The 55,561-nt window shown below is 40.1% G+C and overlaps 2 protein-coding genes across 2 annotated transcripts in view; one reads left to right on the top strand and one right to left on the bottom strand.

Moving 5' to 3' along the window:
- Positions 1–19,158, top strand: part of ccna2 (cyclin A2) — a 19,853-nt gene extending 695 nt beyond the window's left edge. Inside the window, exons 2-8 of the mRNA XM_052037448.1 lie at positions 4,133–4,367; positions 6,241–6,356; positions 7,199–7,422; positions 10,223–10,427; positions 10,876–10,989; positions 16,924–17,057; positions 18,001–19,158. Of these exons, the coding sequence (XP_051893408.1) occupies positions 4,133–4,367; positions 6,241–6,356; positions 7,199–7,422; positions 10,223–10,427; positions 10,876–10,989; positions 16,924–17,057; positions 18,001–18,061 (1,089 nt within the window). The 3' untranslated portion in view covers positions 18,062–19,158. The remainder of the gene's footprint in view (positions 1–4,132; positions 4,368–6,240; positions 6,357–7,198; positions 7,423–10,222; positions 10,428–10,875; positions 10,990–16,923; positions 17,058–18,000) is intronic.
- A 3,869-nt stretch (positions 19,159–23,027) lies between these two features.
- On the bottom strand, positions 23,028–49,839 carry exosc9 (exosome component 9). The gene is made up of 12 exons (XM_052039820.1): positions 49,745–49,839; positions 44,511–44,605; positions 43,554–43,673; positions 38,115–38,217; positions 36,682–36,819; positions 31,267–31,349; positions 30,208–30,340; positions 29,089–29,181; positions 26,410–26,552; positions 25,364–25,515; positions 25,199–25,277; positions 23,028–24,550 (listed from the first exon to the last, which is right to left on the bottom strand). Exons 1-12 carry the CDS (start codon positions 49,808–49,810, stop codon positions 24,457–24,459), a joined length of 1,299 nt encoding a protein of 432 aa, XP_051895780.1. The 5' UTR covers positions 49,811–49,839; the 3' UTR covers positions 23,028–24,456.
- Between the last annotated feature and the right edge of the window lie 5,722 nt (positions 49,840–55,561).

The following is a 55,561-nucleotide window of genomic DNA, read 5'->3' as shown; positions in this document are numbered from 1 at the left end:
GATGCTTGAAAGTGATGCAAGAAATCAAATAAAAGCAGAAAACGCTGGAAGCGCTCGGCAGGTCGGGCAGCATCTGTGGAAAGAGATACGGAGTTTCTCCTTCCACAAATCTGCATGGTGTTGTGTATAACATGAGATTCAATTTTTCGGACTCCCATTGTGCGGCTGCCCGTTGTTGCTTTCCTAACGTGAGGAAAATTCGAGCCCTCTTACGTGGGTCTCTTCCCACCCCCGATTTATTGTGGTCGAATTATGGAAGTAGTGGCACCTTGCTTTCACATGCCGCAACAATATATCCAAACTAGCGTTTAACTTGTATTTAAAAAAAATTGGTTCTCGCCACTCAATTTTTACCATTGGGGTTATTCGAAGACCTCCACAGTCGGATGGAGGGGAGGTGAATTCAAACTTGTGTCTACCCCTTTTAATATTCCTGCTTGGAAGTTATTACCGGCTTGTAGCGAGGGCTGCTGTGGTCCCTTGGCACCAACCGCAGTGAATTTGTGGATCAGAACGCAGTTGTTTGTCATTGCCGCAGAAATGGGCATCAAACGTCAACGTAGACAATTCTAGGGAAACTTTAAATATTTTGTTGTGTCGCTTGGGTAATATTTTACAAGAATAAACTCTTTTTCAGAAAATGTAAATGAAGCGTTGTGACCTTGTGTGTGGTGGGCGACTCGTGAATTTGAATTCGTGGTCGCTGTTTGAAGTGTAAGAAGAAATGATTTTGGCTGTTAATAGCGAACGTTTTCTGTAGGTTATTGTGGGGCTTTTGTCTTCTGTGACTGAAATGCTTGGGAGTTAACACAAAGTTCACCTCTGCAGCAGTTGTATTAAATAAAGTAGGTTTCCAGACTTGCAGATTTCAAGCAACAAATGGTAAGGTTTGACCCCATTGACAAGGTTTCCTTCAACAAATTGGAATAGATTATCTTGTTACATTATTCAGGATTTCAGAAACTTATCATGAATTACTAAGTGGTAAGTAATTCTGCACTTGACTATAAAAAAGGTGGTGTCTTGTTTATGTGGGCAGTATCAGCCTCCAATGAACGTGGAGGTTTTGGTAATATTTGAAGTGCGTAAGTCTGATTCGTCGTCTTGCTTTCTAATATTCTAAGCACAAGAATTAGAAACCAGAGTAAGCCATTTGATCCTTTGAACCTGCTCTGCTACTTTTCAAAATCCTGGCTGATAATCTTCCTTGGCTCCATTTTCCTTCACCCTCCCAAAATTCATTGATTTTCTTAATATCCAGAGATCTGATCTGTTTTGAATGAACTTGACTACTGAACTTTCACAGCCCTCTGGGTTATGAATTCTAAAGATTCAGCACTCTGTGTGAAGAAATTTCTCCTCTGTCTGACTCTGAGAATGAATTCCATATTTTCTGGGCTCCTGAGTCAAGGGAAATAACAAACGCCCAGTATTGCACTGAGCCTTGCAAGAATTTTGTAAGTTTCAACGAGAGCACCTCATGCTTCTAAACTCTAGAAAATATAACCCCAGTTTACTTGTATGGTAAACCTGCTATTCCAGGAGCCAGTCTAGTGAATCCTCTTTGCACTTCCTCTATTTAAGATGAGGATACCAAAACTATACATATTTCCAGGGAGGCCCTATATTCTTGCAGTAAGACAGCTTTACTCCACCTCTGTCCCCTTTCTTAATCTTTTCCTCCATCTCAGGAGATGGATTATCCACTGACTCCCACAGTTACCTTGACTACACCTCTTCCCACCCTCTCAGTTGCAAGGACATCTGCTCTCGTGATGAGGCTTTCCACTCCAGGACATTTTTGAGATGCCCTCCTTTTATCAGCAAATGGGATTTTAGCCCCCCCCCCACTATCAATAGAGCCCTCATGTGCATCTCTTCTATTTCCTGTATGTCTGACCTCTTCCATCTTCCTCTGGCCCCATCTTCCTCCCTCTCCCACCACCGCCCCCACCCCCCCCCCCCCAACACCCTTCCCTCCAGACATGCCAAGGATAGAGTTCTCCTAGTCCTCACCTAGCACCCCACAAGTCACCTCATCCAACATACTTCCACCATCTCCAATGACGCATCTTTTCCCCCTCCCCTTTCCACAGGGATCACTCTCTCCTTCATGACTCCCTTGTCCAATCCCTCCCCACTGATATGCTTTTTTTTTTGCCCCCCCCCCCCCCCCCCAGGCACTTGCCCCTGCACCAACAGTAAGTGTTATAACTGTCCCTATATCTCTGCCCTCGCCACCATTCAAGGCCCTGAACAGTCCTTCCAGTTGAGGCAGTTCTTTGCATGGGAATCTATTGGTGTCACTTATTGCATTTGGTGCAGCCTCCTCTCTGTTGATGAGACCTGGTGTAGATTGGGGGATTGCTTAGAGCATTGCTCCATCTGCCATACCAGCCAGGATCTCCCAGTGGCCAGCCATTTTAATTGCACTTCCTATTCCCACGCTGACATGTCTCTCCACAGCCACCTCTATTGCCAAGTTGAGGTTAGATGCAGATCAGAGGAGCAGTACCTCGTATTCCACCTTGATAGTTTCCAGCCTGACGGTATGAACATCTATTTCTCTAACTTCTGGTAACCACTCGCCTCTGTCCTTTTCTCTTCTCCAACTGGCCTCCATCTCTTTCCCCTCCCCTGCCCTCTTGATCTGCCCATCATTCACATATTCCTCCCACTGGTTTACCTCCTCCCTTATTCTATGTTCCATTGTCCTCTCCTATCAGATTCCATCTTCTTCAGCCCTTTATTCCTTCCACATCACCTGGCAGCTTCTTGCTTCATTCTCACTCTCTCTGCTTCCTCACCTGGATCCACCCATCTTGCTCCATCCCTCTTTCCTTCTCTCTCCCCTCTTCCTTTCCAGTCCTGATGAAGGGTCTCAACCCAAAATGTCAACTGTTCGTTTCCCTCCATAGATGCTGCCTGATCTGCCAAGTTCCTCCAACTCCTTTGTGTTGCTCCAGATTTCCAGTATCTGCAGTCTCTTGTGTCTCCATTTTTATTACAGTACTCAAATCCTTCTGCAATAAACAGCAGCATGTTTGCCTTTCTGATCGCTTGCTGTGTCTGCTTTCAATGTCTTGTGTGTAAGGACCCTGAGGGCTCGTTGAACGTTATTTCCAAATCAGTCGTCATTTAAAAAATCTTTCATTTCTGTTTCCATCATGCACTAGTGGATGACTTCACATTTTCCATGTGTTCTTGGCATTCAGCTTATTTCCCCTTGAAGTCTACATCCTGAGAAAAGAATTTATTCCCATTCCTTGCTTTGTTTGTTAACCAATTCTCAATGCGTTCCAATAAAATTACTCTCAATTCTGTGCCTTGTTAGGACATCACAGTAGCCCAGCAATTAGTGACCCAGATTCGATCCTAACCTTGGGTGCTGTCTGTGTGCCATTGGCATGTTCTCCCTGTGATATGGGTTTCCACTGTATTCTTGGGTTTCTTTCATATCTCAAAGACACCCACATTTATGGGTTAATTGGCCACTGTAAAGGGCCTCTTGTGTAGATGGGTGGCTGGAGAATTGGAGGGGAGTTGATGGGTATAAAGAGAATGTCAGAGCTACGTAAAGAGGGGTGTGTGTGAAATGTGACTGATGGGATTGCTCTGGGCCAGCATAGACTTAATGGCACAAATGACAATTTCTGATACAAAAAGAAAATGAGAACCCCCTGACAGACAACATCCATTGGTTCCTGCTTTATCTATTCTACCAGATGCATCCCAAAAGTGATCCAGTAGATTAGACAAACATGATCTCCTCTTCATAAATCTGTATTGACTTTGCTCAGTCTTGTTACACTTTCATAGGTATGTGCAATTGGGTTCTTCATTATAAATTTTCTTGCTATGTTAGGCTAACAGGTTGGTAGTACTGCTCTATAAATTATAAATCATAAACAATCCCTCATAATCATTCTCTTTTGGAATGCATTCTAAAGTTATGGACTGGAAAATATTTTTAAAATAATGCATCAAATATGAAAATGTAGTTCAAAAACTGGCAATACCCCATATGTCCTTAATGATTAAATTGGATGCAAGTGAAGGCTGCTCCTCTGATACTAGTAATACAGAAGTTCTTTATCTGTATTTTGATGTTCTTTTTGCATCTAACCTGCAGGTTTCAACATCAGGATTTTTCTGCAGCAAAGATAACTCTGGCCCAATACCCACAGGAAAAGCAGCAACCAAACCAGCATTCACTATCCATGTGGATGAACCTGATGGCGCCCCACATCGAAGTACAAGCAGCACTGCAGGAACTTCTGCAAGTTTGGCACTAACTTCAACAGTACTTGCATTAGGAAGTTACCAGCCATTGTCTTCCACTAAGTGTATGACAGATGTTAGCTTTGGTAAGTTTTATAGGATCCTTTTTTAATCACTTATTGATTTCTTACAGCTGGCATTTTTAATTTGATATTACCATGCATTTCCTCTATCTGTTTTGAGTTGCCGCTGCTTAGTGCTGTGTTCACAGTATATTTGTGGAGCAAGGGTAACTGAAGGAATGCACGTTAGTTAACATTCTTTAGAACCTAAAGCACCAGCTTTGGAACCTCCCTTTTGATTTTGGTGCTGGATGAGTGATTCACTTGCATTTTTAAAATAACAAATTAGACTTTTCTGATTTCTTCATCCTTTTCCTCTAGGCATATTCTTAATGTCTAATTGCATCTATTATTTTGCTAATTGTAAAGTTATCTGTAATTGTCCAAGTTGAATTGCTGTTTCTTGGATTTTTTTTAAAGCCCACCTTTGATCTATTTATTTGGTTACAAAATAGAGATGTCATGGAATACTTGGGTCAGACAGTCTCTATGGAGAGAGAAACAATGTTTATGCTTCCAGTCTATGACCTTTTTATCAGAATCCTTCCAATGAAAGCTTATCGACTTGAAAAATTAACCATTTTTCTTCTTGGATGCTTTTTGTGTATATCGCAGATTTCCATCAAATGCAATTTGCTTTTTGATTACCTTTTCTTTTTTTACTTAGTGCCAACCTGTCTTCTTTCCAAGCTTGCTACTTTTTGAATTTCAAGACTATCTTGGCCAGGAGTACCATGAGAGTTTTATAAATGCCTCTTGCTACACTTTTGATCTGTGCTACTTTCTGGTACAATTCCTTTTCCTTCATTTGTACTAATCCTTGGTGAACACTTTAATTTTAATTTTCCACATCACTGTAAAGCTACTCTATCTGCTTTGGAAGCTTTTCAGTTTAAGCAGCCTGATGTTTTATGTGATGACTACTTAAGTTATTGGATCATGTACATTGGCTTGCTTGTTCTTTATTGTGAGAAATGTACATAGAAAAGAGGAGCAGGAGTAAACCATTTGGCATTCAAGCCTGCTCTATCATTCAACACAATTGTGGCTGATCCTCTCGTGTTCCTGCTTGACTCTGTTAATACTCTTATTTTGTTTGGAAATCTATCTCCTTAAATATATTTAGTGGTGTATCCTCCACAGCCTTTTGTGATGGAGAATTCTATAGATTCACCACTCTGAAGAAACTTCTTCAGTTTTAGTCTTAATTTTCTTGCCCCAAATTCTGAGGCTGAGTGCCATGGTTCCAGAACCCCTCACTGGGGGGGGGGGGGGGCGGAAACATCCTCACTGCGTCTAGTCTATTGAGTCCTGAGACTTCCTGAGTACCAGCTTAGTCAACCCAATCTCCCTTCATGACAGTACCCCTTCTCTCCTTCCCCACCATCATTCCAGGAATCTGTCTGGTAGATATTTGTTGCACTCCCTCTATTATGGCAAATGTATCCTTTCTTCATTAAGGAGGCTAAAACTGTTCTCTCATCTATTATTCCCTGCTTTTTTAAAAAAAAACCCCTTCAGGTTTGTTGAGCATTATTTTGCTTTTTTAAATCCTAAATTACTTTGTCTAATCGATATTTTCCAAGTTCTCAGTTATCACATCCTTTATAAACTGTCATATTTCTCTGCCACTGAAATTGGGCTAACCTGTTCCCTCTAATTAGTTACATTTGCTACCCTCTAACCTGCAGAAACAGTTCCATAATTCCTCGAGTGCAAAGAGCTCATTCAGTCTTCCACATTCAAAGCAGGAATCTTGGGCAGAGTGTCTAAGTAGGCAGAACCCAGGATGATTTGGTCCATGGTTCCTGGATGTTAATTCACTGAACAGAAATGGATGTAATGCTGTCCTAACTGGCAACCTAATCAAATTAGCTGTAATTTTCTTTGCAACTAGACTCTCCAATGGTACTGGATATGTCAATATCTTCATGTGGTGAAGAAAAACACGTAAATGTGAATGAATTATCTGAATATGCAGATGATATACATAAATACCTAAGAGAAATGGAGGTAAGAACTTTGCACAGTGCACTCCATCCATCTCTATCCCTGATTTTATTTTTGGCATTCTGAATGATATTTGCAAAGGTGTACTACATCAATTCTCATTGCATAAGCGTATTGTCTATTTTATCATAAATGACTAATGTTAGCATCTTAGTACCTTGCATGAATTTCTGTTGTATTGACAGTTCAAATATGGAGGGATTTCTGGAGTATAAACCTGTTTTCTTACCGTTGAAGTCCTGGTTTATTCCCTTAAACCTTGGGTACACCAAGCCAATATTAAACATCTGCCAATTAACCTTGGTAACAATCTAATTTGTAAGTGTTAGGGAGCTTAGCTGTGAAAATATATTTTATCACTTGGCTACTTAAGTGCAAGCATTGATATAATTAAAACACTTATATAAAAAAAACTTCTACAGTGGTTTGCATTGCATGGCCTTGCATTTTTTTTTGTGAAGTTTTGTACTTGTTCTGTACTATTAGTGTATGGTAATGTTTCTTGATACCAGCCTAGAGAAATAACAGGCACCTTGCAAAACTGCATGCTGAGTAGGTGAGATCACATCAACATGCATTTGTTCATGGCATGTGGGTGTTACAGTGAGGCCATCATTTATCACTTGTGCCAATGTAGTTATGTAAAAGGAATGCATGTTGACATTTAGCTGATCTATAACTGTCATGTCATCCAGTTTTATTGCTTACCTTTATTAATCTAGTGAATCTGCAAGATTTATATGGGATTTTTAAGTTGAGTTTGAATAACAAGACTGGACCATTGGACTTTATGGAAGAAATCAGACGTGCAAAATCTAACCTATTTTTTTTTTCCTGCCAATTAGTTGAAATGCAGACCCAAAATCGGCTACATGAAGAAACAACCTGATATAACCAACAGTATGAGAGCTATTCTTGTTGATTGGTTGGTAGAGGTTGGAGAAGAATACAAATTGCAGAATGAAACACTGTATTTAGCTGTAAACTACATTGACAGATTTTTGTCATCCATGTCGGTCCTTAGAGGAAAACTCCAGCTTGTAGGAACAGCTGCCATGCTGTTGGCTTCGTAAGTATGAACTTAACTTGTAAACCACCAAATTAAACTGAACTACAATTTCTTGTCTGAACAAAAGGAGAGGGCAACAGGACCTGGAAAGACGCAGTAAGATGATCCAGTGGTGCGTAAGTACCAGGCATATTCATTGCTTGTGTATTACGTGAGTGTAGATTGTTGCAATTGTTTATGCTGGTGTAACAGTCAAGATAGGGCAGTGTGAATCACCATCAATTAAAAGTAAATCAGTGGGGTCTTAATAGGTTAGATATGGAGAGGATATTTCCTTCTGTGGGAAGAATGACCAAGGAAATCATCTCAAGAAGCACTCATTAATTTAGAAATGGAGCATGGATAATGGTGGGTGAATGCATAGCTGAAAAGTTTTTCAGAAGAAAAGTGCCTGTTTCTTGGATATTGAGACCAGTTCTGAGGTAAGATGGAACTATTTGATCAAGCCAGGTTGCTTGCACTTAAAGCTGGAAGATTTGCATGCAGGGAGGCTGGAGTGTTGGGGTCATAGTTCTCATCTGGCAGGGTGTGAGATGGGAGAAGAAATGGGAATGGATGACAATAAGAACATTGCAAAAAAAGGGGAATTGTATGGTGGGGGAATAAACAAGCAAGCAGTACAATTCCATTCTGGCCCTGATGCAGGGGTTTGACCCAAAATGTCGTCAAGTCCTTTTCTCCCACAGATGCTGCTTGACCTGCTGAGTTCCTCCAGCAGATTGCTTGTTGCTCCATTCTGGTTAATGTAGCTAATATGGAGTGTTAGGATAATGTTGATGTATGGGAAGAAGTTGATGTATGGGAAGAAGTTGATGTATGAAATTGCACTAGGGTATTAATGGGGAATAAATGTTCCTGGCTATCAGGGTATTTGGGAGGTAGAGAAAAATTCCAAAAGAATTGGGAAAAGAGTTATGGAAATGATGGTATTGATTAAAAAAAAATGTTAATTCTGAAGCAATATGTACACTAGAAAGTTCAGACTGGATATCAGAATCAGGTTTATTATCACTGACTTGTGTCATAAAATTTGCTGTTCTGAGGTAGCAGTACAGTGCAAAGACATAGTGGTTATAAAAAAGAGAATCAACAAATGATTTAAGAAATTATTTGCTGATTGGCCAGATAAAATGAGATATAGTTTCTTTCATCGTTCCTTGAAGAGGAAGGATGGGAGCATGATGGGGGGAGGGGGGGGCTCAAAATAAAATGTGGGGGGCATTATAACGTGTCTAACAGCAAAATTGTAAAATGGTTTTTGCTTCAAAGTGGAGTGAAGATTAGCAGACAAAGGAAAATCTGATCTTTTTAAAGGACACTTCACACCTGTCTACAAATGATGAATTCACTCTCACTGAGGAGCAGGGAATAGTTGAATCAGAAAAGTGGATAGAAAGAAGGTGCTAAATGAGTTAGTGTAATTATTGCTGATGCAGATTGGATGCATTCAAAGTTGCTTAGAGAAGCAATGGTGGTAAAAAAGCACTCTTGATGGGATTAGAAGGTTCTAAATCTTACTCCCTTATTCAATAAAAATTGAAGTGCAAGCCAACCTATGTAATATAATAGAAAATATGGTTGCCAAAGACAAATTCATTGGTTCTGAGAAGAATGAGTTGAAGGACAACCAAGAGGAGACCTGTCAGAATGAGCTTGTGAAAAGAGTTAATGAGGAGAATGCAAACTCAAGAATCTGACAAGCACAATGAAATTTTTTTTTCTGATTTTTCAAAAGCTATTTGATAAAGTACCTTGGAGCTTATTTAAGAAATAACATGCATGGGATTCAAGGAACAATGGTAACTTGGGTACATGGTGCTTGCAGAGTGGGATGCTGAATGGATGTTTGTGTTGGGCATGCCATGTTACAGGCTTCAGCAATTCCCCTCAAATCCTTCCTTGCCCAACTGCTGTTCTGCAGCCATTCATTATCCCTGTGCATAATAACCTGGAGATGGGAGAGTTTTGAAGTTTGCAGATGGTACAAAACTTTGAGGTAGATCATTGACTTGAGAGGAAAAAGACATGTTTCTTCATTTTCTTTTGAAATGGGTAAACAAATAGCAGGTGTGATTTAATGCAGAGACTTTGTGCATTTAATCATTAAAGGAATACTGGAACAGAAGGGCCTTGGAAAATACCCTGATAATTTCTTGTAGGTGGTGCAACTTGGCTTTATAAGTAGGAGTACTGAATATAAAAACAAAGACAACCAGCTAAACTCTTGCATGGGCCTTGGTTTGAGTTCTATAGGTAAAAAACTTGAGGGTTATAAAGATTGTGGAGGATGTTGACCATAATGTTACCAAGTGTTTTATGCAGTGATTGGAAGAATTTTTCCAGCTTCTCCAAGGCCTGGAGTGTTCTTGGAGTGCTTGACATAAGGACAGACCTAATTGGCTTTCAAAATCCAGTTTATTTTTAAATGTAGAGAAAGAAGAAACTCCTTTAACAAGTGGTTCAATAGGTAAAAGTTGTCAAAAGTTGATGGAGAAATAAATATAATGACAAGGTTTTGGAAGGCACTACTTGAAAATGAATGTTAGATTCCATGAGATCTTTCAATATTGATTAGATATTTACTTAGAGAACAAATCTGAAGGCTTAAAGGGTAAAAGCTGAGCACTTCTGGAGGTCTAGCATGATGTTAATGATCTGAATGAATGCTTCTTGTGATCATAATGTATGAGTATGTTTCGAGCTGAGCATCTCATTTGGGTGAACTTTATTTTTTTTACATTGAGTATTATATTGCAATTAATAAGCTTTGAAGACCACACTTACAGACTCTTTTCTGCAGAAAATTTGAAGAAATATATCCACCTGAAGTTGCTGAATTTGTTTACATAACTGACGATACCTACACAAAGAAGCAAGTTCTACGGATGGAGCATCTCATTCTTAAAGTTTTATCATTTGATTTGGCAGCACCGACAATAAACCAATTCCTCATTCAGTATGTTGGCCGTGAGAACGCCAGCAGTAAAGTTGAGAGTCTATCTATGGTGAGTATTATCATTCTCGTGTGTGTTGTTTGTATCCAAGTTGTACCAGAAGCTGATTTTTATTTTTGTAAACTACAAACTACGCTATCTCGGGCTTGGAATGGTACATGTATATTCTTATTTGATCTCAAGGATCATATTAAAAAGTGGATTGCTGAAAGGCTACTTCTCCCTGCTTAAAGTATAGACTTCGGTATTCTACGTTCTCATAAGAGATCAGCTATTTAGGACTGAGTTGAAGAGAAATTTCTTTATTTAACAACAAACTTTCAGTATTACCTAACTTGGGACTCGAGACTAAGCCTAATGTATATTTGGACTTTGACAAGTATGGAGATTGGGCAGAAATATGGGTGTTGATGTAAAGGATTGAATGTGACCTTGTAGAACAGCTGAGCATACTATACAATCACTACTCCTTTTAACCAGAATCTCTCTCTTTTTGCAGTACCTGGGAGAACTAAGCTTGATTGATTCTGAATCATTTCTGAAATATCCACCTTCTGTCCTTGCTGCATCGGCCTTTTGTTTGGCCAACTATACAATATCACAGGCTGGCTGGGTGAGTTGTATATGACTATATCAAATTCTGAATACATTTGCAGAGAAGTTTGCCATTTGTGGTTAATTATGCAGAAAATCTCATAATTTGCTCTTTGGAGAGTTAACCTGATTTTTTTTTTTCTCAAGTGATGGTTTTCAACAAAATATACTCTACTCTTTCAGTATTGTCTATCTGTCACATTCCAGGGAATACTCATTCCCTGTTACTTTTTTGCTTTATTCCTGTTTTCCTTACAATCCTACTTTATCTTGCTTCTACTTTTTTCAGTAACATTTGAAATGTACACTGGCTTGCCTCCCAGATTGACAAGTCAGAAACCATTGCCCATCTTCAGTATTGTTCATTGCTTGAGATTAGCTTGCATTTCTGTATCTGGCTAGATATTAATTTTTTCTGTGCAAGTAATGGTGCTCTTGTACTTTAACAGCAACATTTAAATTGACTTGTTGCTGCATTCATGTTCTGTTACCTTAACCAATTAAGTTCCAACTAGGTTGGATATGTTCAAGGACACCCCCACAATTGCAACCTACACTGTCCATAATGACTCTGCTCTTCTATATAATTCAATGGTGGAAGCATCAGTCAAAAAAAAACACCCAACAATACATCATTCCTTCAGTGTGATATTGTTTTGGCTTTTATGCCTCCTGGAATGGAGCTTAAACTCTCACTATGGTAGTGTCAGCAATCTATTTCTGTACAGAATATCAGTCCAACTGCTCTGTATTTGCTAAAATAGCTTGTCCCTCTGCTGCCTTCACAGGCTTGTATTGAAATTGAAGTCAGAGTTTATTGTCATATGCACAAGTACATGTTTGCACGGGTGCAATGAAAAACTTGCTTGCAGCAGCCTCACAGGCAGATGGCATCAGATAAGCAGCATTCATGAAAAAAACATAAATTATACACAATTTTTACAAGGAAGAACACAATTACAAAAAAACTTTACATTATGATAGTCTTGGTTTAACCTGGGGGTTATCTTCTATTGTGGTTTGTCTAAGCTTTTGCTCTTTCCTTTGTCTCATCCAGCTCCGTCTTTTTGACAGCCCTATGTAATTCTACACTGTTAAAATCTGACTTAGTTATGAAATCACAGCCTTAATTTTAAATTTCTTTTATAAATTCCTTTGATCTTGCATCTGTTTCCATTTCATCCCTTTTGTAATTTTAACACTTAAATATCACTATCTAATATCATTTATAATGAAAATAGTACCAACTTTTCACATCTTCATATTTGCTCACAACAGATGTCATTGTTGAATCCACATTCCTCAGTGTGTAGCTGAAGTACCCCTGCTTTGGTCTTGCTAAAGCTTCATTGGTTGTCATTACGCTCTACATCTCTTGCTGTAAAACCTGTTCTTCTATTAGCTTTCACTGGATAGTCATGTAGTGTTTTCATATCTTGAGATGCAAACCCTTTCATGCTTCAAAATTTTTAAATGATCCAGATGGAGCTATTGCTAGTTCATCAACTAAGAATTATACCTTCATTTTGTGACACTGAATCAACTTGTTTATTGTCCACTCAACCTCTATCAATGTTATACCCTTCAACTTTAATATTGTCTGTAAACTTGATACAACTTTCTGCACCCTTGGGTCTAAGTCATTAATGCAGAGCATAAAAGAAAGCAGCCCTGGAATGACTCGGCTATCCAATTCCAATCACTGAGAAGATGTCCTTGACCTCTAACTAATTAAAAGAAGGAAACATTCTTAATCAGTTCCCCAATATCATGTTCCTTGACATTCTTAGTTTTCTTTATCGGCCTAAAGGTCAACATTTGGACCATGTGCACATCATTATTCTGGTGCTGCCATGTTTTGTCAGACAATCTTCCTTTAATAGTCACTATAGCACAGAAGGTTATTGTTTAGTTCACAAATTCATGTCAGCTTTCTGTAGAGCAATCCAGTCAGTCCCATTTGCCCATCTCTATCCTCATTATCCTGCTTGTTTATTTCCTGAATGTTGATTCAATTTCCTTAATCTTTTGATCTCCACTTCCACCACTCTCATAGGCAAGGTTGCAAGTCTTTACCCCTCATAGCTGCAAAACCTTGTTTCGCATCCCATCTTTTGCCCAAAAACTTGAGTCTTCCTGGTCTTTGTACCATCAGCTGATGGGACAAGCTTTTCTTCAACTTGTGCAAACCTATCATCTTCTATATCATAGCTCAATTCTTTTCTTCCCCCACAAGCAGGGGCAACCCCCTAATTCCTCCAGCCTAACCTTGCAACTAAAATTTCTCAACTCTGCACCCTCAAGGATCCTTCCAAATGTGTGGTGAGCAGAACTGGTCAGACTGCTCTAGTTGTTTCCTAACCAGAACTTTATAAACATTCAGCCTAACTTTTTTGCTTTTGCAGTCAATATTTACTGCTAATGAAGCTTGGGATCCCATATGTTTTGCTAACAAGCTTTCAGCACCCTGCCATCTTTGATTTGTGTAAACTAATTACTGGGTCCTCTGATCTTGTACTACTTTAAAACTGTTCAATTAATTCTGAATTCACTACCCACGTCCCTTCTGCCAAATGCTTTTCCTGTTTCTTCTTGCTAATTTCTATCTACCACTTGTCTGCATACATCTGCTAACCTATTTTATCCTGTTCCAAGCAAGTGGCATCCTCTTTCCTGTATACTATACCTCCTCACCTTTTCAGAGTTAACTATCACTGGAGATTTTACACTATTCCACTAGCCAAGTCCTTAAAATCTAAAAATAAAGCAGTGTTCTAGGTACTAACCCTTGGGGAATACCATCTACTGTTATCCAGTTGGTGTGGGGGGGGGGGGGGGGGGTTTAATACAGTTTGTTGCTTGCTTTCCTTCAGCTAACTTTGTCTTATACAAGCTGACACTGAACCTCATTACATGAGTTTGTTCTATTAACCAGCCTGTTAATTGTACTTTATCAAATGCTTTCTTTAAATCCACATCAAGAACATTTGCTGCATTCCCATCAGCCTTCTGTTGCTTTATCAAAAAATTCAGTTAGTTTAGTTAACCACCATCTACCTGTATAAATCCACAATTGCTCTCCTTATCAGACAACTGAAGAGTTTAGAGTTTTTGTTTGCCAATTGTTTCTAACAAAAAAAACTCTCCCCACCACTAATGTTGAACTTACTGTCGTAAAGTTACTAGAATGGACAAGGTTTGTATGAAAGAAACAAATTGTCAGAAAGTGATGAATCTGGAATTTGTTGCCACAAAGGGCTGTGCAGGCCAAGTCATTGGGTGTATTTAAGGCAGAGATTGATAGGTTCTTGATTGGTAAGGGGGTTATGGGGAGAAGGCAGGAGAATGGGTTTGAGAAAAATCAGCCATGATTGAATGGCGGAGCAAACTCGATGGGCTGAATGCCCTATTTCTGCTCTTGCATCTTGTGGTCTCTTCAGTCTGAGGACATGTCAACAGATATTGCTGCCGTGCTCTTCATCTGCAAGGCACTTTCTCTTGAGCATAAAGCTTGTGGATTAGGAAAGGATTTAGGAAGTGGGGACATCAGGGAAAGGGATGGATTTGAGGAGTGGGCATCATGGGAGAAAGGTTGTATAGGAGTTCTGGGGGTGTTGCTAATGGGTTAAAGCATGGCGGCTTAGTGGAAGTGATGTAAAGGCTTGAGGGGTTACTTTAAGGCGCAGGCCATGCCTACTGTGACACCCCACAGTGAAGTGCATCAGAGAAAATGCCTTGCAGTGCTGCACTCAGACGTTGGTTCACATTTCTTTTGCCATGCCCTCTCCAGGCCAAGCAGGGACTTGGCTGTGACTGTTAACCCAATTAATGCAGAGACATCACCTCCCAATCTTATTGCCCCACTGAATTGAGTAATTAAAAATAAAAAAAAAAAATTGTGAATTCTCTAAGGGTGAATTTCTGTTACCCAAATGATCCAACAGTTGCCTGTAGTGCTATTCTGCCTCTACCCACTCAAATTTTCTACTAGAATGTAAATTGTTTGGGTTCAATTTTAGGTTAACTTTTCTTTTCGGGATCGGAGTATTGCTAGCAAGATTTTCATTGTTCTTGTATGTTGTGAGTCAGCTTCTTGAAGCTTTGCTGAAGGTATTCCCATAATGCTATTGATAGTTCTAGGTACTAGTCCTCTTGATCATTAACAGTGATCCATTTGGGGATGGTGTATGACTTGAGGGATCCATTCAGGTGGTGGGTTTCCTAGGTGCTGACATCCTTGGTAGAGATCATGGGTTTGGGAGGTGTTGTTGAGTGACCTTGGTGACCAACTGCAGTGTATTTTATGGTTGTGCACACTGCAGTTTATGGTGATAGAAAGGGTACCAGTCAAGCTGGCTGCTTTATCCTTGAATCAGGTACTCCACAGGTCTTGACAGAGTTTGGGTTTGTAACTTGAACAGTTTGCAAGTCAGAAATGTGGCTGCCCAGCAAAATATTTAAATAATAAAAAAAACCACAGGCCAGCCAAGAGCAATGTGTAGTTAAACCAGGGCATTTAACTTGATTCAGATTTCAGTGCAAAATGCAGTAGTATTACTGTGAACAGAGTTCCCATGTGGCAGAAGATGCCTGCAGTCCATCCACTCCACCTCCCTGCCACCACCACCCCCCCCCCCCACCAAATCTCCCAAATGTTTGTATGTATGGGCTGTTGGGCATTCTTAATCAAGGGAGGACCTGCAATATTGAGTCTCTTATGGGTGAAAGGGTATGTTATGATGAGGAAATCATCTATATCCTGTCGCAGAATCCTAGATTGAGGGATTGGGTGAAAGTCTGGCAAATGGAGCTTAATGTGGTGATGTGTGGGGTTCAAGAAGAATCAAAAGGCAGATTGTCTAAATGGAGTGAGTCCTGTAGATGAGTGAAATTCAGCAGGATCTGGGTGTTCAAGTGCATGAATCACAATTAGCAGGCAGGTCAAACAAGTAGTTATGGCAAATGGCACATTTGTCTTTATTGCAAAGCTGATTGGAGTTTAAGAACAGGGAGGTTTTTTAATAGTGGTGTAGGGTGTTGGTGAGACCATGCTTGGAATACTGTGTACAGTTTTGGTCCCCTTGTCTAAAAATAAAAGACAGTGGTGTTGGAGGGATGTCCTATCAAGACTGAACAGTTTGGGTCTGTATTCTTCAGAGTTTAGAAGAATGAGGGGTGACCTTATCCAAACATACAAGATCCTAGGAAGAGTTTGACAGGGTAGATGCTGAGATGTTTTCACCAGTGAAAGAGTCACAAACATGGTTAGAAAATAAGGGGCCACATTGTTTAAAATTGAAGTGTAGGAATTTGAGGATAATCAATCTTTGGAATTCTCTGCCCATGAGGGTAATAGAGATCAGATCTTTAGATTTTAAAAGTGGTATTTGACAGATCATGGAATTGAGGGTTGTCAAGAACTGGCACAGAAACCTTGAGGCCAACATAGATAGGCAATAATCATAGTCTTGGGTGGCCTGGTGGCCTTCTGCTCCTATTTTCTGAGAGGTGTTCTAGTTTTTTTTAAAGTTCTCCTTCAGTAAGGTGTTCTTAGTTTTTTACGACCACATCAAATGGGATAAATCGGCACAATATTGAATTCTGTTTGGGCAGTAAATTGAACAGGGTAAACAAACTACAAATGAGTAGCTGAGAATTGACAAACAATCTATTAATTAAACCAAATTTCCCATTCTTGCATTTCATGTTTCCAATTAGACATTCTTTTGTGCTCTGTTCTAGTTTAATAACTGGCTTTTTTTGGCTCTAGGGATAGGTGGCATTTTGTTTTTTTGTTTAGTACCTTACTGGCACCTTTTAGTTCTTGATTCAGAAGAAATATGCTAAAATGCTGGCCTGTTCGTTGGATATGTCATTTGCCCTTCTATGTTAGTATCTCTTCCTCTAGAATAAATTGTTTCTTAAATAACTTTCAAACTTATTTTCTTTACAGCCTAGGTCATTAGCTCAGTTAACTGGATATGTCTTGGAAAGCTTAAAGCCATGTGTGACAGACCTTTACCAAAACTACCTCAAAGCACCAGAACATGCACAGCAAGCAGTGAGAGAGAAGTACAAGAGCTCTAAGTGAGTATGGTGTGAACTGCCTACTTGGTTGTCAAAGCAAGAGATGAGATAATTGGGACTTTAGGTTGGATTTACCTCATTCTTGTTACACCTGTAGGATTAATTTAAAAAGATTGATAATTGCAACCTGATAACTAAAGTGGTACCATATGTGGAGTCATCAAGCTGAGAAATAGTGCCACACTGAATAAAATATGAAACTTAATGAGAACCGGAAGAATAGAATTCTCGTATTCCAGGTTGTCCAAATTACATGGCAACTTTGTTTTCTAACAAAAGATTCTCTTCTGGACCACATCAACTGGGATAAGCTGACACAATGTTGGATTCTGTTTAGGCAGTAAATTGAACAGGGTAAATAAAATGAATTTAGACATTTGTAAGCTGCTTGTTACTTTTCCCTGCAAAGTATCAACCAGTTCATTACAACTGGAAGCTATAAGTACAGTTTCAGGGAGTAATTTGGGTTGGCATTCTTTGACCTGGCTGGTAGTTGGGCATCATTGCAACTGAATATTTCTCACCAGAGTGAAAATAGTGAAGGATTAATCAGCCTTGTTTCATAATATTGCTCCTGGTCATGTAACCTCTGATTCTTAAGGCCACTAGAAGAGTTTCAAGTGTTTATAAATGCAGTGGAGTGGGGGTGGTGAAATTAAAAGCTGTCATTCTTGTTTTTTTAAAAGAATTGTTGCTAATTTGTTTGTGAATGTTGCTGTAAACATAAGTCTTTTTTGAACATAAGTATTTGTATGCCATTTAGTTCTTAAAGCATGAACTCTGCCCTTTACACTATTGGAGAGCATGCAGTTCTCTGATATTGATGCCAATGTGCTTTTGGTTTCTACTTCAGCATTTCATCTGCTTCAACACTAAGATTCCTTTATTTAAAAAAAAATATATTTCGCTTGTTGCCTTTTTTAACGTGAGTTTTCTCTTGCAGGTATCACTCTGTGTCAGTCATTGATCCTCCACTATCTTTGGACTTGCTGTTTTTTCAGTGATGCTATCATCGTTGCCTAGTGTTTATATGGCATACATTTGTAAAACTTGGAGACCGTTTTGTGCAGCTCAGTAATTTGAGCACAAATGTGGACTTTCAACTTGCCACTACACCTTTTTTAGCACTGGATAACTGCAATCCACACCAGTAGTAATTTTGACATGAGGGCTTTAAGCATTGTTTTATACTTGTATATTTTATGAATTATGAATTTATGTGCAATCCTATTGTGTACAACTTTTATATTTAGAGCTACAATAACCAAGCCCAGATTAGCAAATAGGGTAAGTTTTTTCTTAATTCACAGGAACTATGTGCATACAATTTTTTATCATTGAGTATTAGGTATCTTGAAACAATATCAACCTAGATTTTTTTTAATATTCCTGACTGGTTTTGTTCAACTAAGACGTGAATTAAACATGCCAAGTGACTTAAGGCTAGTCTGACCCAGTACACTAATTTTAGTAGGATAAATACTGGTGTCTGTACTATTTAAGGGGAAAGGCTCTCGAATGGGTTATAGTAACTTCAAAAAAAAAAGGCCTGTTGTAACATGATCAATATTATGTCAAAATTTTAAACTTCGCTAGCTAAACCAAGTATCAACAAGCTTTAGTTGAGGATTAGCTGCTGCTTATGATTCCATTTCCCTGCTACTCATCACATAGGGTAAAAATTCTTCAAGTGCTGTCATGTGAATATTTTGTTGTTCATAAGGATATTAAATCTAATTGTCTTGAACAGAATGCTGCCTTTGTCAGAAATTCTTGGCTTTTTGAATACTGCTTTGTATGCGCTTGAGCATTCTTGCTTTTTCCCTTTTATTCTCTTAAGCTTAAAACATTGATTTTCTTTTGCTAGTATGGCAAAAGGAATGAGTTTTTGCTTCTAACTGAAAAATTAATACAACACTGTACATTTTTAAGGAGAGCCCTTCAGTCCTCTTCTATTGGAATGGCTGCACTAAATGTGCGCAAGTACCTCAAGTTCTATGTGGAGAGGGGACTGAGCCCAGCTGCCATGTCTGTTTGAATAGCTTCCACACGTGAATTATGGAACATGTTGTAAATCTACAAATAAATACTTTGGTTCTAATATCTGGTTTGAATAGTGTCAGATACTAGCATTCTTAAAGCATTACAGTACAACAATGAGACACATTTCTGCAGAAAATGTAGATGAAAGGTATGCAGATGGGATCATGGGTCCAGAGGAAGTGACCAGTGTGCTTAGTAATTGATGGTATACTAGGGTCAATGCATGAAGTTGGTGACATAAGTTGTTTAAAAGAGGCAGACCATAGGTTATTTGGGTAGCAGGAAAGCAGAATAAAGAGATGGAAGCCAGGGGAAAAACAGATCAGTTTTAATTTACTCAAAGCCCCCCCTGCCCCACTTAAATCTTGCATTTGGCAATTGATAGAATATACATTTATCAGTGCACATCAGTTTTCTGCAAAGGGAATGATTAATGTTAGATGTCAGTTGTAAATTTCAAAACTATTAATCATTGTAATAGCAACTGTTTTTGTTTTGTGTATTTTGGCCAAACATTTGAATGCACAAATAGTTTTCAATTTCAAGAACATCAAGTATTACAAACTAATTAAAATGTTTGAGTCTTATTTTTTCCTCATTGTAATCCATAACCTATTTATACTTTCTTTGCCGTGGTGAAATTCTGTATATCCCTTTCTGATGTGACACTAGTGTTAATTTCAAGTTCTTTGAGCAAAATAGTTATTTGTGCCAAAACCACTCTCCAGATCATCCTGAATAGTAACCACTGTTGCTGCCTTTACTCCACGATGAAAGTCTCAAATACCTTTTTACCCCCACCCTTTAAATCCTACAGTTTAACAGTAAGTGCTCAGTCAACTGTATTCAGAAGGGAAGATCTGCCTTGACTGCTTTACACCTAATCTCAGTCTGAATATGTCTTGAATTTTTTTTCATTTGCATTAAATTTCAATTGCTTATATACCAGCCCAAATTCTGCCTATCTATACTAAAGGGCATTTGCTTCAAACCCCACTGTCCACACCTATCTTTTCTAACAGGCTTCCTATCATATTTGTTCTCTTACTCTCTACAGTAGATTTTTAGCACTAATTTACCACACCATGCTTCTGGAGGGGAATTGAAGATTATTCAGATATGGTTTGTTTAACATGAACTGGAATCTACTGTGATATAAATATTGCTCAAAGCCTGAAATTTATTTACAAAACAAATTACACATAATGGAACTGAGAATTGATTCTGCTTGATATAAGTAAATTGAGTTATTTTACATGGAGTTATGTGGTTCTTTACATAGGAAATTAAACTTGGTTAATAACTTTTTAAGGTGAAAAGGGGAGTTATTGGCCAAGGCAGGAAATGGGTGGGTGGGTGTCAGCTAAGACATAACTAAAGACATAGCTCAAGACAGTTGAAAATTTGGAGCTGGGCATGAAGTCAGAATTGGAAGCAAACTGAGGCTTAGGCTGTCAAAAGTTTAGTGATGAGAGGTAATGAAAGTCCATAACAAGATTGTCTAGAAATATTAAAAGCCTGGCTGAGGGTTTCATCAATCGAGATGAGATGTATGTGAGGTGGAAACAGTCAGTCATGCTGGTGGTGCAGATGTGTTTGTCCTTTAAAATGCCAACTTTGGAAAGTCAGTGAGCAATGAGAGGGTGGAAAGGGAATGAAGATAGTGGTTCTGTTGTCATAATATATAATTGGAAGAGTTCTTAGCTTAACTGGTGAGACAAGCAGCATAACAATACCTGCTCTCAATCTTTGCGATAAATTAAAATGTGATAATACAGGCAGTCCCCAGGAACAGAATGCTTAAGCTAATTTCTCTGCAAGCCAGAAATGTCAGTTTTCTATAATCCTCATTGTATCACTATACACACACCTGCTCTAGTTTCAGTTAATTGAAAATTCACCCTAATACTATAGAAAAGATGGTATGATCAATCATGTAAGTGAAACAGGAAAGCTAATTAGATTTGGGAGGTAGCACTCCCAGTGACACTGAAAAGAAGGGAGATTCCCTTGCACAGATGTTATGAGGGAAGGGTCCTGGATGTTTGTTTTGGAGAATAGCTGATGGATTTTAAGAATGGCTGGGGAGTAAATATTAATTGGCAGGGGTGAGGAGTTATCAGTTAGAAAGGGAGCAGAGAAGGTGACTAAGCTAGCTGTGTTGAAGGGGTGACAAAAGTGCTAGGTGAGTTTATGGATGGAGAATTAAGGAAGGATGAGGGTAATATATTTAGAGGAAAGCATGATAATTGAGAATGGAGATCAAAATCACAGGATGAGGAGGAAGGCAGTGAAGATTTTTCATTGAGAAACTGTGATTGGATAAGGAGCAAGTACTTCAAAGCAGCATTAATGTGGGTGGTAGTGGACAATGCTTAGGGAAAAATTGCCCAAGCAGTACATGGAATAGATTTGGATGGGATTTGGTAATGCAGGCCATACTTCCGCTATTGATGATCTGGAGTCCGCAAATACTGGATGATTAGGAAAGGACACCTCATTAAGAGGAAAGGTCTCAAAAGAAACGGGAGTGATAATTGATCTGAAGGGTTGAGAGTGGAGAGATTAAATTTAGCAAATGTAGAAAAAAGCAGAGTAGAATGGGGCTGTTGCAATTAGATAGTGATTAAATACTCAGGTGGAATTAAAAACAAATATAAATTTGGTCGCTGCTACAATGGCAGCCAATTATGGGTAGACATTTATGAAACAAACATAGAGCCTTTACAAGAAGCAAAACATGAACAGGGAAGCTGTGGGATAGTTGGGTTTTTGCTGTGTGGATTATTGCTGTTCACAATGCAATTTCTTCTGTTTAATTAACTGCTCTAATGCAATGTTACTGAAGCCCAAGAGTGACAGAGATGACTTTCAAAACCACTGAACTACACATCTCCATAGAACATTAGAGCATAGTACAGGCTCTTTGGCCCACAATGTTGTGCTGACATTTTATTCTACACTAAGATCTATCTAACCCTTCCCTCCCACATAGCCCTCTATTTTTCGATCATTCATGTGTCTATCTAAGTCTCAAATGTCCCTAATGTATCTGCCCCCACAACTTCTGCTGGCAGTGTATTCCATGCACCCACCACTCTTTTTTAAAAAAAACAACTTACCCCTGACATCCCCCTTATACCTTCCTCCAATCACCATAAAATTATGTCCCCTTGTGTTAGCCATTGTCACCCTGGGAAAGTCTGTCCACTCGATCTATGCCTCTTATCTTGTACACCTCTATCAAGTCACCTCTCATCCTCTTTCTCTCCAAAGAAAAAAAGGCCCTAGCTTGCTCAACCTATCCTCATAAGACATGCTCTCCAGTACAGGTGACATCCTGGTACATCTCCTCTGCACCCTCTCTAAAGCTTCCACATCCTTTCTATAATGAGGTGACCAGAACTGAACACAATACTCAAGTGTGGTCTGACCAGAGTTCTAGAGCTGCAACATCACCCTGTGGCTCTTGAACTCAATACCCCAACTATTGAAGGCCAACACTCTATATGCCTTCTTAACAACCCTATCAACCTGCATGGCAACCTTGAGGGATCTATGAACATGAACCCCAAGATCCCTCTGTTCCTCCACACTGCTAAGAGTCCTGCCATTAACCTTGTATTCTGCCTTCAAATTTCATCTCCTGCAGTGTATTACTTCACACTTATCCAGGTTGAACTCCATCTGCCACTTCTCAGCCCAGCTCTGCATTCTATCAATATCCTGTTATAATCTACAGCAACCTTCAACACCACCAACCTTTGTATCATCACCCGGATTCTTATCAGGTAGCATTGCAAATGCAGAGCATCATATAGTAATTGTGTCCTTAGTATTGAATCTGCAATTATAGTAATAGCTAGACATTATCTAAACTCATGCCTGTAATTAGGATGTATTTACCAAAGTCTGACAATAAAACCATGAGATAAAATTACATTTATTGATCTTAATACAAGACTTTTCATTTTGGATATGTTTAAACAGCCAGAACAAACTAGGTACTTTTTCAGTTTAAAACACCAACATGACCTTTATTAATAGCTGCCAGTACAAGGGATTATAGGACAATACAAGATGACTTGCAATAGGTTACTGTAAACACTGCTGTGCCAGGAATATGGGTAGTTTTACAGCACAGCAAGTAGAGCTGTTGCCTCACTGGTCCAGGGACCCAGTTTTAATCCCAACCTCTGGTGCTGTGTTTAGATTTTGCAAATTCTTCCTGTGACCATGAGGGTTTCCACTAAATGCTCTGGTTTTCTCCCACATCCCAAACATGTGGGTTGGTAGATTAACTGGCCACTGCAAATTGTCCCTAGTATGTAGGCAAGCGGTAAAATCAGGAAAATTGATGGGACTGTAGGGACAATAAAATACTTGCTTGGTCAGTACAGACTTGCTAGACTGAAATGCCCAATTAAATAACTACAAATATTTGACATAACTTCAGTGTATGCAATGTAGCTAGGTCCAGCAAAACTTGTGCAAGAAAGGAAAATGATTAATTTTGTTACTCAGCATCAAGGTTTCAAAATAACAATTTACTCCTTTAAAATGCACCAAAAACTGAATATGAGGTCTGTAATTTCAATTTCAAAAATGGTGCTTCCCATGAACAATACAATATTTATTGTTCTCCTGATGTATTCTCATTTGACTTGATGCCTCTGTTTTTCTAAGCTAAAGGCACTACAAAAATAGAATCTTGTTCTTCATTCTGCATACAAAAAAGATAGGTAGTAATAAGGAATCTAACATTTTTTAGCCCACTATACTAAAATGTATAATGGCCAGACTCAGTCATTGCAAGTTTAAGTTGCAAGAAGGGTATTCTTCAGAACTTAAGATATTTACAAGATTCTCAACAGAAAAAGGTTCAAGAGACATCAAAAACAATTTAACCAAACAATTAAGGTAAACAAGATGTTTGGAAATAAAGAATAAAAAAATTAAAGTAAAAAAAAATACAATTGTCATACCTTGAAGGGAATGTATACGCAAGTGACAAAACCTGCAGGCTGAACTATTAAATAGCAGCAAATGCAGAGCTGCTAAAACAGTAACATACATTGAATCAGAACTTAAAACCCTAAAGCTTACTAGGTTGCTTCAATTAATTAACTAGTTTTCAATAAATAGCCAAAAACTCCTAGAGATTTAAGAAAGAAATCAATCCAACAATTTTACTGTCAAAATGTATTTGGTTTTGCAAAACCATAGGGTGAGCATACCAAATCTACTTTTGGATACCTGTAATGGGACAATTTATAAGCTTTCTCTTGAGAACATATTAAACGTGCAACACATTAAAAAGTTGGAGTTCATATCAATTTATTCCAAAACAAAGATTTCACAGTTGGGATCTTTTTCTTTTCTGTATTTTCTTGTTCTTATTTTGAGATACTATTTTGCTTGTTTTCTGCTGTGTTTCTTCAGATTTTTTCCTAAGGGGTAAAGTGAAAACAGTTCATCAATTTCAAAATAGTTGATCCAAATGTTTTTTTTAAATATATGGAAGATGTATAAAGCACAGAATTTTACAGAATAAGCCTTTTTTTGTTCAACAGTATTAGTATTAGAGTTATTAGTGTAACTCATCCTCCATCATTTAACTCAGTCATGCATAACATAACAGCTGACCAGCCACATGGGTAATAATAATCATGATATCTTTAGACAAAGTCAGGATAAAACAAGTTAGACAGACAGGTAAACCAGATTTGTAGTAAAGATGTAGACAACGACTTTTCTAGGTCATTATGTTGAGGAACTAAAGTAACAATAGGTAATTTTAGCTCTAGTATTGTGCAAAGAGACAGAATTCATTAATAATCTTGTAGTTTAATGGCCTTTAGGGAAAGGTGATGATAATGAAAGAACTATGCACAGTTCAGTCTGAAACCAGGGTCTTAGTCATTATCCTCCCAACATTCCAAGCAATCTTGAAATGTCAATGACTGAGAAAACAGATCACCATGAGAGATGGGGAATGAAATTAGAAAAGTTATGATTTAAAATTTTACTTTAAATTTTTAAACTTTGTTCCTGCCCACTGCTGCGATTCAATTCTTAACATTTTCTTTCTGACTTACTTTCGTTCCTTTTGATATCCTTCTGGTTCCAATATTATCATTTCTTCCTCTTCACTGTCTGACAGTTGGATAACCTCCACTAAACAAGAAGTATAAAAGGACAATAAATATTCAGCAAGTCTCAAATTCTCAACATACAACATATTTACCAACGCATAGATTCACCTTCATTACTCGAACTCTGGGCACCTAGTTCAGGAACAATATCTTCTTCATCTTCTTCATCCTCTTCGTCCAGATCATTGATCATCCATTCATTTTGAATTCCCTCCCCAATTTGACCTGTTCCTGGAGCATGTACAATTGGTTTTGGAACGCTGGTTCCAGTTAAGAAAAATAGTTGGAAAACAATATATAAACACACACTGCAAAAAATGTGCCAGACTATCAAAAATATTGACAGGAAGTTGCATCTGTCAAAGCCAAAACTGTCAGCAATGTCCATATTGTCTAAAACAGTAACTTTTTCACCTCAACATGTTTGAGGCATTTAGACAGGGACTTGAATAGGCAAGGCATAGGACAGACTGAGTACATGCAAATGGGATGAACGTAGATAGGCAAAAAGCTCAGTTTGGACATGATGGGCTGGAGGGCCAGATTCTGTAATGTACAACTCTATGACTTTATGTGCAGTTAAAGGCAGTACTGAGGGACTGTTCCACTACCAAAGACATTGCCTTTTTGGATGATTAAACTAATGCCCAATCTACTTTCTTGAGCAAATGCAAGAGATCTCACTGCACTACTTAGAGGAAGAGTAGAATCCTGGTCGATAACTATCCTCCAAATAATATTTAAACAAAAATCCCATTATCACATTGCTGTTTGTGGAATCTTGTTAAGCAGAAATAATCTGCTGCATTTCAAATGTTACAACAGTTCAACACTCCTAAAGTATTTAAATAGCTATGCAACTTGGGACACCAAAGTTGTGAAATTGCTATACACAAGCCTTTCATTCTTTTGTTTTCATCACTCAAATAGTGAACTATGCAACTTTCATTTTTGTTGCTCCAGCTCACTATGGTCTAAATACCATCAATTACAGCCTGTAAACTAATATTGCAAAACAGCAGAATGTTTAAGATATTAAGTTGGACAACAGATTATGTGGTTTAAGTTAGTTTTGGAACAGGAAATTAAAGCTTTATTTAATAAGCTAAATCATTGGCTTTGATTTAGTAACCCAAGCAAGTAATAAAAGATACAGTGGTGGTGATGTTTCAGCCTTTGACACAATTTCTTCAGCTTGTTCCTCTACACCTTCTGTATGTACTGGAACTTCATCAAGTTTGAAAGTAGTAATCCTTTTGTTTGGTATGGATTCTGCAAAACCAAACTTCCCACCTTCCTTTCTATAAAAAGTACAGTCAATTTAGTAGACATGCATAAAATCTTAGCAGTTGGCTTTATAATGCTATTAATATGTCAAAATATTTACTTGCTTAAAGGGAATATTGGTGCTATAAAAACTGAGTTTGGAGAATAATAGAAATCAAGAAAATGACAGTTGAATTAAACAGGTATTTTGCATCAGGCTTCACAGTAGGGTGTACAAATTAGAAGTTGGCAGGGACTCAGGAAAATTACAAATACCAGGGAAGTGATAGTGAGCAAACTGTTGGAGCTGCAAAATCTGTGGGTTCTGATAGACTTAACCCTAGGTCTTAAAAGAAGTGGTCATGTGATAGTTGACGGATTAGTTTCATTTTCCAAAGTCCCCCCGATTCAGAAAGTTTCTATTAGATTGAAAAATAGGAAATGTAATTCCTTTACTCAGAGGGGTTACGATGGGGAAAAGGGGGAGCAGGGGTAAAGACAGAAAACAGGAAAATGCAGACCAGTTAGCTTAATATCCATTATAAGAAAACTGTTGAATGCTATTATTAAACACATTATAGCAGGGCGTTTGGAAAATTCAAGGTAATTGGACAAAGTCAACACGGTTTTGTCAAAGGGAAACTATATTCGACCAAGTTATTAGCCTTTTTTTTGAAGTATTCATTTATACTCTAGATAAAGAACCAGTAGATGTACTAAAAATCCCAGAAAGCATATAAGGTTATTAAGAAAAATAAAAGCTCTTGGCATAGGTAACATGTTGTCAAGATGATTAGCTGGCTAACCTAAAAGAATAGCCATAATAAAAGATTTTTCCTGGTTCGCTGGCAAGCTACAACAAATGGTGTGCTAAAAGGGCCTCAGCTTTTCTCAATGTCTTCATCCAAGTTATTTATACAAATTGTAAGAGTTACTAAATTTGCTGACGACAAAAAAAGGCAGCAAGTTGTGAAGAGGACACAAGGATACCACAAAGTAATAAAGATAGGTTGAGTAAGTGGGCATCTGGCAAATGGAGTATAATATGGAAAATGTGAAGTTGTCTACTTTGGGAGGAAAAATAAAAATTAAGAGTTTTCAGATGCAGAATGATCTAGGTGTTCTAGTGCATGATTTTGCAAAAAGCTAGTATGCAGATGTAGCGAGTAATTTGGAAAGCAAACAAATGTTATTGTTTATGACAAAGGCAATTCAAAAATAGGGAGGTTGTTTCATGAAAAACACCATGATGCTGGAGGAACTCAGCAGGTCAGGCAGCATCCGTGGAGAAAAGCAGGCGGTCAACGTTTCCTTTATTTTTCCGAGGTTATGTTTCAGTTATATATGGCACGCGAGATCACATCTGAAGTATTACGTACTGTGTTTGTTTCCTTTTTAAAGGACATTAATGCATTGGAAGCAGTTCAGAAAGGGCTCATTACACAAATACCTAGTATGGGCAGATTGTCTTATGAGGAAAGTTTGGACAGGCTAGGCTTGTATCTGCTGAGTTCAGAGTGAGAAGGGACTTGATTGAAACAAGCTCTGTGAGGAAAAAAATTAAACAAAAAATTTTTGCTGCCAGAATTGCTCTCCTACAAATAAGTTAGGCCATAAACAATCGTCACACCTTAAAAGACGACGAGAAAAAAAAAAGCAAAGAATGGTGTTGAAAGGATTTGTGATACTTAATTTAGTTGAATAACCACCAACTGCTGTGCATCATTAAAAATAACTTTAACTATCAGGGAACTTTCTTTTCCGTGTCATCTTGGGATGATGCCGATATCAAAACTGTTCTATTTAGCAGGATCAAATAAGCTTTTCTTATTTTAACTGCATTTATCCTTTTGATATTTAGATGCAGAAGGTTCTTCCCTCACTTGATTCTGCCCCATACTGATGTACAATAGTAAAAATGCCTGGAGCTCTCCATTTTCCCCAGCCAAGAAAGGAAACAAATGGTAACAATGAAAATAGTACCCAGCCCTCACCATTATTCAAAACCTAAGTGTTAGCCAGCTAGTAAATCTGGATAATGATCAGGAACCAAGTGTGCCCTCCCTACCTTATAATACAAAGGACAAATCCAGAATATCTTTTTAAATTCATTTTCAGGATCTGGGTATCGTTGACAATGCAAGCATTTATTGCCCATCCCTAGTTGCCTGAGAAGCTGGTGGTGAGCCAGTCTTGAGGTGCTGCAGTCCTCCTGGTGAAGGAGCTCCAACAGGAGTTGTTAGGTAGGAAGTTCCAGGATTTGGACTAAGCAATGACAAAGAACTGGTAATGTATGTGTTGGCCATAATGTTGCACAATTTAGAGGGGAACCTACAGTCGGTAGTGTTCCCATGAGCCTGCAGCCCTTATCCTTCTTGGCGATGGAGGTCACAGGTTTGGAGGTGCTGTCCGTGTAGCTGGGGTGAACAATTGCAGTGCATCAATTTCCATGTGAAAATCTAATACAGATCCGACAACCATTACTATTCACATATCAGAGGAACTCCGACACGAATTTAGTTATAAAAACAGCAGTGAACAAAAATATTGAATTGTTGAAAATAAACTTGCCTGACATTTTTATCATTTTCAATAGCTTTCTGCATTAGTTCTGTGATCTCTGCCACCTTCACTCCAGCTATTTTAGTACAACGAAGAACCTAAAATGAAGAGATTGGATTATTGTCCTTCCTTGTTTCCTGGAGATACTGACTACGATGGAGCACAATCCACAGGAACCCAGCAGCCCTCTTACTACCTCAACCCATTTGTCATTCATTTTGTGACATGCTAGAAGGCAAACTGCACCAGTCTCTGCAATTGCAGGAGCAGACAAGCCAAGCTTGTTCTCTATACAAGTCTCCATGGATCCATTTTTAGGCAAGGTTATTAGATGGTGATCAAGTGCAGAACCTTGGCTAATTTCTCTTTTCATCCAGTTCAATGAAGAAACAATTTATAGGCACTCAGCATTATCCCAGTGATATCACACTGGATATCATTCCTGATCTGCATGGTCACCATAACATTCCAATTAGGGACGGTTTATTTATGCACATAAAAAGCAGAAAGGTACCTAAACATATCTTGCAACAAAACAGCACCATTGAAATAGTAAGCCGTCTCAAGGTACTTCACAGGATTGTTATCAAACTGAATTTAGGGGAGACACAGAATTCCAGAATTTAAGATGCTTGAAAGCTGAAGACAGTGCTGCTTAAAATCATCAGTACACAAGAGGTCAGTATTTACATAGCAGATATCTCAGATGGCTGGGAAAAGGAATTTGAAAACAGATGAGAATTTTAAAATTGAGGCATTGAACAAATAGATACCAATATATGTCACACAGCACAGGAAGTGGGAGCTGTGTAAGATAATATGGACTTTTTGATGGACTCAAATTTATGGAGGGTGAGAAATGGGAGGCTGGTCAGGAACACATTGGAGTAGACATCTAATAGTAGCAAAGGCATCAATGACATTTTCAGCAACAACTAGTGATGCAGGAGGAATAAGTAATATTATGAAGGTGGAAATAGATAGTTTAGTGATGGTGTTGATATATGCCACAATGTAAATTTGGGTACTAATTGACTTACAGCATGTGAAAACTGTTTTAGATTTTTAGCACTTTTTGCAGACTTGTTTGAAAGCAGAAGTGCACAGGTTTGCTGATTACTGACCTGATCTTTTAGAAGCATAATTCCACCACTGGACTGAATGGTACACAGCTCACGGTGTTTGTTCATGGCAATCACCAAGAGTCCATCCATGACCCGTTCTTCATGTTCAATTGGATCTACTAAAAGGTAGGTTCTATAACATAAAAATGAGTTATAAGGAAACAGGCTTAATTCTATATGTTCACTTTGATCCGATATCATTTTGTTTACTTTTCCTTTAGCAACTTAGATGATTCCTGAAATTTTTATACAGTCTGTGCTTCAATTGTTAACACATAAAATTCATTTCAGTCTTATAGTCCTTTCTACAAGTTTCCCTTGTACTCTTGTCCTAAAACTCGTATCTATTTTTAGTGAAATGTGCTACTTATGACTGTATTCAAATCCACAATCTCTCAGGTCCTTCTTTCAAAAAGTTTAAAAGCAGAAATGATTCTTATCCCAAAGCCTGCCAAGTAGACAGAAATACTACTGCGTTGATACAGTGGTAGAATCAAGTTGCATTAATTCATATATTGGGCGTCATTGTAACATCTTACCTCTACATCCGATTTAACAGTACGTTTCCACATTCCAGAACGGAATGATTTTCTTCCATCCAAGTATAAAAATTTATTTTCACAAGTAAAAAGGTCCAAGAAAGAAAACATCTATGATGCTGGGGGATTCTCAGGCAGCATCCGTGGAGAAAAACAGGTGGTCAATGTTTTGGGTCAGGACCCTTCTTCAGGGCTGAACATAGGAAAAGGGGAAGCCCAATATATAGGAAGGAAAAGCAGAGCAGTGATAGGTAGGACAAAGGAGGGGAGGCGGGGGAAGCCCAATATTGCCCTCTTTGGTCCATCCATCACTGCTCTGCTTTTCTCTCTTATATATTGGGCTTCCCCTTTTCCTATCTTCAGTCCTGAAGGGTTCCGACCTGAAACTTTGACCGCTTGCTTCTCTCCACGGATGCTGCCTGGCCTGCTGAGCTCCCCCAGCATCATAGTGTTTTTCATCTAGATTCCAGCATCTGCAGTCCTTTGTTTCTCAAAGAAAACATCTGATAGTTATACTCACCCCTGCTGAAAGAAAGCAAAACTGACCGCAATGGGCATGTGGTGGATGCTCAGCGGGATTAGATCACGCTCCTCTGGGGTATACTACTAGGCAGAAACAAACATTGTTAGATGCACATTCTTTGACAGTAACTATTATTCAAAGAATTTCAATTGACAATGCAAAACAATGAGCAATTACTACAGCTTCAAATTAAAAGATCAAGACAAACCAAAATCTTCAATATGCAGTATAGCTTATGGCAGGCTATGTAGAGTATTTTCAATAACAATCTACTTGTTAATTTTCTTCAGGTAATGTTATGGAGGTGGAAAAAGATGGTTTAGTGATGTAGATATGTGCCACAGTGTTAATTTGGGTGCAAATTGACCTGCAGTATGTTGAAATTGTTTCAGTGTAATAAAGATGATTAATTATAGAGTATTTAGAGTTACATTTCTAGAGACAAGTCTTGAAGATTTTGGGAGAAGATCTACTTTGAGAACATGTGCTGAAAGAGTGGTGGATGTGAGAAAGAGGAAGTCCACTTCTCAGAACAGTGCCACCCGTGTTGGAACATACAGTTGCAACAGATTGTCCAACCTTTTTTCAGAAATAATGTTCTTAGTGTAGAGTAATAATGGGTAAGAGTTTAAGTGTAAATTCATCTTGAGAAGAGGGAAGAAGTAATTAAGGAGGAAATTGCTTTAATAATAGGGGAGAAGACATGAAGCAAGCAGGCTTGGAGACCTTTGGCTGGAAATTTTATTGCATGGCCAATGCAACGTAAAATTGTTTTTCCCTGGAATGAAACATTATAGCTACTACTTTTGAGTCACACCACAGCACTCTGGAAACTGGACAAGGCACTTGTGGTTGGGATACCTGGGAATGATGTCAATCCATGCCCTGGGCTTATCAGTTTTTTTTGTAATAATTTGGAGGTTCCTTTGCCAAGCAATGGTTATGATCAGTCTTGTTTGGAATGCCATTAAAGGAGGGAGGCAGAAAAACACACACGTTCATAAACCTTATACCCAGAGAAGGTACAAGGACACACTCCCATCCTGACCTCTCCAAGGAGCAATATCTTCTTGGGACCAGAATTACCAAGGGAAATATCACTGAAACATGTGACAGTCTGCAGACAGATATCCAGCCACGTGCACATGGTTTGACTTGCTTGTGGAGGTCATTGTCATCATCATCATCAATTCCCATGCCCAGATTCATTTCAGGTTGTGGCACAATCTATGGCACAACTCAGTTTGCTAAACACAACAGCATCACAGGTGCTCTAAAGCCCAGGAGAAAGTATAATACAAGAGAAAGGATGTCTTCTACTTTTACTTTAGTGGAGAAAGACATGGCTTCACAAGTACGTAGATTTTGACAGTTTCTCCTCAAATGTTAACTGTGGCCCATGTGGCCAACCAGGCTGTTAGATCCTGGAGCACTTGGATGTTGATCAGAAGAGCTTCTTGATCAATATCCAAATTGTTATGGACCACAAGAAGCATTTCCTCACGGTCACTGTCATTTACCTCGGAAATTTACTCTTTCACCCCAAGTCCACTTTGCCAGACTTCTTTTATGGACAGGTTTCTCTGAGAGTTGGATCCTGAGCAACAAACAAATCCAGTGGCTTTTGACACCTTAGCAATGAAGAGTCCAGACCACCAGTGCTCTGCTGGAAAGTGCCATCCACCTTCACAAGATAAGATTCTGTTGACTGATTAATGCAGCATACCACAGACTCTGAACAGCTCCAAATACTTCAATATTTAGCTACATCCTGCATAACCTGGCTACCAAGAGCACTCAGGCAAAATAGCCGGGAGAGTAAACATCCCTCAAAAGGAGAATCAGATGATCCCAAGCAGAAATATGTTCATAAAGTACAATAACTGCAAGAACAACCTAATCATTTTCTCACTGCAGGGGAGAGGCAAATGAAAAGATTCAGCAGATCACACCATCACCTCCTCAAAAACACTGTCAGGAACACTACGTGGGCATACAGCACATCCCAACTTACAATTCGCAATAACCACATTGAGACAGTCAAAATAAAATATATAATTGCCTACAAAAGCTTAGTCCTCATAAGGATAGAGATAAAAGAGTACAAGTTCGCAGGAATTCAAGGGGATTTTGACCACACTATGCATCACACACCTGCCACTAGTATCCAAGTCATGCACTCAGCTGCTTAATGTCCATGAGACCCTCTCAGATACTTTATGAATTTTGCCAACCATGAAGGAGAGGCACAAAAGGTAAAGTAACTTGGCCAAAAAAGTTATATAACAAGTTCCATGAAGTGTCCACATAACAGCATACACAAAGCACCTGTGACTAATGGACACTTAACCTCAAGGAAAAGGTTTTGGTAAGAGTGGGTCCCGAATCACATTATCAAATCAGCAATGAAAAGCACCTTCTCCAAAATTCAACGATCAGTTTTTTTCCATATTGCACCAGAGTGAAATTACATTGTGACCCTGTGACTCCCCTTATGTGTCGCAAGATCATTTTAAAGTAATTGCTCCCATTGCTGCTAACTGACACCATAATGGGCACCGACAAATCTATTTTAAGATTCACTTTCTGCAACATTTTTCATACCCATCAAACAGATAACTACTTTGAACAAGGATTGTGGATTTCCTCCAGGCTATTACATTGGGATTAGTGAGCTCAAACAAAGAATAGAACTCTGAGCTGTAGTGCTCCATCAGGTGCCGTACTCTGCCAGGAGGAAGCGGTAAAAGAGTTTAATGCCACAGTGAGGCACCTCAGCCTTGGTGCTAATGCAGAAAAATGCTCCTCTGGAGGCACTGTTCTTCTGAAATTTCCTTGCTGTGAACACTTGATTCAAGGAATACACACAAGCATCATAATTAGACTGTTATTGATTTTGGAGATACACAATGTACACAAGAACATTAGAAACAAAAGAAGGCCATTCAGACCCATTTGCCTTCTCTGCCATTTAGTAACATTGTGGCTGTTCCATTACCTCAGTGCCACTTATCCCATATTATTTGTCTTGTTTAAAATCCAAAAATCTATCAACCTCAGTCTTGAACATACTCAGCAACTGAACTTCCACAGCTCCCACTGGTAGAGAATCTCGAAGATCACCTCGCTCTCAATGAAGAAATTTCTCCTCTCTAGCTGATCCCTTATTTAGAGACCAATTGTCATCAAAACCAAAGAGCTGGTCATTGACTTCAGGAAGGGGGGTGGTGCACATGCTCCTGTCTACATCAACGGTGCTGAGGTCGAGAGCTTCCAAGTATCATGGAATGAACATCACCAACAGCCTGTCCTGGTCCAACCACGTAGATGCTACGGTCAAGAAAGCTCACCAGCACCTCAACTTCCTCAGGAGGCTAAAGAAATTTGGCATGTCCCCTTTGACAATGACCAACTTTTATTTTGCACCATGGAAAGCATCCTATCTGGATGCATCATGGCTTGGTGTGGCAACTGCTCTGCCTGTGACCCCAAGAAACTGCAGAGAGTTGTGGACACAGTTCAGCATATCACAGAAACCAGCCTCCCCTCCATGGGCTCTGTCTATACTTCTCACTGCCTCGGTAAAGCAGCCAGCTTAATCAAAGACCCCACCCACACTGGACATTCTCTCTTCTCCCCTCTCCCATTTGGCAGAAGACACAAAAGCCTGAAAGCACATACCACCAGGCTCAAGGACAGCTTCTATCCCACTGTTATAAGACTATCGAACAGTAAAATGGACTCTTGATCTCATAATCCACCTTGTTATGACCTTGCACCTTACTATCTACCTGCATTGCACTCTCTGTAGCTGTTACTTTATTCTGCATTCTATATTGTTTTACCCTGTACTACTTCAATGCACTGTGTAGTGAATTGATCTGTATGAACAGTATGCAAAACAAATTCTTCATTGTACCTCAGTACAAGTGACAATAATAAACCACTTCCAACCTCTGCTTCAAGACAGCCCAGGCAGTAGAATAAACATCCTTGCATCTACTTTGCCTATCCCTCTGAGAATTTTGTTTCAATGAAATCATCTCCTACTCTTCCAAACTTGAAAGTATATGGTTAATCTCTCCTGATTAACCAAACAGTCTAACCCAGCAATCTGGTGAACCTTTGTTGTACTTTCCATTGGAAGCATATCCTTCCTTAGTTAGGGAAATCCAGACTCTCAAGATTCCAAATCCAGACCTCTAATTGAAATAAGACACCTTTACTTTTGTAGACCAGGAGCCCTTTTATCCTGCAGAAGAATAAAATTAGAACTTGGAGAAATATTTTGCAAGAGGGCAGATTGAAAGCTAACTGAGTTCCATTACTTCATGCCGCAATATGTTTTCCCCTTTCCAACACAGCCCCAATCTTTCATTCATCCAACATCAAGGAATTTATAAACCCATTTGTTCACACAAGGATCAAGAGTAAACTTCACAACTGGCTGCAGAAAATAAGAGTTAAAACCAAAAAAAAAGGAGATTCAGGGGGAAGTCTTGACAAACATCACCTCCACACTCAACACCAGATATTTGTAAACATATTTCAGATACTATTCCATAAATTTTACACAAAATCTAAATGGACATTTCCAGAGGGGTACTGCCTATTGGAGGTTCCATCATCAAATCAAGGCCATTCGCACCCTACTACCTGGGATTAAAAAACAAGCAATGAGGTCTAGTTGATATTTATCCCTCAACCAACACCACAATGGTATTTGTAACATTGCTATTTATGGGATTTTGCTGTGCGCAAATCAGCATTTCCTATATTATTTCAAAATTACTTTATTAGTCCAACATACTTTGTTGCACCACTGACACAGGGACTTTTGCAATTTCTTTTCTTCTTCCTTTAACTTTCCTGAAGCCCTTCAGTTAGTTCACTGATCTGGTTTATATATGAAAACTACACCCTCTTTGAGACAGTTAATATCGACAGGCTGTTGCTTCGTGCTTCAAATGTCTGACATCCGCAACAATGATGAACTGAGTCAAACCAGCCACTGATATTTGCAAAGTCAGTGAGTACATGGGTTTGGATAAACAGGAATTGTGACATGAGCACCAAAGTTTTGGCTGACCTCAAGTTTATAGGAGCAAAAAAAAAGATCAAGGTACAAGCATTTTGAAATCAAAGATGTGGATAAAGGTTTCAGCAGTGGAAAGATGTACAGCAAAATTATAACACTGGTAATAGGTTATCTCACTAATGGCGTGGATGGAGGTTACAGAGAGGTCAAGTGGAGGTAAGCTAGAGCTCGTTGAGGTTAGTAGTACAGTGGAAACTGAATGTGTTATTGGATGATGTTACCAAGTCTCAGTAGGTAGATGAGATAGGGAAGCAGTGTTGTTGCAAGCATAGTTGCAAGAACATAATGTGAAGAGAATTTTCTTGAATACTCACCACAGTGACTTCTTCTCCTTGGATTGATACATCAGGTCTTTTAAAGTGAGACAATGCCACGATGGCTGCTATGCTTGCAGCATCAATAATGTTGCCATCGTGATTTAACAAGTGCAAGTCTACACGAATCTGCCACACCTGAAGCAACAGTATTAAAGAAGATCAAAACCAGCTACCTTGCTTAGAATACAAGTATTAAACAAGAGAATGTTCAGGGAATCTGAAGAAATAATACTCAAGTGCAAACTTAGACAAGTTCAAAAATGTAAATTTCAGCAGTATTAAAATCTTACTAATGACATAAAAGCAGATTTTCCCAATACTAGCTAGAAACATTATACAAAATAGAGGAGGGTTGGAAAGGGTAGCAATGAAGAGGGATCCATTGAGTAGGTCATTTATAACACAGAATTTCAGGGTTTTCCTTCTTTTTGTACCAGTTGTCATAATGTGGAAGAAATGGTATCTAACAATCAGGACAATGGCTGGATTCCCTAGCAGTACGATGGAAAGAAAAAAGTTGTTTCCAAAAGCCCTGGAAACAGAGTTTACAGCTATCCCAGACACACGAAAACAAAAAAAAAGGGAAGTCACTTCCCAGGTTAAACTCATTCCCCCACTTCCATAAGCCTCAGCAAGGAACAGCTTACAACAGAATTTCATGTTTCTATCCCTTCCCTCAGCACTTTAGGTCCATTGCTCCATATAAATGAAGTAGGGGGAAGAAGTTATGTTAAATAATGTTGCTTCTTCAAAATACATCTTGTAAAATTGCTCCTATAGTTATCAGTCTCAAAATATTCAAAACTGCCCAATCTAAATACAAATTTCCCTGCCTGCAATGCAATATTTTAACAGCATGAACACTACTGTCAATGAAATCATGTTTAAATTAGGTATAACAGGAGTAAACATCTTTGTAGAAGAATCCATTTGCTCTGTACCTGTTAAAACAAGAGGACCCTAATTCTATTCTGCACACAGAGAACTCTAAATCAACTTAGTAAACCATTACAAATGAAATACTAGATGTAACAATCTAAATACAAAAAATAAATCATTTTGCTTAAGCAGATATCAGATTTCATAATACTGTAGTATACAAACCCTGGAATTGTCTTGACTGGTTTCTCAAATGATGATTTACTTTTGTATAAAAAAAGCCAGAAGCTGCTTTTATAAGCTGTATTGCTGTTTTGTATGTAAACTGCTTTTTTTTCTTAAACCAAACCACCTAAACTGTATCTGATGAAAAATATCTGATGGTAATTAAGTGATTAGTCTATTTAGCTGTACTTGAGTTTAAGGCACAAATCCCTCTCCCTATCGAATGAACTGTCATCTAGTTCATCGGTGATATAGATTAGTAAGGAGGTATTTAAGATACAAGTCTTCAAATTCCAATCACAGAGCTCATTACAAAGATGTCTCACCTTTGCACCTGCTACAACACACAGGGATTCTGTGTCTATACACTTGGAATTCCTCAAACACCTCTCCAGCAGCCGGTTCAGTTTAACTAACAACTCTGATTGTCTGAAAAAAAGTCAGAAAATTTAAAATAATATTTCACAAAAATATTTTAAAAATTACGCACTAGTCATTTTACACAGAACAGGGGCAAAGAGGTATGCTAATGTAGAAAACTATCCCAGTTCTAAAAAAAGAAGTCGCCTGTGAAAGCTGCAACACCAACTCCAAAGATGAATTTCCATAATGAGAAAATGAGAATCACACTGTTCCAACATCTGTTGCTGTCAAATATCAGTTCAGAAAGGATTTCTGGTACTGAGCAGTTATGATGCCATCAAGGATTTCACAAGACAGCAAACCAGGAAAAAAAAGAGGGCACAATTTTTAGTTATTTTTAAAAACACATTATGGAGGGCTAAATAAAGATCAGAATAATCATACACTAACTGGATTCATAAATTTCATGCATAAAAATTTATAATATTAATTATTTTGGTTTTCTAAATTTTCAATGCAAAGAGTCGGAGTTTTTCTAAGCAGTAATCATAACATAGTACTTATAGAATTAAGATATAGATAAGATATCTTTTATTAGTCACGTACATCGAAACACACAATGAAATACATCTTTTGCGTAGAGTGTTCTGGGGGCAGCCCGCAAGTGTCGCCACACTTCCGGTGCCAACATAGCATGCCCACAACTTCCTAACCTGTACGTCTTTTAGAATGTGGGAGGAAACCAGAGCACCCGGTAGAAACCCACGCAGACATGGGGAGGACGTACAAACTCCTTATAGAGAGCAGCTGGAATTGAACCCAGGTCGCTGGCACTGTAAAGCGTTACGCTAACCGCTACACTACTGTGCCTGCCTTTCACAAAATTTTCAATGCATTTTATACTGAGATTGGTTCCTAAATTGTTTGAATTCATTTTAATTCAATCCAATGGAAAAGGTAGAGGAGCACAGCCCCCACAGAAGGGCTGAATCACCATGGCAATGATGAATTAGCATATAATCTTAAACACAACTCAATTTTCCATTTGAAGTTGTATAAACCAGGCTACTGATTCAATCTCTTATATAGACATTAAGAACCAATTTTAGCCTTAAAGAAATTTACATTGTAGACTTCCTTAAAGCAGTAATTTTACAACTATCCATATTTATATAAACAGAATTTATATACCAAAAAAGATACATTTATACAGAGACAATTTTAGAAACAATAAACAGAATTGGACATTTTGACAATGCAAGCCTAGCTTTTGATTTTAATCCAAAATCCATACTCTTCAAGTGAGGTTTTTGGGCCAATTCCCCTTTAAACAAACTTGCTACACATCACCAATAAGGTCTTTAGATATCAGTGTAAAATGATTCAGATTTGTTTGCAATACTCTCCAGACCTACATAAGCAAAGTACCAGGAACTGTCACTTACTTGTGAACTTTGGTATCAATGGTCACTTTTTGGAGATAACATTTGGTGGATGGAATAGGACCGAGTAGTAGCAGAATTGGCTTTATTGGTTAAGTGCCACTTCTATTTCTGTATAGAAGTCCATAATATCTATATCCACCAGAAGAGTAGCATACTTAAGGATCAACACTATAATTCAAATATGACATTCATAAATTCACATAAATTCACTTTCAGTTCCTAGCATTCAGGCATTCTGACAACTTCCAATACCCACAACTATTGCAAAACCGACAGGTCTGTTGATATCAGTACTTCTTTTTTAATTAAAAAGAAAGAACTCCCATCTAAAATTTTCCACTCCAAAGCTACAATTTTTGAACCAGAAAACGGTGAAAAATTATACAGTAATTTCTGCTCTGTTCCTTTTAATACTCATGGTGTCCCTAGGTACCATTATTTTCTGCATTACTGAAAGTAGAAACAAGCTTGGTCCTGCTGGACTTTTCACTGAAACAATCTCACACCTAATCTCACACCACACCTAATAAGATAATTATGGAGAAGGACAGGACTGGTTCTGTGGTTGCGATTCTAAATTGGAGTAAGGCCAATTCTGATGGCATCAGAAGGGATCTGGCAGGCATAGATTGGGATAGGCTGTTTTCCCGCAGAGATGCTTGGTAAGTGGGGGGCTTTCAAAAGAGAAATATTGAGAGTACAGAAACTGTATGTTCCTGTTAGAATAAAAGGCTAGGCTACCAGGTTTAGGGAACCTTGGTAATATCAGGTAACAGGTCGTTAGGATCAGATGAGGCAGTTGAGGAGTAAAGGAAATGCAAGAAAACACGAGAGAAATCAGTAAAGCAAAAAAGGACACAAGGTTGCTCTGGCAGACAGGGTGAAAAAGAATCCCAAGGGTTTCTATAGCTATATTAAGAGCAAAAGGGTAGCAAGGGACAAAACTGGTCTTCTTGAAGATCAGCATGGTCCTCTATGCATGGAGCCAAAAGAGATGGGGGAGATCTTAAATGAATTTTTTGCATCCATATTTACTCTGGAGACAGGCACAGAGACTACAGAACTGAGGCAAAAGAATAGTGAGGTCATGGACCATATCCAGATTACAGAAGTGGAGATGCTGGCTGTCTTGAGACAAATCAAGGTGGATAAATCCCCAGGGCCTGACAAGGTGTCCCCTCGGACCTTGTGGGAGGCTAGTGCAGAAATTGCAGGGGTCCTGGCAGAGATATTTAAAACATCCTTAGCCATGGGTGAGGTGCCGGAGGACTGGAGGACAGCTAATGTTGTTCCGTTGTTCAAGAAAAGCTCTAAGAATCAGCCAGGAAATTATAAACCGGTGAGCTTGATGTCAGTCATGGGTAAATTATTGGAAGGTATTCCAAGGGACAGGATTAAAGTATTTGGATAGACAGGGCCCGATTAGGGATAGTCAACATGGCTTTATGCATGGCAGGTCACGTCTAACCAATCTTTTAGAGTTTTTCGAGGAGGTTACCAAGAAGGTCAATGAGGGAAAGGCAGTGGATGTTGTCTACATGGACTTTAGTAAGACCTTTAACACAGTCCCACATGGGAGGCTGGTCCAGAAGGTTAAGTCGTTTGGCATTCAGGATGAAGTAGTCAATTGGATTCAACATTGGCTTAGCAGGAAAAGCCAGAGAGTGGTAGTAGATGGTTGTCTCTCTTACTGGAGGCTTGTGTCCAGTGGTGTGCCACAGGGATCGGCACTGGGTCAGTTGTTGTCAGTTAATGATTTAGATGATAAATGTGGTAAACTGGATAGCAAATTTGTGCTAAGATTGGACTAAGCAAGATTGGACGCGTAGTGGACAGCAAGGAAGGCTTTCAAAGCTTGCAGTGTGACCATGCGCAGCTAGGTAAATGGCTGAAAAACGGCAGATGGAATTTAATACAGACAGGTATGAAGTGCTGCATTTTGGGAGGACAAACCAGGGTAAGACTTGCACAGTGAATGGTAGGGCACTGAGGTGTGTGGTAAAACAAAGGGACCTGGGAATACAGATCTATAGTTCTTTCAAAGTGGCGTCAGAGGTAGATAGGGTTGTAAAGAGAGCTTTTGGCACTTTGGACTTCATAAATCAGGGCATTGAGTACAGGAGTTGGGATGTTATGTTGAAATTGTACTAGACATTGGTGAGGCCAATTTTAGAGTATTGTGCGTGCAGTTCTGATCACCTACCTACAGGAAAAATATCAATAAGCTTGAAAGAGCACAGAGAAAATTTACATGGATGTTGCTAGGACTTGAGGACCTAAGTTATAGGGAAAGGTTGAATAGGTTAGGACTTTATTCCCTAGAGTGCAGGAGAATGAGGGGAGATCTTATAGAGGTATACAAAATTATGAGGGGTATAGATAGGGTGAATACACCCAGGCTTTTTCCCCTAAAGTTCGGTGAGACTAGAACTAGAGGACATAGATTTAGGGTGAAAGATGAAATAAGTAAGGGGAATCTGAGGGGGAACTACTTCACTCAGAGGGTGGTGCGAGTGTGGAACGAGCTGCCAGCGGAAGTGGTAGATGCAGATTCAATTGCAACATTTAAGAGAAGTTTGGATAGGTACATGGATGGGAGGGGTTTGGAGGGATATGGTCTGGGTGCAGGTAGATGGGACTGGGCAGAAGATCAGGTCAGCATGGACTAGATGGGCTGAAGGGCCAGTTTCTGCACTATAGTGCTCTATGTCTAGGACTCTAAAATTACAAATATAGGTTCAAATGCAAGTTTTCTTTATGGTCTGCAGTCATTTCTGAAAGCTATATCCATCATTAATTTAATTCCTTCAAAAAGCAAGTGTCATCAAGTCTTACAAAAATATATCTCTAAACTAAAAATGATTCTTAATAGAGATGTGACACTAAAAACAAAAAATGCTGGGAAATATCGGTGTATCAAACAGCATCAGTGGAGAGAGAAAGAGTAAATGTTTCAGATCAGTGACCTGAAGTCAGAACTAGAAATGGTTGGAGACCTAACAGATTTGTTGTAGTTTGTAGGAGAAACAAGTTAAACAGTAAGAAATCAATTTTATCCACAAGAACATGCTGAAACTAAGTCTTTGTGAAGGAAGCAGAAAAAGGCTGTGCAAGATCTGGGGACTACTAGAAGGCATGGAGAGAAACTTTCTAAACTTGGTATTTTAGGAAATGATGACTTAATGATCAGTAATCAGACCAGGGTCTAAGGAAGGTATGAGGAGGTGCATTGTGTCTGGAAGGCATCAACAGCATCCTGTAAAGTTGCATCAAAATTTTCCTACTTTCATACTCCACAACCATTGCAATAAAGCCCAACATTCTATTAACTTTCCCAATGATTTGCTGTACCCACATCTCACTTTTTTATGTTTCATGTACAATTGGTACTTGTGATCAAAAAGCAACTACTGAAGCTTTACATGTATTAGCAGCAAAACATGGGCAGCCTGACACTAGAAGGAAATTGGCATTTCACAGAATATCTGTGTTGCTGAGAAGGCCAGCATTAAATTTCCATCCATAATTGCCCTTGAACTGAGTAGCAGGCCGAGTCATTTCTGACAGCAGTTAAAAGTAAATAGCATTGCTCTTTGTCTGGAGTCCAATTAACACTATGAAAGAAATCAGCGATGCGATGAGCGTTTAGGGAAATCAAGCAGTTACATAATCCCTACTATGGTTACTTGTTTTAATATTCCAAAATTTGCTTAATTAGCATCTGGAATGTTAGTTCTGTAAATTAGCCACTATGCTACCAAAAGCAATATACCAATAGCACTTTGTGATGTAAAATGAACATGTGTAAACACAGAAATTAATTGCATTAGACCTGGTGTCAAAAACACTTCCTATATTCAAGAATGAAAATAAACATTACTGGAATCAGAAAGAAAATACTGGTTGGTTACTAGAAAATTATATATAATTGTGATCTTCCATTCCTGTCAAACTAACCTGCCGGCTTCAAATGCAGGAGATGCCATTGGAGAGAGCTCCAAATTGAAGAAGATGATGCCTTCTGTAGGCCGACTAGGTTTAGGAGTAACAAGTTCACATGATACTTGTGCAAGGACTCTGAAATCACAAATGAAAACCATTTAAACATCTTTTATTTTGACTCCAGAAAATAAAACAGGCTGATAAAACACCAATTTCAATAACATTGAAGTGCAGTATCAAGGAAGCTCTGTATCGTCATGGTGTATTTTACAAAATCGAGTTAAATCAGACCTCTGTACATGTTCAGGTAGATGCAAAAGCAAACTGGGGATTAGCTTTGCTCATGTCCTGGCAAAAATAATGGTTTTCACTTGGTAAAGTTGGAGAACAGCACAATTTTGTATTTAAGTACATTCTGGACTCCAAGGTTATCAGTTTCAGCTGCTGATTTTGCTCTTCATTTTTATACCAGTGTACTTTTTTTTGTTTCCTTACTAATCCTATTTCTTTGCCCTATCCCTTTTATCAATTAATCTTTCTAATCCTCTAGCCAATTACAGATCTTCTCTTTTCTTTCCTGCATACGTATGTATATGCATATAACCTAGACTACAGAATTGAAACAGACACCACTGTTGATGTCACCAATCACTGGGAACATGCAATAGGTCCAACTATTATATAAAAACTCCATTTTTGTCTTTCTTTAAACTCTAAGAAGTTTAAAATACTCATCAGAAAGGGAGGAAGCTCACAATGTTCAACATTTCTCCAGTGCAGCACAGCTAGTTAGTAAGGAAGGATGTGAGAGAAAGAAAAATCAAAACTTGGTCATTCAGTGCCACAGTACTGCAACAATGGGGTACCAAGTCAGTGCATCACCCATCCCAAAATTAAAGAATAATACTTCAGGAAAAAAAAACAAAACTTCAGGATGACAAATTACAGCTCTTTTGAGAAAATAATTGTTACCTTGTTTTACCAAGTTCCACAATACAACAGCCAAATTCAGTCCCAAATGTTATCTTGATATTCCTATAATCATATGTCTGCCTTCCATCAAGACGCTGTTAATCAAAAGTAAAGAACATCAGTTATATTTAAAGCAAACTAACTAGCGAATAACAATTCAATAACAAAACTTGATATCAATATTCATTGTAGGTTATGGCTTGGATTTGAAAGTTTATATTTTCTTGAACATAAAGCTCTTCTCCACACCTCCTTACTTATTTCCCAAAACGTCAGGGAAAAAAAAATCAAACAAAAATAGTATATTTATTTTAGTTGCTAATTAGAAGGCAAGAATGGGCATCAGTTCTTGTAACATAAAATTACTCTAACAACATACTTGTGAATACTACTATTCTCATCTAATTCCCCTAATCTACACAACTCAGTAATACCAGAAGTCACACTCACCTTTTAAAAATGTGCATCCCAAAATTTACGTTTTCAAGAGTAACATGTGTATCTAATTCCAGACTGCCTAGTACCATGTGCACCTTTTGGTAACTCACCCAATCTAGTTTCAATCTCTCCTCATTCTGTCCCAACAGTGGGTTGCAATTGCAAGTGCTCCTCTGGAACCCTCTGCTGATACTACCGTCACTTCAAGGCAACCACTAGGTGGTTTCTGTTGGGACTTGGGAGACATTAGTACCATATTTTAGGTGCACATTTTTTGGTGCGTTTTAGCAAAATATTTCTGCATATTCAGCACACAAATTATGCACAAATGTGACTTATAAGCACATCTAGCAGAATGCAGGCTCTGTTCTATGCCAGAATTCTTGCAATAAACTTAAGATATCCAGTTCTAATTGATGCCAGGATGCAACCACCATTGTGAAAGTTACTCCATGAAACTGACCCAAATGCATTCCATGAACTCATCCTCCAAACTACTTCCATCAATTTGATTTTGCAATGTATTGATTGAGGCTTGAGATCCCTGTGAATATTGTCCTAATTTTCCTTATTTCTGGATTAATACTTTAACCCAATATTTGCTGTTGTTGGGGATCTAAAAACGAGTATTTTTTTTGCGACATTAGCTCACCATGCATATCACCTCTGCTTCTCATTATTGTCCTTATGTCACCTACTGGGACAACATCCATCCTTTGCTATGTTATCTGCCATTTCCTAACATTAAGTATCCTGGAAAATGCAATTTCTAACCTTGGTCAACATGTAACCATATATATACACATCATCTATTAATTCAAAGCTATGAACTACTTTCTAATAATTTTCCTTGGCTTTATTATTAATTTTTACCATTAAATTCCCTCTCTTATTTTTTGCTTATCAGTAGACAAAAAGTATTTTGTTTTCTCTCCCTGCTTCTCTTCTTCAGATACTACACTCTCTCTCTTCTAGATCTCTGCAATCACTCTTTCACTACTTCCTCTTCCTATGCTCCTCTTCCGCAGATCACCTACCAATTGCCAACCTAAGAAAACCCTTGGGAACAATTTGTTCTGCATTCAAAGCACTTGGTTGAAATCTCAAGAAAAGTTTCAGTTGGCTGTTCAATGTTGTACAAAGCTGGTTGTGCATCTTCTCACCCACTCCCAGTAACCATGCTGTCCAAAGTCTGTGGTCTGACAAATATTCCCTCCCAGGCCTTCTCTGGCAGCTTTGGAAGAGCTTCAGCCACCAGCCTGACACAGGTCATGTGTGGAGACACAAGAGATTGTAGATGCTGGCACCTGGAGCAAAAAACAATCTGCTGGAGCAGCATCTATGGGAGGAAAGGAATTGATGTTTTGTGTCGACACACTGCATCATGTAGCCTGTGTTTCCAGTCTATGCTTAGCCAATCCTCCCTCATCCCATTGTAGTCTCCCTTGTTTAGGCATAATACACTGGTTTTAGATCACACTATTGCACCCTCCATTTGTATGAGAAATTCAATCATACTATGATCACTCTTTCCAAGAGGATCCCTAACTACAAGATTGTTAATTTTACCCATCTCATTGCACAGGATGAGTCCAAGACAGCATTTTCCCTTGTAGATTCACTAACATGCTATTCAAGAAAGCTATCACGGATGCATTCTATGAAGTCTTCCTTAAGACTGCCTCGATCAACTTGATTTGCCCAATCTATACAGAAATTAAAGTCCCCCATGACAACTGCTGTTCCATTCTTACATGCATCAAGTATTTCTCGGTTTATCGCCTGTGCCACTGTAATGTTATTATTCGGTGGCCTATAGACAACTCCCACCAGTGATTTTTTCCTTTACTATTATTCTCTACCCAGACTCAAAATTCTGCTCCTTAGATCTTATATAATCTCTCACTATCACCCTGCTTTCATCCTTAATTAAGAGTGCTACCCCACCTCCCTTACTTTCCTGCCTATCCTTCCGTATTACCTGATACCCTTGGATATTAAATTCCCACTCATCTCCACCCTGTAGTTTCTGTAATGGCCACTAAATCATACCCCATTTGTACTGATTTGTGCCACAAGTTCACTGAACTTGTTTCGAATACTACAGGCATTCAAATAAAGTGCCCTTGTACTCAGTCCTTTTAGAACCTAGTTGCCTTTGTGTCCTTTGCCTTTGACTTTCCTGTACTCCACTCTTACTTTTCTCTTTCCTAACTTTTGCTCTGGTCTCTGCTTCCCTGTCTTTCTGCATGGATTCCCATCCCCCTGCCACATTAGTTTAAACCCTCCCTAACAGCATTAGCAAACAACCCCACTAGGATATTGATCCTAGTCCTGCCCAGGTGCAGACCATCCGGTTTGTACTGGTCCTACCTCCCCTAGAACCAGTTCCAATGCCCCAGGAATCTGAAACCCTCCCTCCTGCACCACTGCTCAAGCCACATTCATTCTAACTATTCTGCTGTTCCTATGCTGACTAGCACGTGGCACAGGTAGTAATCCTGAGATTATTACCTTTGAGGTCCTACTTTTTAATCTATCTCTTAGCTCCCTAAATTCAGCTTGTAGGACCTCATCCCATTTTTTTCCTATATCATTGGTACCTACATGCACCACAACTGGCTGTTCACCCGCCCCTTCCAGAATGCCCTGTAGCCGCTCTGAGACATCACTGACCCTTGCACCTGGGAAGCAGTACACCAACCGGGAGTCCCGTTTGCAGCCACAGGAGCTCCTGTCTATTTGCCTTACCGTGAAGTCCTCTACCACTATAGCTCTGTCACTCATTTTCCTGCCCTACTGTGCAGCAGAGCCACTCATGGTGCCATGATCCTGGCTACTGCTGCCTTCCCCTGATGAGCCATCTCCCCCAACAGTATCCAAAGTGGTATATCTGTTTTGGAGGGAGATGACCACAGGGGACTCCTGCTACTGTTCTGCCTGTTGGTCACCCATTCCCTGTCTTTCCCGAGGCCTTTAAACTGCAGTGTGACCAACTCACTAAAATGTGCTATCCACAACATTCTCAACATCATGGATGCTCCAAAGTGAATCCATGCGCAGCTCCAGTGCCGTCATGCGGTCTGTCAGGAGCTGCAGCCTGGCACACTTCCTGCACACAGTCATCAGGGACACTGGCAGCCTCCGAATTCCCACATTGTGCAGGAGGAGCATTAAACGAGTCTGAGCTCACCTGCCATGACTAAAAAGCTTTGAGGGAAAATAAAGAGACAGAAGAAATTAATAAGAACCTACCCTCACCTGAGTGTTGCTCACCCTCCTCACTAAAGCCTGGTATTCACTGTCAAAATGGCTACTCCAAAATGGCCACTCCACCTGACCCTAACTTATTAGCTGCTGATAATTACCTAATTAGTCAATCACCTATTAAATAACAATTCGCTGACTTACCTCTTAAATTCCTGTAAGAGAAGCTCACAAGCAAGCAAGGTGACTCACTTCTTTTCAAATCTCCCACTCTAACTCCAAGTCACCAACTCCTTAACCTCCACCTCCTTTCACTGAAGCCTCGGCTCCCCACTCTAACACTGGCGCACTCACACAATGGCCGCTCCACTTAACCCTTACTTCTTTTTATTGGCTGCTGTTAACTAGCCAATGAACAAATCAACTATTAACAGCTTGCAAATACACCTCTTTTAGACACCTACAAGGAGGAACTCCCAAGCACCTGCAACTCACAAGCTCTAGGCGTACAGGGATAAGCAAAGACACTGATGAAATTGCTCCCCTGGGGGCCAGCATGGACCCAATGGGTCCACCTGGGAGAGGAAATGCAGTTCCAGAACTGAGAGAACCAAACATCAAATCACAAACACCAGAACTTACTATTTAGGGCCAAAGAACAACGACCATTAGGCAGTTTATTACCAACATTATGTAAATAATAATGGAGTCCAAAAATTATTTCCAATGATTTCTCTGCATGTTGTTAAGTGCTTTATGTTGCAGAACAGCCAGGGACCAGCTGACAGAACACTACACACAGGAGCCCAGTGCCACCCAGCCCTCCCATCCGACAGGGATCCAGGCAGAGCTCCCCACCCACACCGCGAGGTTCAACTGCAGATGCCACCACCTCTACTTGCCCCACGGGGCTCCAAGGCCGAACCCCGGGGTCCACCTCCCTCCCTCCCCACCGCAGCCCCGGTTTCCCCTCCTCCCTCCACCCCACCCCTGGGTCCCCCTCCTCCTCCCGCACCCCCCCCCCCCCCACAGCCCCGGGCCCCCCTCCTCCACCGCCGCAGCCCCAGGTCCGCATCCGTCTCTCCTCCCCCACCCACCCACCCACCCGCCAGCCCCGGGTCCCCGTTACGCCCCCCCACCCCCCGGGTCCGGGGCCCCGTTCCCCCCCCCCCCCCCAGGTCCGGGTCCCCGTTCCCCCCCCCCCCCCCCCAGGTCCGGGTCCCCGTCCCCCCCCCCCCCCCCAGGTCCGGGTCCCCGTCCCCCCCCCCCCCCCCCCCAGGTCCGGGTCCCCGTCCCCCCCCCCCCCAGGTCCGGGTCCCCGTCCCCCCCCCCCCCCCCCCCCCAGGTCCGGGTCCCCGTCCCCCCCCCAGGTCCGGGTCCCCGTCCCCCCCCCCCCCCCCAGGTCCGGGTCCCCGTCCCCCCCCCCCCCCCAGGTCCGGGTCCCCGTCCCCCCCCCCCCCCCAGGTCCGGGTCCCCGTTCCCCCCCTCACCCCCCGGGTCCCCGTTCCCTTCCCCCCCCCCCGCAGCTCAGGCTCCCGTGAGAGGCAGTGAACCGCCGGCAGACTGTGGTAGCTGACGCTGGCCCGCACCTGCCTCTCGGCGATGGCCCGCAGGATGAACTGCCGCTCGCAGTTCGACAACGGCGTCTCCCTCATCTCCACACGGCGGCCGCTGCAAACCTCAGGCGGCGCGCCTCTGACATCATCAGTCGGCGACCGACGGGAGCGCCGAGGGGCTCGGGTTGTTGTTGTTGTTGTTGTTGTGATTGAGCTGCAGTTTTCAATCCTTCCAACGTTTTAACTTAGTACATAAAGCTAGGAAGGGGCGTCTTCATACTTTTAGTTCCTTTTTCATAATTGCCGAATTTGATCAACCCCAATCAGCAACATTCCTTTTGTTCTACCCATCCCAACCCCACTTTCTCTGCTACTGAAAACCAACTTGTTTTCCTTCTTTCCCAGTTCTGGGACCCTAAAGTTTCCACTCGGCAGGACAGGCAGCATCTGTTTCTCTTTCACAAGCCTGTCCTGCCGAGTGTTACCAGCATTTTCTGTTTTTATTTTAGATTTCCAGCATCTGTGGATTTTTTTTGATTCACTGACACTTCCAGGAACACCAACCTTGAAGTTCTCCTCTGCTCTCTGGTAGGATTTCCATCTGTCCCTTTTGCCTTATTCACCATCAGTGATTTCTCTTTTCCTTCTTATCTTCAAGAAGGTTAGTGTCTGATTTTTCCCCCCAGGACATTGTCAATGTTAACATCAGTGACTTGCAATCACAAAAAGATCTTTATACAGGTGTCTATTACAGTCCTGGGTAGTTACCATCATACTTTCATCATGTGGTAGTCCATCCTCCCTGATCTTTAAACACCTTGAAGCTGATTACTCAGGTAATGAGGAATGACACCAGGAGAGATGATTATCAGCTCACCACCAGATTTTTATTTCCAAAAATAAACTTCATTCATAAAAAATAAGTACAACAAACACAATGCATGGCTCACTTTACATCTGTAGTGTGTTCAGTCTATACATTCACTGTGTTATCAGTTCTATACATTGGCAGTGTTCACACATTTTGTGTACACAGCACCATTGCTACTTGAGGCCTCCTGGTTGATACAAACTTCAAGTGTAAGAGAGGCTTCTACACCAGACTTAGCCCCTCAGGGTCTGGTGGCAGTAGGACCCTAGACTGCAGTCCTTCCCCACAAAGCCTTGGTGTTTACTGCAACAAGCTTGAGTCTGTCCCTCAGTACATCCTCCTGCAGCTTGGAATGTGCCATTTGGCAACATTCCCTTATGGACATCTCATTGTACTGGAAGACCAACAAATTTTGGGCAGACCAAAGTGCGCCTTGCACTGATTTGATGATCTTCCAGCACATCTTGTGTCTCAGTATGCATCCCTGGGAACAGCCTGTAGATCAGAGAGTCCTCTGTTATGCAGCAGCTCAGGATGAACAGTGACAAGGTCCCTTGCATTCTTATCCAAACCGTCTTTGGAAGTACACTGTCTGCAAAGAGGTGTGCAACTGTCTCATCCTCATCACAACCATCCCAAGGAGAGCGTGCGTTTGAAGTTAGCTTCTGACTATATAGGAAGGATCTGACAGGGAGGGCCCCTCGCACTGCCAACCAAGCGAGATTCTGGTGCTTGTTGGTTTTTCGCGATGAGGCATTCTGCCAGATGATTTGGACAGTCTGCTCAGGGGACCCTCCCACAGGATCCATCGTGTCTTTGTCCCTCAATGCCTGCAGGACTTTTCAAGCTGACCACTGCCTGATGGGCTTGTGGTTCAGGGTTTTTTTTTCCAAAAGACCTTTTCCATAAAGGATAGGGACATTACGCAGCCATGGGGCCTGGCCTATCCTTCGCAATACCGAGGATAGGTAGAACCTCAGCATGTAGTGACACGTACCGAGACAGTGCCCACATACTTTGGTTCTAAGCACAACCTGATGCAGCCACACAAAGGTAGCATTCAGGATGAGGGTGATGTTGGGTACATTTTTGCCCCCATTGTCCAGGGACTTGTCAGATCCATTTCATTTTGGACCCCCAGATGAACTGGAAGATTGCTCAGATGACTGCCAGGGTGGACGAGCAGGGAATGGGCCACATCTGTGACAAGTACAGCAGCATTCAGAGCACCTCACATCTAATGACCAGGTTCTTACCAGTTAATGAGAGGGAGCACTGCTCCCACAGTCCCAATCTTTATTTAACCTTCCCTGTCCACTCCAGCCAATTTTTGTTACATGCCTTGACCCCTCCGAAATAGATCACCAGCACCTTCAGGTAGTCAGACCTGACAATGAAGGGGATGGAAGGCGAGCTGAAGAGCACGGCCATGCTTTTCTTGCAGGTGACTCTGGCCCCGGATGCCAATTCAAACTTATTGCAGATGCTGATCAATCTGTGGACTAACTGTGGATCTAAAGACAAGACACTGACATTGTCCATATACAAGGAGGCTTTGATCCGAGTGGCTCCACTGCCTAGCATCGTCACCCTCTTGTGCCTTGATGGATTCAGCAAAGGGTCTATGCAGCATACAAACAAGACAAGGGAAATAGGCAACCCTGCCTTACTCCTGACTTGATGGGGAAGATTTTTGTTTCCCACCTATTGATTTAAACTGCATTGTGAATGTACATTTAGAGCAGTTGAATCCAATTCCTGATTCCCTTCCCAGATCCCAGTTTGGAGGGATCCATCACGTTTGTGTGTGATATCCAGTTAAAAACTTTCTCCTGGTCCAAGATGACCAGGCAGGTGTCTACCCTTCTGCCCTACATGTAGGTGATGGTATCCCTGAGCAACACAAGGCTGTTAAAGGTATTCCTGCCAGCTACAGCATAGAGTTGGCTTGGGTGGATCACCTGTCCTAGATCAGACTTGACCTCGTTGGCAATGACCTTGGACAGGATCTTGTAATCCACACTGAACAGTGATATGGGTGTCCAATTCCTGATGTACTCCTTCTTCCCCATCTGCTTGTAGATAAGGGTGACGATGCTCTTCCTATGTATTCTGCCATGCTGTCAACCAGAAGCATAAAGTTGAACACTTACAGCAGGTCTGGGCCTATCCAGTTCCACAGAACCAAGTACAAACTCAACTGGTAAGCTGTTGCTTCTGGGAGTTTATTCAAGTCAGCTGTCAGCTCTTCCAGGGTTGGTGGCTGGTCCAGAATCTCCTGCTTACTGTCATCTAAGACATCCATGATAAGAGGGCAGGAAGTTCTGGGGCCTCACCACTAGATGTCTTATAGAGCAAGCCTTTGGCATGCAAGAGCTTGAACAGATCTGGAGAGGTCCTTTCAGTATAACCTAGCAAAGTCACCAGTAGCATCGTGGTGCGCTCACTTTGCACAACAGTGCATACCTGAAAGCTTCGGACCCATAAGAACAAGGGCTTCTTCAAATGATCTGAGAAGGTGAAGCAGGAGGAAGGAGGTGAGGCAGGGTGAAAGGAAAGCAGAAGTGGATTTAGATAGTACACCACAAGCGGTGTACATTGCTGCATGAGATGCTGTCGTTTTTGTGGGGTTCTCTTAGGCTCAACCAGAGCACCCTCCTAAGAACACATGGATATGTCATTCCCCCTGAATGATATGAAGTAGCTGCCCTCCACTTCCATTGAGATAGGATTCCAATTTCCTACCACCCTCTGCATGTTTCCTAACTTCACTATTGAAACATCTGACTCTAATGTTTGAATTAAGATTCCCTAATCCTAGACTCCCGAACCAGTTAACATTTTTTCCCTTTTTTAACCCATTAGTTCTACTTAATAAGTTATACTTTAACCCTTTGATTTTAGGATTAGAAAGTAGGTCCAAAGTTTAATAACCTGAAGCTTGCCCATACTTAATTCTATTTGATACAGTTTTACCATTTGATTAATCTATGAAAATCTGAGTAGTTTAATGCTTGGATCTACACTGCTTATAATGCTACTAATACTTTTGTCATTCGCAAGATGGATATTTGGCTTTTTACATTATAATTTATAAATAGTTGAAGATCCAACATAAATCCTTACCATTCGAGACACATGAGACTGCAGATGCTGAAAATCTGGAGCAATGCACAAAGGAGTCCTGAAAGACCTCGACCCAAAACGTCGACTGTCCATTTCCTTTCACAGATGCTGCCTGACCCGCAGTGTTCCCTCCAGCTCCTATTTGTGTTGCTCCTTACCATTTGAGTTCCTCCTTTTTGTTTCTGGACAATTCACCAAGTTTCTAGATAGGTACTTAATTTAGATTCAATTCATGAACTTCAGATCTAACTAACTGTCTTCTAAGAGGGTCCAATCAAAAGCCTTTTGGAAATCAATATTATTAACACCCGTAGACAATCACCTGTTGACAAATTGTTTCGTTATGCATGACCAATCCTTTAAAATCCATGTTGGCTTTCTATGATCAACAAAAATGTTTCATGGGTTCAGATATTCTTTCCTTATTAGGCTAACTGGACTATAATTCCCTGATTTTGCTCATTTACCTTTCTGAAATAGCAGAGTGACAAGTGGACAATGGAATGGTTTTTGAATTGTGAGAACTTGAGGGTATCTGCCATGTTACAACTTACTTTGATTAAATTCCAAGGCTGGAAGCCTTCAGGTCCTGGGCATCTTTTATTTTTATGGCCATTACTTTCTTCACTGCTGTTATTTGCTGGTGTTCATTTTGATGAGTCATTGCACCCAATTCAAAATTACTTTTAAAAATCTGCTGAAAACTAATTTATAGGATGTATACATAGATGGCAAGGACAACATTTATTACCTGTCTTTATTGACCTTGAGAAGTTCAAGGTGGACACCTTCGTGAAAAAAACATAAACACAAAGTAGCAGTTCTCTGGCTTAGAAAACCCACAATGTTGTTCTTTAGCGGGTTCTGTGATTTAGACACACTGATCATGAAGGAATTCCAATATATTTTCAAGCCAGCGTGATGTGAGATTTGGAATTGAATTTACAGTTGACAGTGTTCTTTGCACCTGTGGCTTTTGTTCTTTTTGGTGTTAGAGATTTGGGGTTTGATGGATAGTACAGAAGTCTGAGTGCATAACAGCAGCGCACTTTGTAAATAGTACAACACTGCAGCACTGGCAATGGGAAGAGAGAATGTTTGGGGTGGTGGATGGGGTGACGATTAAGGGGGCTCCTATGCCCAGATGATGTTGAGCTTCTGACTGTCGTTGGATTTCCTTTATTCAGTTGGAAATGCTATGGGGAAATTGGAGGTGAGTCACTCATCAGAGGTTACTGAGTCTCTGGTTTCTGTGGTTGGTCTCATGAAGTGTCTGGTCAAGATGACCTCTTGAGAAATGAATGGTGGAAAACTTTGAAATGACTTTTCTGTTGAATGTCATTGGTAGGTTTTTAGGCTGTTATCCTCTTCCTCCTCCATATAAGCAAATGGACGATAACCATTCAGCATGTCCACAATTTCCCTAATTTCACTTTCAGTATCCATGCCTAAGGAGGCAACATTCCTCCTGACCATTTTTTTCTGGTGTGATTGTAGAAAAAAAAATTAATTTTGATATCCCTTATCAAATTTCCCTTCATTCTCCCTTTTGATGACAATATCAACTTTTTCGCATTTTGCATCTCTCCCAGTCACCAAGGAGCTAATTTTGTTTTTACCTTTTACTATGCCTTTCCCTTTCATTTTACGTTGACCTTTACCTCTTCAGTTGGACTTTTTCTTTAAGATAAGATAAAGATCAGATCTTTATTAGTCACATGTACATCAAAACACACAGTGAAATGCATCTTTTGCGTAGAGTGTTCTGGGGGCAGCCTGCAAGTGTCGCCACGCTTCTGGCACCAACATAGCATGCCGACAACTTCCTAACCCATATGTCTTTGGAATGTGGG

Source organism: Pristis pectinata, chromosome 2, assembly GCF_009764475.1.
Source record: "Pristis pectinata isolate sPriPec2 chromosome 2, sPriPec2.1.pri, whole genome shotgun sequence".
In the NCBI taxonomy this organism is placed as follows: domain Eukaryota; kingdom Metazoa; phylum Chordata; class Chondrichthyes; order Rhinopristiformes; family Pristidae; genus Pristis; species Pristis pectinata.
This window is presented reverse-complemented; position numbering and strand designations above follow the sequence as displayed.

Coding starts and splice junctions, on each gene's coding strand:
- exosc9 (XM_052039820.1), bottom strand. CDS start 49,810: ATGAGGGAGACGCCGTTGTCGAACTGCGAGCGGCAGTTCATCCTGCGG. Junction 44,606..49,744: donor GGGCCATCGCCGAGAGGCAG/GTGCGGGCCAGC, acceptor TTTGATTAACAG/CGTCTTGATGGAAGGCAGAC. Junction 36,820..38,114: donor GTGTTGTAGCAGGTGCAAAG/GTGAGACATCTT, acceptor CTGTTGCTTCAG/GTGTGGCAGATTCGTGTAGA.